General features: G+C 45.8%; 1 protein-coding gene across 1 annotated transcript; it reads left to right on the forward strand.

The window, feature by feature from the left end:
* Positions 1-18,360: 18,360 nt before the first annotated feature.
* LOC120836166 (paired box protein Pax-1-like) lies at positions 18,361-54,338 on the forward strand (the record flags this gene model as incomplete). Its single annotated transcript, XM_040211706.2, has 4 exons — positions 18,361-18,399; positions 20,526-20,750; positions 46,763-46,998; positions 54,143-54,338. Coding segments are annotated over exons 1-4 (696 nt in total), but the record flags the coding sequence as incomplete, so codon positions are not given.
* Between the last annotated feature and the right edge of the window lie 17,751 nt (positions 54,339-72,089).

The following is a 72,089-nucleotide window of genomic DNA, read 5'->3' on the forward strand; positions in this document are numbered from 1 at the left end:
TCAAGTGATGGCTGCCGGTGGCGCCACTCCTCACCAGCAAGACAAGCCTCGATCGGCGATCAAGTCTCCTACAATAGAGATCAGTGGCTAGGCTTATTATCCTCACGCTTCTTGCTTTGTGGTTTCTTCTTCGCCGTTTTTATCGGAGCATTACGCAATCTCGTTGACTGCAAAGCGATGATCAGACATATCTTATCGTACCTCAACTTAATGCGATGATAAGACTATCAATACTTGTCACGCCCTGCATTTCTTGAGCTGCTCTTTGTGCACTTCGTGCGTTTGTTTCCCCCTGATCTCAACCAATGACGGCGAGTGCTTGGCTGCCTCGCATCAAGCCCTCACTGGGCCTTTTCTATGTTGGCGTTTGATCGGCACCTTATTCCTTGCATTCCGATGCGCGAAAGACACATTTTGGAACACTTGCTCTCCATAGGAAGACACTGTGCCGGCGCTTAAAGGGATGGTTAACTGAAATTTGGATTTCAAGAAAACAATGCTAGAGATGTAGGCGGGACGCTACAATCCCTACAGCACTACTCGTATGGCGATATCTCGAATGAACGGCCGTATTTTCGGAAAAAGAGGTCAAGGTTGAACCAGGCCGACGAGGCGTGTGACGTCAGGATACCCCGTTTCCTCCTCTCTTCGCTTCGCTCCCTCCAGGAGGCGAGGCGGAGGAGACGCGAGGCCGTTCCCTCTCCTTCTCGAAGAAACATGACGTCAACATTCCTGCCAAATGCGCCTCTCTTTTTTTTTTTGAAAAATAGGTCATCCGTTCGAGATATCGCTGTATGAGTGATGTCTTGGTGCTTGTAGCATCCTCTTGCACGCTTTTTCCGCCCTGTTTTGTGGAACCCAGATTTCGGTTCAGCATCCCTTTAACAGTTATCTGCCTGATTCAGTCACAGTGTGCAAAAGTATACGACGAATCATCGCAAGAGCAGGCGCAATCAATCGATGGATTTTTTTCTTTGGTGTTAGCATTAGTGCCCCGGTATATGCGCTAACATTGGACTGCTTAAAGCACACCTGTTCAAAGTTCGCAAAGTCATACGGGATGGCGCCACAGCCCGACGTAACAACTAGCAACCGAAGATCGCCTTCGACGTCGCCCCCCTTCGCCAATTTCGGCGCCGCGCAGTGGGGGCGACGTTGCCGCAACGTAAGAAGCAGAGACTCTCCGCATCGGATCTGCTCGATTGGCTGGCTCCATTGGATCGAAGCGTCGGCTGAAGTTGGATTCGGAGTGAAAACAGATTATTATCACGCTAAGGACAACTTGTCGCCAACTGTCGCCTTAGAACTAAGCAAGTTGTACTAATTATGACTCGCCGCCGACGTTCTCCTTTCGACTAAGTACACTGGACTAAGTGTGGCTCGTCACCAACAGTTGCCTGCGGACATGGTATGCTGGATGCAGATGGATGCGAACGCTGGAAAGGAGATTTCCTCCTCTGCAGCGTTCGCGCTGCCAAAGTGGGAAGAAGAGGGAGGAGAGTCCCCCGAACCCACCGCGGACAATCGCGTGCGGGCGACCGTCGGCGGCCAGTAGACCAGCTGTTTGAGCTTTCTTTAACCTCCTTCTTCGGGCTCCCAGTAAAAGCGTATAGAGGATCGCATGATCCTGGGTTCAATTTTCGCTGGGCCCGTTGGTGGATCTCAGTGCTTACAATAGACCGACCTTTCAACTTATGTTGTACCGCAGCAAAGGCTAGGAGCACGCGCCTATAGCGTTGGCCGCTGCCCTTAATGCACGAGAGGTTGTACCGTCGAGGTATGCCCTATGAACATAGAGCTCGCGCTTGTAGCCTCTCCAGCGGTACATCATAAGGTGAAATAAAGTAGAGCAAGTATTCACTGGCGGCCATATCTGTGTGCGCGGCTGCTGAGCGCGTGCTGACGGCGAGCTACCGCAGCCTTTTTGGAGCGTGCATTTAGCACCATCAAGGTTGCCGGTCTTAGCAGGCTATTAATCTGAGCTCGTTCTGGGCATGCGCTCTGAACATCGCCCTCAAATATGGCGTCCAGTGAATACCTCTCATAGGGAGTATTCACTGGCATGCATAGCCGTGTGCGCGACTGCTGAGCGCGTGTTGATGGCGAGCTTCCACTGTACTTTTGCAACGTGCATTCCACACAATCAAGATTGCCGGTCTTAGCAACCTCTTAATGTGAGTTTGTTCTGAGCATGCGCTCTAAACAGCACCCACAAATATGGCGTCCAGTGAATACTCCTTATAGTTAGTTTGTATATGCCACCGCTCCCGCAATGAATCAAGCAATGACCTTGTTGGACCTCTGCCCTTGTGGAGCACGAGACGGCACGAGCCCTCGCATGCACGGCCGTCTGCCTCTCGTGAACAAAAGTTACGGCGGCGTCACGCAAGCGCCAAACGCATAGTGAAATCGGTCTATTATTTCTTTCTAGGTTTGATTACGTATGCATTTTATATGCTTTGGACGCTTATGCCTTGTCTGTTACAGGCTATGCATGCTTCATGTTGCCTTGGCCAACGTGCAACGCTTTTTCGTCACACACTAGCATTATACTTTTCGCATAAAACTCATCCAAGAAGGGATCCTGAGTTAAAAAGATTAATGTTTGCATGTAGAGAGCGTCAGGTCGGACTGCCTTTGAGGCATTGTGACACGGGCTCAAGCTGTTGATGATAAATTTGGCCAGTACAGCGCCACCGGTATCCTGTGGTCTTTAACCAGCGCCCTAGTAACATACGACCGGACGCCGGTATACGATGCTCATCCAGATTGAAACGGGCAGGGGTGGGAATTGAACCCAGGAACTCGGGGTTCTGGAGCGCGACCTTTCGTTTCACCTGCTCCGAGCTGCGCTGCGCTAACGCACTCGGCCACCGGGAATGGTCCACAGTCACGCAGCTCATACATCATACAAAAGGCACGCTGTTCGCTCTACACATGATGACAAAATTATCTGCCAGCACGCGTCGAGCACGTTCAAAGCCAGTTTCCTTCGTGTATGCTTCAGACACGTGTGCGGATAGTTTTCGTGTGACCATACGTGACAGCAGTGTCATACAAGGAAGGAAGACAGTGTCCGCAGACTGTCATCATGAGCAGCGTGACCGCGGCCTAAAGCTCGCTCCTGTCGCTTTCGCTTCCTCGTCCGCTTCATCGACCGGCTGACGCTGCCGGCAGCGCCGTGCCGCTACTGGCTGCGCACAAGACGTCGCGGGGTTGATATACGGGCGTCGTTCCGGCTCGACCGAACCCGACACCTCGATGTCCCTCGCGATAAACGCGTGCGACCAGCGGGTGTACGAGCACTCGAGCGAGTCGTCCGAAGAGAGCCGCCGAGGCGGCAAGAAGACACCCGATTGGCGAGGCGTCGTGGATCACCGCTGCAGCGGTACGACGAACAGCAGGCCACATATGTCGGCACGCGACAAAAACAAATGGTCGAATTAGCTTCGCACGCGGAATGAAGACCTAAATTTGCGCATCCTCATCGAGACGAGCGTCATCTGCAATAATAGAGGCGGTCTACGAGCGACATGCCCTTCGTCTAAGACTGGTCAAAATATTAGGCGCCGTAGAAAATCAACCATCTGCGTGCTGTACTTTTTTTAAAGTCTTTGCGTTCGCTTTCCGCCCTTCAAAAGTTCAGGCGAAAAAGGCCCAAGTACGCACCTGATGTTGCCCCGCAACCGTCTCCTACTCACGAGAAAGTCCGCCTACTGCGGTCATCGTCACCATGGCAACGAAGCTGGCAACGAAGCGTCTTCTGACTATACGCGCGCGCGAACGCCGGCAACTGCCGACGCCATACCCCGAATTAAAATCCCGAAGGAACACCAGCGAACGGCAGGATATGACTGTTATTCGCAGGTGCTCCTTCACGCGCTTTACTGTACGTCTGATTGCCGGAATGCGTCGAAAAGACGACGGCACGCGGTGCACAAGTTCTGATTCGTATATTGGCTCAAGGAATGGTGTAAGCGAAATTAGTCGCGTGGGCAACTAAAGGCCTGTCCAAACAGGATACTACAAAACTCACGACTCCGGCAAATCGTGCCGCGCTCCGCTTCCGGCCGTCGGGGGAAATTTCCCTCCGTCAAAGCTCCCGAAGGGAAACTTCCCTCCGACAAATGTCCCCCTTGCTTCCTCCACGGCGGCCTTGCTCTGCTCATCACGTGGGTCCGGAGAGCCACTCACACGCTTTGTTGGCGGTCGGTCAGTCGCTCAAGGCCTCCGCTCACAATACGGAACCGCGTCGGACGCCATCACGACGAAAGTGAATCTCGACGAAGAAAGCAGATCCGAGGCGGGCGAAACGCACCCTTCGACGCATGGAATGTCCCAAATCCACCCGAAGCCGGACCTCCTTGGCCTTCGAGCCGAGGCGACGGCGGTACGCGAGGGCGTTGGCGAGGTGAGGCAGACGAAGGTGGCGTGTGACGTCAATCTGACGAGGAGAGCAGTCGTGATCGTACAAATTTTCACGACTCCTGCAAACATTTTCACGACTCCGACAAATCGTAAAAATAGAAGCGTCCACTTCAATTTTCAAGATTTGTCGGAGTCGTGCGTTTTGTAGTGTCCTGTTTGGACACCCCTTTAGAAATTCACACATGCATCGCAGCTCTAACTTAACAGCAAGATGTCCAGGTTGGACATTTACATATACGTTTTAAAAGGTCACGGAAGTAAAGTGATGGCGTCTGATTGGTAGACCCAATTGCTCTCACCAATCAGAAACCCTAACGTCACTTCCATGACCTTCCAAAGCATGCATCTAAATGTCCAACCTAGCCATTCACAGCAGCACTGAAGCAGCACTGATTTGAACGTAACTTTGCAGCCATGTATCACTAATATAGCGCGAGTCAACGCTACATTAGCATGGCCAGCGCCATTTTCATGTAGCGCTGTGGTGTAGGCTTGAAAAAACGATGCGGGACTCTTTCTTATTTTTTTAGTTTCTGGCGTTTTATTTATTTATTTCAATACTTTTAGGGCCCATAGGGCATTACAGAGGGGGCGGGGCATATAAGAATTCACTCAAAAGAAAATACAAACGTAAAAGGCAGTGATTAAAACACAATCAGTTCGACAAAATATTAACAGAAGTGATTAGTAAGTGCTTCTTTAAATAAATCGAGTGATGGGATAGCTGCTAAAGATGCCTGAAGCTGGTTCCACTCAGAAGACGTTCTTGGTAAGAAGGAGTCGTTGTATGCTGATGTCTCACAGTGAGGAATGCCGACCTTGAAACGATGATCAATGCTTGAAGAGATATATGCGGGGTTAAGGAATAATTTATCTTTTAGTGAACCGTTGAAGTGATAAATTTTGTAGAAAAGGCATAGACGAGATATTTTTCGCCGTTGGCTCGTCCGTTTAGAGAATAACGGGTCACTTGAAAAATCGCAGCACGGGCGCAGTTAATGCAAGCATGCCCTACGAAAAAAATAAAAGCAAAAGAGATTGTACGGTTATTAGGGTCGTCTTCATAACAGTATCCTAATGACAGCTGTAGAAATGTTGCGACTATTAGTCACACCTAAGGTCGACTGGTTAGGCAGAGCCTTCGAACTTGTGTTGCGAAACTCAAGAAAGTTAAGGTTCTGAAGAATTTTGCCGGACTTCTACACACCTATCTTAAGAATTTAATGAGATATAACTTACGCAGTATTTGATATTTTTTTACAGTACAATAGCAAGCACAAGCATGTGTACTCGGTTGAAAACTCGTCAAGCCGTCTAGCGCAGATTGTTTTCTGAACTCCACAATTACATGTACTGGGAACTAAGGAATATTATTGTTATTGAGCTTTTCATAATTTGGATTGATTGGTGGATGGATGTTAATGGCTATACCCTTTGTTACGGGCGGTAGCTTGCGCCACATAGCCAAAGTCTAGAAATAGACAATCATATGATTCCTCCCACCCTTCTGAGCCAATTGTCTCCCCCTGACAATTACCAGACGGTGTGGGATATCACCCGGATAACCTTTGGGGGCCAAAAAACTAGAAACAACCCCCCTCCCCCTTCTTCCCCCCGGCGAGGGAGTCGCTAATTTTCCCCTGGTCAGACCTTGTCGGCGTTACCAAAGCACCGGACCCACGGGGGCACGGGACTTTGGGCCAGAGCCGAGCGGGAGGAAATTGTTTTTCTGTCCCGGCTCTTTCCAGCTGTGATAGTTATCTTACTGAAAACAATTATATGAATTCATTTATGAGATGTTTATTGGACACGTTTTTCATATCAAAACTTATTGTGTGTTTCATATCAGTTTCATATGTCGCATATAACAAGTTACAAGCTTCAGCTAGGCGAGGTGGCGCTAGGTACCGCCCAATTTATATGCTACAAAAATAAGTTTGCTCATGCCACCATCACTTCGGGCACCTTTATTATACACACATGTAGATACATTACGCATACCACTAGTATCACCTGAACATATGCATTGAGCGCATACACATACACGGCACAACAAACAAATCCAATCAAATACAATCATTTATTTGCATCTGCAAGTACAGATGCCGGAGCCACGGACAAAAAATCCAATCTTTGTTGGCTCGACGAGGTCCGGGCCCCGAGAGCTTAGCAGATGTTGACAGAGATGCAGGAAAAACAATCAGGGTAATAAATGTGCACAAAACACGTTAATTAAAAGGTTAACATAACTTAATACATATTATACAAAAAGTAGGTATATTGATTTACGATTAAACTATAAATGTCAAGATTATCTAAAGAACATTTATTGCGTAATGTGGGTAGTTTATAATGATGGGACTGCAAGCCGTAATTTGTACGATAACGGGCACTCTCCATTCCTCCGAGCAGCGGGTGCGGATGGTGGTTATATTTCTGGTTAAATTTGATGTAGGCCTGGTGATGATGATGATGATGATGATGAAAAACAAAATGACCTAGTCAGAGCGTATTCATACAATCGATATGTATTGATAATTTTGTATTTTTGGAATAATGATTCGGTATGGAATAAATATTGAACGTTTCCAATAAAGCGTAACACTCTTTTGAAGCGATAGTATTTTGTTTAGATTTGATTCTGTCGTCGTACCCCAAATGAAATGGCAATACGTTATTTGAGATTTATATAATGCATGAGATATTTGTAATTTTATATTTTTGGGGAGAATGAAACGACATCGAGCAATAATACCGACGATGTTGAGAATTTACTAGTAATATGATTTATATGTTCATCCCAAGACAAGTTTTCTGAAAATGTAACACCCAATGTTTTATGATTTTTCACTAGTTCAACTGGCTTAGAATTAAACTGGAGAGTTTTGTTTAGAGCTACATGTCTTTTGATTGATCTAAATATAATTGCTTTAGTTTTGGTTTCATTAATATCAAGCCCATTTGAATTTGACCATATTGCAAATTTGGAGAGCATGACATTTCCTTTGATTATTAAGTTATCCGCATCCGCGTCAGGGAGGAACAGACTGGTGTCGTACGTATACATTATGAAAGGAGCGTCTTCATCAGTATTCATAATATCATTATATAAATATTAGGCAGTAAGGGCCCCAATATGCTGCCTTGGGGGACACCATATCTGATCGGCATAAAAGATAATAAATGCCCATCAATGCACACACACTGCATACGATCTTCTAGATATGAACACAAAAGTGAAAATAAGGGACCACGAATGCCGTACTGGTATAATTTGTCAACAAGTATTTTGTGATTAATGCAATCAAAGGCTTTGCTAAAATCTATAAATATCCCTAACTTTAAAAGTTTTTTTTCGATGTTATGTATAATATTTACTTTTGTAAAAGGAGTGCGGATTCCGTCGACTTTCCCTTTCTAAAACCGAACTGAGACTCAGAAAGTACTGAGTGTTTGACAAAAAACTATCTAAACGAAACAAAATAATCTTTTCGAGCCCTTTAGAAAAATAGGTAGGACCGAGGTCTATAATTAGAGAAATGATTCTTTTCACCGCCCTTATACAGCACTGACACTTTTGCAAGTTTCATTTTCCTTGGGAAATCTCCGCACGACAACACAAAATGAAGATGTGTACAAGATATGGCGCAATAATGTCAAGAATATATTTAATAGGTTTAATTTGGAGGTTATCATTATCCCATGTTTTGCTATTTTTAGGGCCATTAATGTTTTAAACACTTTATCATAACTAGTAAAATCAAGGAAGATAGATTCATTGATTCCTCGTGAAATACCGTCCACAGCTGCCTCACAGTATGAGCTGGACGCCAGATTTGCGAAATGGGAATCAAAACATTCAGCCAGCGCGGCCTCGGACACCAATCTGCCATCTATGCTAAGTTCTCCTACTGAACTATGCGATCTACCACGCTGTAAGAGTCTATTTATTGACGATTTTTCTTGAAGATAACTAATTTATTTAGGTCTTTTGTAGTGATATAATACAACAGCACATCCAATTACTACTTCTGAGCTCTGCGTTTCCACCCTTATACTGGTCGTTTTGAAGTTACGTATTTTCTCGGTGACCACATATGCAATATATAATATTCCAAACATGTTGACCTGTTTTCAGTAATGTCATACCTCTGAGAGTATTTTGAACGGCTCAGGGGATGAATCTCTCAGTAAAAATTAAACGCTGATGCCGTAATTATCTGAAAGCCAATAAAAAAGCCGCTCCACCGTGGTTCCAAGTGACGTGTTTGCTTCCCCGCACGGCACGTCTTATAGTGAAAAAGATTATATGAACATAATTCTGATATGTTATTGGACACGTTTTCATATTATAACTTATATAGGCATATCAGTTCTTATATGTGGCATTTCAGTTTTTGAATATTTCGCATTAGTTTCCTATGTCGCATACTAGTTTTTGGATATTTCATATCAGTTTCGTATGTCGCATGTCAGTTTTTCCATGGTTCACATCAGTTCTTATATAGATTCATTTAATATTTTGTTCAGTAGGGTAGTTGCGCATCATTCAATTTTCCCTGTATAATTTCTACCAATTTTCTAATCACCTCTTTGTGACTGTAATCCTTTTCTCTTCCATCCTTCCACCGTCGCCAGCAAAGTCGAGGGCTCCGGCCAAATCCGTTACCCCTTCAGGGAGGGTGGGGCGAAGCCCCGTGCACTTAAAAACCAAGGGCTCTAGTGTCTCGCTATCATTATGGCAGGCAAAACATAATCTGTCTATCTCCTGAAATTTAGCCCTATATGTCCTCGTCCTCGAAACTCCCGTTCTCGCCTCAAACAATGAAGAACTTCCCAGTGAATTGTCAAACACATTTTTTTTTTCTTAAAGGGCATCTCCGCCGTAATTTTGATGGTCACCGATTTCTATAAAATTTTCACCATGTATTTGGATGCCCTTCCTGGGCATGTGTACGAAATATCTCGGAAAAATATTAATTTTTTTTAGAAGAAAATGAATTTTGAAATTTACATGTACACACCCAAATCACTTGCTGCAGCCGTACTGGCAACACTGTGCAAGAGCGGCACACGGAGGCTGCCATGATGGCGCTGACGTTGCCGTGACGCCACATGTTGGTCAGGGTGCTTGCTTTGTAGCTAGTTGGTGCCAGCGACTGTCTGCTTTTTGCTTATGTTATCGGTTTATACAGTTATGTAAGAGCGCGTAATGGCGACTGGAGGAAATTGGCGTTGTGTGTGGAAGCGATGCTTGAAAACACGGTCGACTAAAACCGTCTATTGTCAGACCCCAAGATATAACAAAAAGTGCCTCCAATTAAAAGGCATAACGTCGATCAGTTTTTCTTGGCGTGCTAGCAACAAAAGCTGCCTTACCATTCCGCTTCGGAAGCGGCATCTGGGTCTACATGGCGGCGGATCACGAATGCAGCCATGCAGCCGCCGCTGGCGGTTTTCTCGGAGGCGATGCCGGCGGATCGTATGAGAACGGGTTATCGTCATCGTCCTCAGCATCTAGCAGCATATCCTCATCGTTGCTCGATTCAGACGAGCCTGATGAGTCCATTTTTATCCGCGGCACGAACACAAAACAGTAACCTGCTGCCAGGCTGGCCAGGCTCAAACTGCACACGTGCGAGTGTTTATACCATATGGGACGTCACGTCAAAATGGCGGACCAGTCGAGTGGCAAGTTTGTTTCGGTATCGGTTTCAGCGTATTTTAACGATTATAAATTATGTAAACACTTTTTTCATGATTTAACCGCTGCTATAGGCTAAATTTTTAGTACCCTTTCCGAAAATATGTTTTGATAAAAACGCTCAAATTGACGGCGGAGCTGCCCTTTAAGTCCTGTTTTTGTGAGCTGTATATCATTAGAGCTGATTTTTCCTGCATTCTTTCCTCCCACATTTTCCTATCTGCCTCCTTCACCCCCTTTTCCACTGAAGTAGTCTGCTCAGCCCCATCACTAGTGTGTAGGTATTTCAATGTAAGCTTTCGAATTCGGTTTGTCCAGTTTGTATCTAAACTTTTTTTGAATAAATACTTGAACACCTACCGTGCCCACCGCGTATCATCCATTTCGGTCCTAACCTCTGTTCAAATTTCAACTTACTAATTGCTTCCGTGCTCTCAAAAGACAACCAGACCATGTCACCATGTACTCCCTCATTTGGTGTCTTTCCATGTGCTCCCAGTCCGTCGACCTACGCCTCTTTGTCGAAGTTCTAATCCTGTTTGAACCACTGATTTCATGCATAGTACCCATTGCCAAACTACAGTCCTGGTACGATCACTCCTTTTCATATACCTCTAATCACTTCAAATCTATTATAGTTCCATAGTGCCTTGAGGATTGTGATAGATGCATTTTTTCCCTCTTCTAATGTTGATATTTCCTTTCTTCAGTGAACCAGACTCTCATATACTTGTATTTTCCTGCATGGTCTATTACAATGTGTTGAATCCTCAGGGGTTTCCTCTTTTTGTCGTTAAACACCCTTACTCAAGACTTGTCACTACTAGAACTCATGCCCAAGGTTTCCCCTTTCTTTCCACATATTCCAGCTAGTTCCTCAATCATGGGGCTGATGTATACGCAGAATTTGACAAGGGACGCGACATATATTGCACCTATTTTTCGCTGAGTGGCGTCAGCTTGTTTTTAACTTCCACGCCTGCATTAAATAGTCTAATTTGAGTTGCGCTCTTGTCAAATTCTGCGTAAAAGTGTCGAAAAAATCGAAGCCGGGCGAACTCAAACCACGACAGGATCATGACAGTCTATTGACTTCATTAAATAGACAAAGTACCCTAATTACGACGAACGCTTTGGCACTGCGCAGTTTTATTTTTTATTTTTTTTCTGATGCACTCTCCCCCGAGCAGTCTGCAACACTCGGTCTTCCATTTACGCCTGGGGTCCCCACCAGCTTCGATGTGCCTCGATTTGCCAAAGTGTTCGTAAACCCGGACATCACCTTCGCGTTCCAGGCGATAGCATATGAGCGAAATGCTTTTAAACAACTACAAGTTACGTCAGAGAATCATTGAAGCTTGAACAATTTGGTGACGCACATGTTAAAAGACGCCTAGCGCAAGTGGACAAGACAAATAGAAAGGAACCCACCACAGCATTGTGGAACGTGGGTTCCTTTCTGTTTGTATCTCGTTCTTTTGCGCTGTAGGGCTTTCATCAATTAGAATTAGAGATTTGCTGCAGCTCATATCATCACCGATAGCTGACTTGTATCAAACTAAAAAAAAAAAAGGATTACTCGACAACAAATATAAACTGAGCTGTGTACTCAAGTCGGAAAAAAATTTCATGCACATTACGCCTACAAGTTTTTCCAGTAAAGTACTACCGGGTGATTGAAGGAGACGGCAGGCTCTTTAAATCGACCGCAAAATTCGGTTTCTTAACCTATCGCGCTGCGATTTAAAGAGCCTGCCGTCTCCTTGAATCACCCGGTAAATGCTGAAGTGAGAAAAGTATTCGAGTACGCTACTTAATACACAAGCCTGAAAAGTAGCTGACCACAGTACTAAATACACAAGTCTAAAAACTATTTTTGTACAGTACTATATACCCAAATCTGAAATATATTTGAGTACAGTGCTAAATACTCAAGTCTAAAAACTATTGAGTAGATTAATAAACACTGAAGTCTAAAAACTATTTGAGTACAGTACTTAAATACCCAAGTTTGAAGAGTAGTTCACTGCAGTACTAAATACTCAAGTCTGAAATCTATTTGAGTACAGTACTAAATAAACAAGTCTGAAATGTATTTCAGTAGAGTGCAAAATACTCAAGCCTGAAAACTATTCTAGTAGATTACTAAGTACTGAAGACTAAAGAGTATTTGAGTACGGTACTTAATAACCAAGTCTGAAAAGTAGTTGACTACAGTACTAAATACACAAGTCTGAAAACGATTTTCGGTACAGCACTAATACCCAAATTTGAAATATATTTGAGTACAGTGCTAAATACTCAAGTCTGAAAACTATTTTTGTAGAGTACTATATACTCGGGTCTGAAAGTACTTGAGTACGGTAGTAAATACTCAGGTCTGAGAAGCATTGTAGTAGAGTATTAAATTCTGAAGTCTGAGAAGCATTTGGGTACAGTATCAAATGTCAAGAAAGGAACTCTTTAGTCAGAAGTAACGATTTATTTACAAATCAGTCGAATAACCAACTACACAGCGAACGAATATTAAACCACCGTTACCAGAAGGCCTTACTTGCTCAAAGAACACTGGTTTCTTGAAACGTGTGTCTTTGCTCCTGTCCGTACAAGCGCGGGACTGAGACGCAAAGCGCATATCCAAAACAATAAAAGTTTGTTCTTCAGCTTAAAAAAGGGCGGAATGAAACTTGCGAGTAATTTAAGATGTGAATATGTAAATTCCCCTAGGAAATACCGGGTGTTTGGGAGAAAAGACACCCGTGTTTTTCCCAGTTCAAAACTAAACTGCGTATTGCCGAACGCTCAGTCATTTCCCATATGTAGCGCTAGCGGTAGGGGATCAGTTGCTAAAGCTTCACAACTTACCGTTGTCTTATTGTAAAGTTATAGCCTTATAGGCTATGTTGTGATATTTTCAGTGAGAAAATTAAGCGCGCTTCCTGTTGCCTCCGCCATCCATCGCCGTGCGTTGGGCTCTGTTGGTCGCCATTTCTTCGTAAGATGTTTTCAAAAATCGCGTGTAACGAACAACAACAACAAAAAAAACGGCTTTTGATTTTAACTTTTTGTCCTACATTTAGACAGAAACAGCGTTCGGCGATGCGCAGTTTATTTTTGCGGTGGAAAAAACAAAAAGGGTTCCGTTTCTCGCCAAACAGGTTTTATTTGCTACAGTACTAATACTGACTTTTGAAAATCTTCGTAAGAGACACTCCTAGAAGTATTTAAGAAAGAGTAACTTGACTACAATATTTTTGTAAAGCACAAGTCTGTGCCATGACGCGCGCATATTTGTAAGTAACGTGTTAAAAGTAACCTTATTGTACCCGGTAACGTTTTTCTGTACTAAAGTAACGACCTTGTTACATTTTAAGAGATGGAACAATGTAGCGTATTTTTGTTACTTTTTTATGAAGGAAGGAGTAAATGTATTTAGTAGGGGTGCCCGAATATTTACTATCATAATTTGAAACAAATAATGAGTGTCCGAATAATTCCATTCGACTTTCGAATTCCCTGTATTTGATTTTTCGACTAATTCGATACATCGACTGTCAGTAGTACTGGCAAACATTCGGAAGTATTAAAAAAAAAGTTTTCATATGCTGAAATAGTCTTAGAATACCTGTGTTGGGCCTAAGTCAAGTCTGCTTTTAGAAGCCTTGGTTAGCTGACCATTTTGACAGGAAGTAGTTGTTTCTGGTGTTCCTTCCTCAAACGAAACAGTAATGTCCCCAGCTTCTGGGATATGCTCGAGGGAAACCCGTAATCCGAATACGCCGCCATTCCTAATCTAAAGATTTTTAGTCGCCTGCAGTCAGCTCCGCATACCATAAGCCCATTATTGGTATTTAAATGTATTCCATGCCAAATTATCACCTAAATCGCAGCAATAATTGAACCTACCGCTTCATCCAGCCCGTCACTCCCAGCAAGTCGACTGAGGCCCTACACTCTAAGAAAAAAGGGAGGAGAAAGGTAGCAAAAGCGACTGTTCCTCCTTGTTGCGGACAAGTTGCCCAGAGAAGGGAGGAACGGCAGTTCAGATGAAAGGAAGAGGGCAAGTTCCTCCTTGTTCAGTTGGCGCAGGGGTAGAACATCGCGCTACTGACCAAGTGGTGAACGGTTCAATCCCCAGAAAAGTGGGGTTTTTGTTTGTTGTTGTTTTTTTTTTTTTTGTAAAGTTTTTTGTTTATTTTTGTTTACCAAAACACATATAAACAAACCCAGACCGATGAAAGGAAAATTAAAGTCATCATTCTCCGAGACGTTTTCCTTCTCCAGGCAGACCGGAGAAAGCTTTCGCCCTCCCGACCCATCTTCTTTCGGTTTCGTTTTTCGAGCACATCGCGCACGTTGTTTAATAAATTAATGTTGAGTTGATTGAGCTTCAGCGGCAGCGAAGGCCGCCTGTAATTCCGTCTTCTAGTCTAAATGTGCAGAACATTTCGGTTGCATTGACGTTTTTACCACTAATTTTATCAAACGAGCTAACGAAGCCGCTAGAAACAGCGAAGTTCCGGAGCAGTGCCAGCAGCGCTACATACACTGGGTAAGACGGCCGTCTCCAATTTGCGGGACACACGCGGAACTACAGCAGCGAAACCACGAGGAGCTATGTCGACGTTTTCGACGTTTTCGACGTTATGGAAATCGCGGGAACTGCGTCCAAGGAAGGCAGGTTTTCCTGCCGGCTGCCTGGGTGCCTTCCGCGCTGAGCTCGGTTCCGTTGTCCCGTGCCGAGTGCCAACCGGCGTTCAACGTGATTCTTCTGCGTGTCAGCAACATCGTCAACGTGGTTCTGTATTTCTTCGTGTCAGCGACATTGTGATGGCAGTGTTGTGGGTTGTGAACAGAAGACTGGAATTATCGCCGATGTGACCGTGTGTTCGCGTATCAGTGGTGTAACAACAAGATGAGATGACGTAAACTGTCGGGCATTGATGCCGCTGGTCGGGCCGTTTTCGGAGGGGCCGGGGTGTCGCAGGATGACATTCCGCTTTACATTAAAGAGTTTAAAACCACTTGAGAGATTAGGTGCAGTCAATCGACGTGTGGATAGTCATGTTGGAACGCTGGTCTGAACGGTAAGCTCCTATCGTACAGTGGCCAATGTGACTGTCGGTCCCCGAGAGCGATTGCGCTCTGGGGAAAAGGCAACACTACGAAAGTATGACGGAAAGTACGTATATTTATAATGGAAGTTTAGCATAAAAAAAAAAGACAGGCAAAATCGAAAAAAAAACAAAAAACGCTATCCTTTAATTTAGTGTTTAAATATATTACGGTTCCTGTAGAAACTGCCCTCTAAGTGGCGCGCTGGGATGAGCGCTAGAAGTTTTCGAGCTCGCAACGGCGCAGCTCCGTACACAGTTGTCGCAAGTCGCGGCTTTGACTGCATTCAAGTTGATTGAAAAGCGATTTCTGTGCCCGTGAAGCATCACTTCCAGCTGAGTGGATATCCGCTCTACACAGATTAATTCAAGACGGCAATTGCAGCTTTGCGCGAACAGCACAAATAGAAAAACGAACACTACAATATAAATACTGGCTACGAAGGGCCGTGCGGGAAAACAAACTCATGGCTTGGAACCACATTGGAGCGGCTCGATTTATTGGCTTTCAAATAATTATGGCATGATCGAGCGTCCTCTTTTTAATAAGAGATTCATCCCCTGAGCCATTAAAAATAGCCTCAGATGTATGACATTGCTGAAAAAAAATGAACATGTTCGGAATATTTTTTTTTGCTTAGGGAGTCACCGAAAAATTCCGTACGTTCAAAACTACCACTATAAAAGACGGAAACGCAGGGTTCCGTAGTAGTGATCGGGGTAGTGTGCTGTTGTATTGATGATTGTATGTGCGATGCGTGTGTACGCGTTCAATATATGTTGACCTGATGTTTGTAGTGTGCGCAACGTGTTAGAGATTCCGTAGAAAAGGCCACGCAATTGTGGCGTAAGGAAATAAAAATATTTTTTTGTAAAACATGAATTGGGCGGTACCTAGCGCCACCTAGCCTAGCTACGTGCGATTACTCTGCTTGACCCTGCCATCTGGTGGCAAGCGATTTAACATCCTTTTACGCTACGCGGCTACGCCATAATTTCGTGTTACCGTGCTGAGATAAGCCAAGAGGTTGCTTCGGATTTGCTTTTTTTTTGAGAGCGGCTTTTGGTTTTGTGGGCGAATGATTTTCACTCCTCCGTGATGTGCGGTTGACGCAACGGTTGACGAAGGAATTGTGGCTCGAGGAATAGCAAAGGTAGGACATAAAGTGCGCGAACTGAGTGCCGGTTGTCTCCGTTGAACATCGCAGTGCTGACGATGAGAAGACTGAGTGACTGCATGCTTTCGAAACGTAAGTTTCTTTACCTGCAGGGTTAAAGAAACTTCGGAAATAAATACAGTTCGCGGAAAGCTCGTGTTACGTTTTTATTTCCTGCTCCTCTCGCTTCGTGCAATAGACTTAGTGTTCTCGTTAAGCCTTACCGAGCTGGATTTGCTCGATTCGTGGCCGCCATAATGAGATGCAGTCGACGGAGGAACTTTTCCTCCCCTGCTTAAGGGACGAAAGTTTCTCCCTTTCTGAAGGAACATATGTGTCAAGAGCGTTCCTCCCTTTAGGGAGGACTATACTGACCCTTTTTTCTAAGAGTGTAGGGCTAGGTGACGCAAGTGGTCACTCGATTTAAACGTTCAGTCACATCCATTCATTTATCACGCACACTGCATATTCACATGTGGATGAGTGGATGCATCAGTCAGCTGTTTGATAAGTTTGTTGCTAAAGTGTGGTCTTCAACGCTCTTTTTATCTGTGCTTATCTTTCTTTTTCTTCTGCAAAAAAATAAACACGTAGGTCTTCTTTTTCCTTAGGTATGCGGGCTTTTATGAACGTTACGAATACAATTTGTGGCGTTCACGCTCGATTCGATATTCGATTTTACTATTCCGACACCTCTAGTATGTAGTTTCTTCAGGAGGGAAACGTGTAGAACACAATGAACCAACCTAGTCTTTAGTCCAGCTCGCTCCTGTAATTTGCACTATGAGAAGACGCTAGATAGACCATAAAATGATGAGAATAATCGTAATCGTAATTGTAATCTTTATTTGCTTAGGAGAGCCGTGGCACCGCGGAAAGGCGACAGCCCGTACCATGGAGGCCCGCGGTGCCACGTCTAGTGATGATGATTATGAGATGATATATACAAGGGGGGGAGGACGACGCGGCCTTCTCAACATCGCAAGCAGCGTTGCTTTGGGGTTTGCCAAGACACTTCTACCAGCTGTAAGAAGTGCCTGGGCGAACGGTGATGTCCGGAGGCTTCACTGTGCGGTGGGAAAGCCTTGGCAGTTTGATGGTGTTGAGGACGACGTGCTCTTCTGATCCGCCGTCTTGGAGGTTCGGCGGCGGTACAGGCCAGTAGGCAAGCGAGCCAAGGTGACCTTCGGTAGGCAGTTCAGTGGACCTTCTGGATGGTAAAGCCCTGGAGATTGATGGTGCGCTCGCTCGCTTCGTTGAAGGCAGCGGCTCCAGGCGGTGGCCCAGTCAAAGTAGACTGCTGCCACCCCCGATGCATTGACGTCCAGGGCTAGAACGTAGCGCCCCGGTCACCCGGTATAGCTTCCTGGCATCGTCGTCGTCGTCATCGTCATCTCCGAAGGAACGACGTTAAAAAGCGGAGAATTAGCAACAACGAAAACATATTAAAATCGCCTACTGTTTCATAAGAACGACACAAAGTAACGAGAAACTCCCGCGCTGCTTTCAAGCAGAGCTAACACATTTCTTTTGAATCGCACGAAAAGGTAACATACTTATACTCGTTGTCTGATCAAGAAAAAAAAAGCAAGTTTAGCATATTATTCATTGGTATTGGTATTGGTATTTATTTGCGCTCGTGAACGCAGGCGTCACAGAAAGGCGTGTAGCCCGTACAATAATGCCTGTGAGGCCCGTCTAGAGGGGGTGATTATGTTAGTGATTAATGAACAGTGAGGTATAATGAAGGGCGGGGCAGTGATGCACCGTGAGGGATGGGGCAGGGTTATGCGTGTGATCGCAGGTGTGCTCCAGCCTCGCGACAAAGTTCCAGTATTTCCGGTTTGTCACTCTTGAACATGCTGACAATTCTTGGTGGCAATGAACGCCATAGTTGTACAGCGCGGACGAGGCATGAGTTCGCGTGGCGCTCAGTTCTTGCAAGCAGGGGCTCCAGATGACCGGTACGGTGGTTCCTGCGTGGGACTCTGATCAGGTAATCATCTTGGGGTATCCCTGGCCCAATGATGGTTGCTAAAAGTCTCAGGGTGGCCATGTCTCTCCTGGTAGCGAGGCTTGTCCATCCTGAGGTTCTGAGTAGCTGGCTCGTCGAAATGTCGCTTGGTTGGAGACGAGGGATCGGGGAACTCCGGGCGTAGACCCCGTATGCGGCTTTCCGCTGGATCCGCTCCAGAATGTCTTGTGTTGACGTGGATCGAGGGGACCAGATGGGTGAACAATATTCTAGGATGGGCAGAACAAGGGCGGTGTATAGTTTCGCCTTCACGATGGGTCCTAGGCCCCTGCTGATATTTTGTATGAACCCCAGCAGACGGCGGGAACGCGATGCAATGAAAGGAACATGGTTTGAGAAGGTTAATTTCATTTCATTTCATTTATTATACTCTCAGGGCCCGAAGGCATTACAGAGAGGAGTGGAAATATATACATCAATATAAGGTAAACAATAAAAACAAAACGCAAAAAACAAACAAGCACAAGGTACAGAATCGCTATGGAACATTGTTAAGAACATCAGTTATGGCGGTTTTAAAATCAGCAGCGTCAGTAAGTGAGACTACGGATGCGGGAAGGCGGTTCCAGTCGACGGAGGTCAGAGGTAGGAAGGAGGCATAAAAGGTGGAAGTGATGCAGTAGGGGATTCCTACTTTTAGTGGATGATCGGTGCGCGGCGATATGTATGATGGTTCTGAAATTAATGAGGCTCGAAGTGCTGGGTTAGAGTGATACATTTTGTGAAATAAGCAGAGGCGAGCTATTTTTCTACGAAAGGAGAGATTGGGCAAATGTAGAGACGCTTTCATGGAGGTGACGCTGGCTGTACGGTGATAGTTAGAAAGTATAAAACGTGCGGAGCGATTTTGAATGGATTCAATGGATGATGCTAGGGATACGCCAGGGTTCCAGATAGAGCCTGCATACTCAAGCTTGGTGCGCACTAAAGTTTTATATAGGAGAAGTTTAAGTGAAACAGGGGCAAGGGAAAAGTTTCTTCTGAGATAGCCTAATAACCGATTAGCGTTGTTAGTGATATAGTCGACATGGATGTTCCAGGAGAGATCGTTAGTTATATGAACACCGAGATATTTATAGGTTGACACAGAAAGCAAGGTGGAGTTATTAATACAGTAGGAGGGACAAGTGTTATTTTGACGGGACACTCTCATAGATTTACATTTAAAGGTGTTAAGTTCCATAAGCCAATTATCGCACCAGCGGGTGACGTTGTTAATATCGGTCTGAAGAGCAGATATGTCAGAGTCGTTAATGATTTCCTTATAAATTACACAGTCATCAGCGAATAGGCTAATAGAAGAAGATACATGCGTGGGAAGATCGTTAATATATATAAGAAATAGAAGTGGTCCTAATTACGGAACCTTGTGGGACACCGGACTTGACAGGTGAAGTTATCGAAGAATCGGGTGTCCAGAGTCACTCCAAGTATCTTGACGTTGTCACTGCGGTTGATAACTTCGTCGTTGATCCTCAAGAGGGGAAGGGGGCATGGCACCTTTCTCTGGGTTGTGAAATACACTGATTTAGATTTAGAGGCGCTAAGGGGTAGTTTGTTTACGGTGGTCCATATGTGTACCCTGTCAAGGTCCTGCTGAAGGTCATCATAATCTTTAGTTGACTTAATCGGTTTAACAAGTGTGAGGTCATCGGCATACAGTACATGAGTTGAGCTTATATGGGGAATAAGATCGTTGATGAACAAGGAGAAAAGTGTAGGGCCAAGAACACTGCCTTGTGGGATTCATGCTCTGCACAAAGTAGTCATTACGAGGTAAGTTTGCCGGAGAAAGTAACTATATATGTTTTCGGCTTTAGACACCCATTCGCCTCGATAAAATAACGGCCCCCCAGAAATATATTATTTCGCCACATAAAGGAATAAATCAGTAATGCTCCGAGAGAAGCAGGACTCCATTACTGCGGTTCTTGAGGCGAATACGGGTAGAGTAGTTACTTCTTGAGCGAATAACAAGTGAAGGTATTTAGGTGCGGTATCTGAGTAACGTGTATCCATGTCTGAGTGGATACCTGACCGCTGGAACTGAGCAGCGGCCCCCGCGGTCCCTTGGGCCTCGTGCGCAGGTGAACCAGCTGGGTGGCGTGTTCGTCAACGGTCGTCCTCTTCCCAACGGCGTGCGCCTGCGCATCGTGGAGCTCGCCCAGCTCGGGGTGCGCCCGTGCGACATCTCGAGGCAGCTGCGCGTCTCCCACGGCTGCGTGTCCAAGATCCTGGCACGGTTCCACGAGACCGGATCCATCCTGCCCGGCGCCATCGGTGGGAGCAAGCCCAGGGTCACCACGCCCAAGGCGAGCACAGCCCCCGCTAACTCGTCGCTCGTATAAGAGGATCGGTGGCCGATTGTGTTAGCGCACCGCGGCTCAGAGAACAGGCGGAGCGAAGGCTCGCGCTGCAGAACCTCGGAATGCGGGGCTCAATCTTTACCTCTTCTCGCTTCATCTGAATGAGCATTGTACAGCGGCGAGCGGTCGTGTATCACTACTGCGCGGTGCACACGTTCAGTCACGGGCACTAATGCATCATACACAAGACAGTATACGGACACTTCCTGAGAAGTGTTTTTTCCTCTTATCACGCCCCATTGGTCATACAAAAACCGTCTACAGACGTGTTCTAAGAATGCTCACGAATAAAGCACACATGCTTTGAACATGCAACGGATAATTTTGCCGTCATGTCTGCAGTGTGTATTTTGTTTGATGTATGGACTGTCTAGCGGCGGTACTGCGCTGCTCAAATTTCTTATATCGACAAAAACCCCGAGACTGGGTCAAAAAACAAAAAAAAAAGAAAAAGGGACGGACAAACACAAAGTTTCTTTTTGAGACTTTGTGTTTGTCCGTCCCTTCTTGACCCAGTCTCGGGGTTTTTGTCGAAATGTTTAACCACCACCAGCTCGTTTGCGCCCTTACCTTTTGTTCAAGTTTCTTATCTACAGCGTGAACCAGTGCCCTGTTGTGCCACGAGGCAGGCCACCCTTACGCTGTCCTAACACGAACGTCGATTCCTTTTGCCACGCGTTGCGTCGCTCCGGCACGCTGGTGAAGCACTCAGGGCTGTGCAATTGCGTCAAGCCCACAAGTCGTGGTGACGGGTCTTGACTGCGCCGGCGCCTCGAAGCGTTATCAAAGACAGAAAGCTCGACCTGGATCTATCGCCTTCCTAACCTGTCACCGACTGCTAGTGCCGAGATGTTTCAGTGCCGCCCTCTTACGGTTTCAGACCGGTATTTTCCTCGCCGTGACGCCACGAGTTGTGCTATCTTGACTACTTATCGTGAGTCGCGAACTATGAGTTCGATGGCATGTGTAAAAATGCCGATAGAAGTTCGGACTCACCACGTTCTTAAACAGACATCCATGAAAGAAAAATGCATCCAGATAAAGACGTCACAGGGAGCGTTTGGCCACTCGCGCATTGCAACCACAGCGACGCTTTTGGTCGCGCACGTCGCTAATAGTGAGGTCACGAACCTTGGCCGAACCCGAAGTTCGACTGGTTCGACAAACTTTCAAACTTTTGGCAAAATTCGACGAAGTTCTACGGCCTCAAAATACTTCCTAAGTTCAACGCGAAAGTTTGAACTTTCTGAACACAAGTATATGAAGAGCTTGTAAGGAATTATACGCTTCTAAGACATATTAGCCCTTGTTTTCACAATGTGAAAGCAGACTTATCTACGTGTACTCCTTGTCTCCGCCAGGCAGCCTTAGCTCGTTCCGCGCATACGCGTAGTAGTCTAAGTTCAGTCGAACGTCTGTCAAACTTCGTGTCAAAAGTTTAAAAAAGTTGACCCTGATGGAACTCACTCGGGTCTCGGCAGGCTCGCAACATCCGTAGTTGTAACCATGATGTGACTTTTTTTTTTTTCTATCCGATTTGTGCTACACTAGAGTATAAACAAGATTTACACTTTTCAAAGTAAGACTATGTGGGGTTGTTAGTAAGCGCTCTTTTTAGGATGGTATCTTATCTGGACGCGCCTTGTGACGTCTCTCATCCGGGAATGTTTAAGAATATGTGTGTGAGTGTCCCTCTGAAATCCTGTCCATGTACCTCACTAGTAGGACTGATTGAATGGAGCTTATTAAAGATTAATCAGGGTCATGGTCCAAGACTCCTGCTAGGATAGACATCAACATTTGAACAACCCCGGCACCGAGAACCGAGTTTAGAGAGCGCGAGAGAAGCCCGCGACGACGATCCAGTCTCTGCTCTCGAAGACTCATGAAACGCCCTCCTCTAGTGCTTCACAAAAACGGTTCGAAGGCAAGAAGACAGTCTTCTCGCAGACATTGCCGGAATATTTATATGCTCACAGTGTCCTTGTACAAATCTTGGTGCAACAACTCCGCAGACTTCTCTACAGCTATTGATTCATCTCCCGTTGATGTCAAACCCCTCGTCCTTCTTTAAATACTGACTTTGCCAACACCTGCTGTAAGACGAGGCCGTAGTGTTCTATTTTCCCCGTTACCCAGCGCAGGTGATAGCGCAACACAGGTTGCTGCGTCAATGTTCGGCTGGGACGTTAACTTCATCAGCGTCCCAACGCATGACGCAGCACTCGTGTCGGATAGGTGACGTCAAAACTCCAAAAGCCTTGTCATCAAGGAGGAGATGTTGGTCTTGCTTTAATCATCGCCTGCCATAAGTGAGATAGGGGCAGCGTTACCAGCTGGGAAAGGGGTAGTGACACAAGCTTCCGTCGAATTTCACCAGAGTTTACCAAATAATAAAATTGAAAAAAAAAGAAAACGCATAGATAAGATAAAACATTCATATCCGGAACACGTGTTCTAGGAGCGACCTAGATTAACCTCATCAGTTTCAGACTTCAGGTACATGTGCGCGTTTCTCAAGGTGTTAAACAGGACAAATCTACCATAAAATGAACGGGATCAGCGAAGCGCGTGTCGTCATGCTTATTGCAATGTCCGTCAAAAGAGAAACAAAGAACAATTTGTGCGCATAATTATTGCACTGCGCAAAATAGCTTTTTTTTTTTTTTTTTTTTTTGCAAGATTTTGTTTTTGGATACGGAAATATATTTTTTGATATTGAAACATGTACGTTTTTTTATAAAGTAAGAAAAGAAACATCACGTGTACTCTCTGGTGGATTGATTTCCTATATTTCTCGATCGGGCCTTTTCAAGGTGTGAAACGGCTCTAGATCAGTCGAGCGGCCGCTTGTGGCACCGAGCGATGGCTACTTTATTGCGGCGCCTGTAGCGCTTTCAGCTGTTTCGCGTCTAGAGGCAGTGTTCCCCAGATTTCACCAGATTTTGTTTTGGTATTAAAACTTGGGTTTTGGCTAGTTTATCCATTACTGAATAAAAGGTTGAAAAGCGTGAACAAACGGGGACAATGAACAAACACAGACGACACGACAGGCGCTTCTTTTTCGAAGCGCCGGTCCTGTCGTCCATGTGTCTTCATTGTTCCCGTTTGTGCGCGCTATTTCATATTTTTTTTTCAGTTTTGTTTTCGTATTGTGGTTTGCTAACCAGGACACCAAGGGCTCAAGCATTTAACCAGATTTTCAAGATATGATAACGAATTTCACCGCCCGGCCACACCGCCCACGTACGCTAAACACCAAAGTTAAGGGCCATGTTTCCAAACATTCATGTAAAAAAAAAATAAAAAAAAATCTACGTTGTTTTTGATCACTGATCAGCTTAATGGCCCCGTCGCCCTTAGCCGGACCGTGATGTAATAACGAGCTCAACAATTTACGAGGAAAATATTTTATTTTTTATTTGCCTATGTATTTTTGTGTCAGGCCACCGATGTATTAAAGTTTGGAGGAAGGAATTCAAAACCACAAGGAGACAACTTATGCAATTTGTGTACAACAGGGGACTGATAGAAAAGAATATTTGCACCAATCTGAGTGCAGTCAACGATTGACGTAATCGATAAATATATTTAAGTCCTTGGAAGAAAATGATCGCATTAACATCGTTACATCAACCACGGTGAGACCGATGTGGCGATGATCGAGACCACGGTAAAGCCCAAGGCCAATTTTATCTTCGGCATGGACTCAAATAACGGTCTTTCAGCCCTAACCGCTGACGTCCGCTCCGGAAGTGCACTATCAAAAGAATGCACGATTCTGAACACTCTCCTCAAGATTTTTATCGAGAGGCGCGAAAAGGGTCTTGTTCCTGCACGGCAGTTCTGAATATAAAAAAAAAAAATGTGTTTGAAGGAGCTGCGGTACATCTCTCTTTCTATCTCGTTGTTCTTTTCTTTTGCACCAGTTTTAGTTTTTCGTGCAAAACTCGAACGTGTGACACAACCATTGACCACCGGGAGAGCATTTTAGAAAACAAAATGATTCCGAGTCAAGCTTTTGGAACGTGTGATAGGGTATTCATGCGCTAGAAATTCCAGGAAAAAGAAGAAAAAAAAATTCTGACTCTTGCAATGCCTCTCTCTATTTATTCTCTTTTTATTTCTCTTAGCCGCTTTGGCCCTGGTTGCACCACACTACGTCACTGCCCTTTGAAGCTGCTAACGTACTTTGAAACACGAACAGCAGAACATCGATCGCTGTTTCTACTTTCTTGCATGCGTGACACGGCAGCAACCGCTGAAACCGCCCTTTGCCTTTGCTCTACATTTTCCAAACAATTTCCACACAGACGGAAACATTTCCTTTTCCACTAGTTTCATGACTCTCACAAAGACCCGGAATGGACATATGGGTGAGTTGGTAGGAGTTTATAGTAAAAAACAGCGCGACTAGGACGAGGACGCAGATGATCCTTCGTTCTTTTCTAACATTATTTTCCAAGATTCTTAGAAACCTAAGAAATCTTTCTAAGATTTCTAAGATCATTTTCTAGCGAGATTAAAAGAAAGAAGTGTTTGAAGATCATGTCGTGCCCGGGCCTGCGCGAGCATCAGCGTCAATTTCGTGTTTCTGTTCTAATCAGATTTCAGCTGCTAGTCAGCGATTGTCCACTGTCTCTCGCCTCCTCCTCGTCCCAGTGGCGCTGTTCTTCGCCATCAAGACCGGGAAACAGAGAATGTGTGGCGAACGAGCTGGGCTCATGCCATGTGTGTATGTGTGTGTGACGTAGCCTGACGTCACGAAGTCGCATGTCTGTTGCTTCGCACGTCACCAAGGTGACACGTGACGTAGCGGTGTCACATGCCATTATGTCGCGTGACGTCACAGTCCTTCGTCACGGTTCTTCGTGAAAGATCTTCGTGACGGTTCTTCATGCTGGACAAAGAATTCGGCTGGTGAAACAGAGAGCTTTCGCGCATGCTCGGACCGGGATTTCTACTCCACTATATAGACGAAGGTGGCGGGGCGCAGAAAGCGACGATTCGACCGGTTCTATATCGAGCTTCGCATTCCGATGACGGCGTGTCTCGCGCCGCGGGGTTCACCGGACCTCTCGCCGTTCCGCGACGACCGCAGGCGCTGGCCTCGCGGTTTCAGCCCCCGGGGACCGTCTTCGCCGCGCCGGGGAGTTTGCACGGCTCAACGGTTGGCCGCGGAACTTCTTCGAAAAGCGTCGCGGCCCCGCAGAGAAAATAAACGGCGTCGACCGCTTCCGCGAACGCGGTCCAGTGCACTCGGCCGAGACCGAATCCTCGGCCCGCGAGGCGAACCCCCGACGAACATCCTACTTCACGGCGCATCGGCGAAAAGTTCACGGAGAAGGCCTATCCTGCTTGCTGCGTATTTTGCGGAAGAGCAAGTAACGGACTGGAGTGTAGCTACGCGTGTCTGGGTGCTGATGTCCATATTCCGAACGTTGCCTTCCTCCTTGTTCGTGTATATATTCCCCGCTAGAGCAAGAACGTCTTACGAACGACCGTCCTCCAGCGCGCGCTTGCTGCCTTGCGCCGTGCTGAGATGCCAAAGCGTCGTCGAATGTCTAAGAAGCGGGAACGACTCAAGCTCCTCCCTCTCCCCTTGTCGATGACTATAGTCACTGAGTGGAGACAAAAGACGGTGTTTTCTGTGTTCACGAAACGCGCGGATAGGTGTGGAGAGTGGCCTTCTATCCCAGGATTGCCTGAAACTGGAAATGCGGAAGTATAGAAACCGGAGACTTTTTATGAGTGTCATATCGGTGACTCTTTTAACAGATGTAAATGCCGTCCTTTTCGTTGCGTGTTCCATTGTTTTTGTGCACATATTTTGTTATGCACAACGTGCAGAAAGTAAGTTTTTTGCATTGTTTTTGTGCACATAGTTTGTAACGCACAATGTGCAGAAAGTACTTGATTGCCTGCTCTTTCCTCGCAATAACTATGGTATCACTCGCTCATACAATTCCCCATAAAGAAGCTTTAAGCAAGGTATATTAAAAAATAAACCTATGAAATCAGACGAGCAAATGAGCTATATGCTATAGTTACTCCTTTATTTTGGGCATGTGGCCGTCCGCGGAGATGGCGATTATATGTGTTTTCGTCTCATTTCAGGCACGGCTTTGAGGTCTACATATTAATTTTAACAAATATCCATACATTTTAGAAGCATTCTTGAAATAGGAGAGAGCGCAAACTGCAAGTTTGGGAGAGTTTCTTCCTCGAAGGTTTTGACCCTCGAAATGGTCGAGGCAAAAATTGACCACCTGTCGGGGACCACATGTTTGACCGCTCGCTATTTTCTCACTTCTCTAAATAAAACACATTGACTCTTCTGTAACACTCCACAAATAGGTATCATTACATTTAAGGAATTGGAAAAAAAGTTTATATATTGAATCAATCGGAAGAGAAAACTAAACAAAAAACCCAACCTGTGTTCCTTTTATGATTTCTGCCAAAATATGACAAGTTCGTACATGGGACCGTTTGTGAGATATTTTAGTATACTTGACATCACCAGAAATCTGCAATCTAGCTATTTTCAATGAATACACATACAACATTACATGTACAAAATAAAATTGGTTGCGCACACTTGAACGAACGAATATTTCGAAAATCTAGAAAGTTTAGGAACTATTTTCTCAAAACTCTATTTTTATTTGCTTTAATTTTAATAATAGTAATATATAAGAGTAAATTATTAAAATGTATAAATATTATATATATATATATATATATATATATATATATATATATATATATTTTGAGACAGAGACAGGTCGGTCAGATGACGGTTCTTTATCAGCGTCCGATAGCTATAGAACGTTTCAAAAAAGGTGCCCCTAATCAGCTGACGATGCCGATCGGCCCGCCCACACCCAAAGGTGACGACGACGATGTCCGTGGGCAGTGCTAGGCATAACCGCCCTCACAGCTTTCCCCCAGTTGCGGAAAGGTGGCCACCTGGCCACAGAGGGAAGGAAGGGGTGCCGTTGAGCGGGGGGTGAAAGGTTTCAGTCGGGAGACGTGAATCTGTTCGCGGCCGCGGTAGCGGCGATCGGTGGGTGTTTTTACTGGTTCCACGAGAAAGTTGACAGGAGTTGTTTCAGCGATGACGCGGTAGGGGCCGATGTAATGAGGCAGTAACTTTTCAGAGAGGCCGGGCTTGCGTGTTGGCAACGAGACGAGAACAAAGTCTCCAGGTTGAAAACTGACGTTCTCTTGGATGGAGTCATGTCGGGTTTTCCGTTCCTGTTGGTGTTGAACAGTGCGAAGTCGCGCAAGTTGACGCGAGTCTTCAGCACGGGATACAAGGTCATCGAGGAGAGTTGTATGGGGCTCAGTTGGAGTATACTCGAGTACTGTGTCGAGCAGTGATGTCGGTTGTCTTGCGTGGACGAGCTCAAATGGCGAGTACCCAGTTGTACTTTGAATGGCCGTATTATATGCGTATGTTACGAATGGTAAAATTGCATCCCAGTTGGTATGATCTGATGATACGTATGTACGTTGCGGTCATGTGCGCAAGGGTACGATGAAAGCGTTCAGTGAGCCCGTTGGTTTGTGGGTGGTAAGCGGATGTCGTTTTGTGGATGACTGCACAAGCAGCTAAGACCTCGTGCACTGTCTGTGACAAGAAGGTACGGCCTCTGTCGCTGAGCAGCACGCGGGGTGCTCTATGTCGGAGGAGTAGCTGGTGGACGAAAAAATCAGCAACCTCGGTGGCGGAGTTAGTTGGAAGAGCCGCTGTTTCTGCGCATCGTGTAAGGTGGTCGACAGCGGTTACAACCCATCGTTTGCCATTGACCGTGCGTGGTAGTGGTCCAAACAAGTCAATTCCTACGATCTCGAAAGGTTGTAAAGGGCAGCGCGGTGGCAGTAATTGGCCGGGGGGTGCAGATGTGCGGCACTTATGTTTTCGGCATACGAGACAAGAAGATACGTACTTTGTCACCGCGGTGTACATTCCGGGCCAGAAATATCGTTCTTTGACACGACAGTAAGTCTTAAAGAGTCCTAATTGGCCGGCGGCTGTGGGATCGTCGTGCAGAGATTCAAGGACCAAGGCATGTAAGGTACGGGGAATAACCAAAAGCCAATGATGTCCGTGGGGCGAGTAGTTTCGACGGTACAAAATATCATTTTGAAGCTGATAGTGCAAGAGCTGGCGTCGGGAGCGAGCGTTTGTCGTAGGTGAGGTTACTTCCATTTGGGCAATGATATTACGTAGCTGGGGGTCTTGGCGTTGTTGGGTGGCGATCCCTACTCCATCAAATAATTCTGTCGGGGATGGACTCGTCTCAATATTTAGTATAGTCGTAATTGTCGAGGGTTGAGGTAGCGGGCATCGTGAGAGGGCGTCGGCATCTTGATGTTTTCGGCCAGATTTATAAACAATTGTATAATCATATTCCTGTAGGCGTAACGCCCAGCGTCCGAGACGACCTGAAAGATTTTTGAGGGAGGCTAGCCAACAGAGCGCATGAGGATCGGTGACGACTGAAAAAGGACGGCCGTATAAGTAAGGACGAAACTTTGCGATCGCCCAAACCACCGCCAGACATTCCTTTTCTGTTATTGTATAATTTTGCTCTGGCTTGTTCAAAGATCGACTTGCATAAGCAATGACGTGTTCTACGCACGAGTCGTCGGGTTGTAGAAGAATTGCTCCAAGGCCGTAGCCGCTAGTGTCTGTGTGGAGAATGGTGGCGGAGTTGTTGTTGAAGTGTCGAAGGACAGGATCGGAAGTCAGGGCTGCTTTTAAGGATGCGAAGGCAGATTCGCACTCAGCAGACCAGGTAAAGGTGGAATTGTTCTTAAGAAGGTTGTTAAGTGGAGTGGCAATGGTTGCAAAGCCGCGAATAAAACGACGGAAGTACGACGACAGACCTAGAAAGCTAATTCCTTTTGGCGTTGTGGTCGAAAGAAATCTGAAACCGCTTTTATTTTGTCGGGGTCAGGTCTGATACCGTGTTTGCTGATGATATGCCCTAAGATCTTAATTGTTTTTGCCGCAAACGTGCATTTCTTAGTATTAAGCTGGAGATTGGCGGCAGACAAACAGGACAGGACCTGGAAAGCCGTTCAAGGTGTTCCTCAAAGTTGGAAGAAAAGATTATAATGTCATCTAAGTAACATAGGCATGTTTTCCATTTTAAGCCTCGAAGGATGTTGTCGATCATGCGTTCGAAAGTCGCTGGCGCGTTGCAGAGTCCGAAGGGCGTGACGTTGAACTCATACAAGCCATCCGGTGTGACGAACGCAGTTTTTTCTTTGTCCTCTTCATTAACCGGGATCTGCCAATAACCGGACCGTAAATCAAGAGATGAAAAATATTCAGCTCCCAGCAAGGAGTCCAGTGCGTCGTCAATTCGTGGCATAGGGTAAAGGTCTTTACGAGTGACTTTGTTCAGTTGGCGGTAATCGATACAAAAGCGAATGCCTCCATCCTTCTTTTTGACCAGGACTACCGGCGACGAGAATGAACTGCGTGAAGGACGAATTACACCCTTTTTTAGCATATCAGTTACATGGTCCTCGATTTTAGAACGCTCTGATGGGGAAACCCTGTACGGACGACGATGAACAATAGCAGAATCTTCGATGTGGATCCGATGCTCTGTCGTGTGGGTTTGACCAAGGGCAGGTGATACGATGTCAAATATTTTTCTGTTCTGCTCTAGCAAAGATGGGAGTCGACGTTTTTCTTGATTCGTCGAGATCTTGGCTAATTGTTGCATGCAGAGACAATGTTTTACAGTTCTGGGTAAGCGAAGGTTTGGTTTGAGGGGCGGATATAGAACACAGAAAAACGGGTGAGGGTGGTGTCGCAGTCACGACAACTGTACCATGTGGAATGAGAACGGATTCAGTACTAACATTAGAGACAGCTATGAGAGCTTTTCCATCGATAAAACGGATAAGTGCGTGCGGTACAACTATGCCTCTCTCGAGAAATGTGTTCGATGGTTGTACGACGACATCAGTTGTGTAAGCGGTTGTTGATACGAGTGGTAATACGTGTGTTGTGAATGGAGAAATAACCGAGTCGGTTTCAACTGATATCTTCGCACTGTGATCAGTAGCTGTATCGCAGATGTCAAGAGTGGTCAAAAATAATTCCGGATGATTACAGTCAATTACTGCCGAGTTAAATGAGAGAAAGTCCCAGCCAAGGATAAGTGAGTGCGTACAATTCGGTAAAACAACAAACTCTATGTGATGGCAGGTATCTTGTATTACAACCCTCGCCGTGCACAGTGCGGAGGGATATATCAAATCGGTTCCCGCTCCTCGTAAACAAGTACCGTGAAAGGGAGTTCGGACTTTTCTTAAGGTTTTGCAGACATCTTCGCTTATAACTGAAATGGCGGCGCCGGTATCAACTAGAGCAAGAACATTTAAACCTTCTACATATACGTCAATCAAATTGGATGGGATTGGAGGAGTTGTCTGGTTCCGTTGGTTCGCAGTTCTCCCCCCAAGAACTGCGTTTTCTAGTTTTCCGCTGTGTATTTAGGGTCGGTTTGGGTAGATGGAATCATCGGAGACCCAGAGCGTGGAAGTGGGGAGGGGTAACGACGCCTAGAATATGTTTGGTTTTCAAATCTCGACCTGCGAGGGGAAATACTTCCTTGGCGGCCGGAGTTCCTTCGACCTACATTGTAGGTCCCTTGATCTCGACGGAAGTGAGGATGATAGGAGTTGTCGTACCTGTCGTCATCTCTGCGTTTCCTGCAGTAGCGGGCAATGTGACCCCTAATGCCGCAGTAATAACATACTGGGCGGTTAGGGGGTCTCCAAGATTGGTACGTCGGGGTGAGGGTGGCTGGAGTAAATGCAGCCAAGGAAGGTGGGGTGTGGAGTTGTTGTAGCGAAGCCACTTGAGAGGAAGGCATCCTAGCGGCAATCTCGGCGTAGGTTGGTGGTGCGGGCGTGGGGAGAGGAAGAGTTGCAGGAGGTAGAGCTGCTAACTCGTCTCGGACAAGAGACCGCAAGTCGGGAGAACTTGCTGCCGGTTCAGCGCCGCGGTGTGTTTCGTTGAACATCTGCCGGAGCTCTTCTCGAACAATGTCTCTAATGAGGGTGCGGAGTTCAGAATTCGTCGCTTTTGGTTCTCCGAGATTCTGAGCTGGGCAAGAGACTCTGATGGTCCGCATTTCATCGAGGTGTTGGCAAACAGATGTAATGTCAGCTATCGATTCGGGCTTTCGAACCAGAAAAACATTGAAGGCCGGCTCCGCAATTCCCTTCAGGAGGTTACGTACGCGCTCACTCTCTTGCATTTCGCAGTTGACGCGACGGCAGAGCGCGATGACGTCTTCAATGTAGGAGGTGTACGTCTCTTCTCTTTGTCGTCGAGTCTCGAGTTTCTTTTTCGCGTTCTCTTTGCGGCTAGTTGTAGTGCCGAATATGTCCTTTAGCTTCGTGGTAAAAGCGTCCCAGTCTGGAATTTCTTCTTCGTGGTTCAGAAACCACGTTTTGGCAAAATCTGTAAGGTAGAATACCACGTTAGCGAGTTTAGTGGGATTGTCCCATCTGTTGTAGACGCTCACGCGGTCGTAACTGTCGAGCCAGTCCTCAACATCTTCGTCACGAAGACCAGCAAAAACCTTAGGGTCTCTTTAGCGGCTGCGAATCGTCCAACCAGGAGTGGTAGGGGTTGGTTGCGATTGCTGTTCAGTCATCGTGGTGGCTGTGGACGTCGTCGCGGATGGTTGAGACATCGAGGGGGTTTGAGCAGCCATCGCCGTGATGGTAGCCAGCGTGCGGTTTCGGAGCTCCAGGGTTTTAAGCGGAAGATCGAAGGGGAGGTTCTTTTGGTACGGGGTCTAAAGGCTCACCTCCACCAGGTTGTGAGACAGAGACAGGTCGGTCAGATGACCGACCGATAGCTATAGAACGTTTAAAAAAAGGTGCCACTAATCAGCTGACGATGCCGATCGGCCCACCCACACCCAAAAGTGACGACGACGATGTCCGTGGGCAGTGCTAGGCATAAGCGCCCTCACAATATATTTATAGACGCTTTCAGGCAGCTGTGCATGGGCGCCGCCATAACTGACCTTCAGTTTTTGTTCCCTATTATTCCGTTCGCCCCACTTCCTCATTACCACAGTAGGACCGGTTGTTACCATTTTAAATGTTACTGTGTCCTTCTCCCCAGCATAGGCCCTTGTGGAGGCTCGTGAACGCCCGCTTCAGAGGCTCGGCATCTCGGTAAGACAAGAGAAGGTCGGCAATGGCGGCTCAATCCGGCGCGCGCTGAAAGCGTCTATATAACGGGCATGGTGGCGGGAGCCCGAAGGCGTGGGTATAAAACTGAGAAGAAAAAAAGCCTTAGTGAAAACAGCAACAACGGACGATTTAATCTTCGACGTTTCGGCCAGAGTCCGGCCTTCGTCAGGAATAATCAATATATATATATATATATATATATATATATATATATATATATATATATATATATATATATATATATATATATATATATATGTATATTGATTATTTCACCGTATTTAAAGCCTCAATCATGTCAGATGTGCCCTGTAAAACGGCAAGCTTTGTTGGGGAGTAAAATACTTTGCACTCCGCATTACTCGCTATTTCGCCTATTTTTAAGCTTAGACATGTCAATTAAAGTATTAAAGTATCAATTAAATTAAAGTACCACGCTGCAATGTTGTCTAGAATAGCGCCTATGCGAGGACAAGATTCAAACTTCAATTGCGGTCATACAACCAAAATATTATATTGTCTGTTTATATCTTATAATACGTGTCATACGTGAATACTATTAAAAGAAAGAGTTCTTTTTTTATAACATCGGTCCTGAATTCAGTTGATTTTGAAAATATTCGTTCATTAAAATGTATGGTGAATATATAAATTTATATATATCATACTGAATTTGTATACAATGAAAAATATAAAAAAAAAACGCTGTGGCTAGCGTTACGTCCGGACGGAGCACTGAAACGTGTGGATCTAACCCTCCCCCCCCCCGCCCTCCTCTCTCTCTCTCCCGTGAACCTAGGGAAGGCGGAGATTTGGACGTAACTTGGGTTACGTCGGACGTTACGCTAGACACATTGAGCTTTCCGGTGATGTCAAGGTCAATCAAATATCTTAAGTAGACCGCACTTAAACACTTTCCAAACTTAACCAAAAATTATCACAGGATCACAGTTCGACATTATACAGAGAGGTCAGCTTGAACGTTGCGCTCACAAAAAGAGAGGGAACGAACACATATCCTCCCTGTGTTTGTCCAGTGTTCAAGCTGCTGTATTATGTACCAACTAGCTCAACGTAAACCTGTTACACATTTCGACATTTTTTTTAATTACTTTAAAAATGTTTTTCTTCAGTTCGGAAAACGTAATAAGTCCATTTTGTGGAAGTCACAGAAAAGCCATAGTGTAGTATTTGGCGAGGTAACAAAATAGCGAATGGTCAAACATGCGATTCCCGACAGGTGGCGGACAACGCCTTGCGTCCCATTGAGGATTTTTTCAAAGTTTGCCAAGTTTTGAACTGTTACTTACTTAAGATATTTTAATAACCTTGATATTATCGGAAAGCTAAAAGTTAGTTTTTTTATTGAATAAATTGCAATATAATATGTTTAAAATAAAATATATTACACACATTTGTATGAACTAATGTTTAAAACAATCCAACAAATTCTAAATCAATATTAAAAAACCCATTTTTTATTTATTTTGGTTTTTTAGTAGCAAGGTATAATTGTTGTGCATCAAAGGATACAAAGAGAAAATATAGTATTTTGTTTGCATAAACCACGATGAAGGTTTGAACCTTATCTGTGGCTTTCATTGTAACTGCGTCCTCGCTGAGGTGTTATTATGGCCATTATTGGGACGTGGCATAGTTAATTACCTCATGTTAATAATTCACCTAACAGCTCAACAAAAAGTGAAATTGATGATAGTCCGTTATTTTACTCCGCAACAAAACTTGCCTTTTAACAAGGTACATGAGAAAACTTAAGCTTTCATATAAACAAAACACTGTGTGTTATATTTACATTCTAAAATATTCCACCGTTATACCTTGCTAATAAAAATAAAACAAGTAAAAAAGTGGCGTTTTAGAAATTGTTTAGAGCTCGCAAACGTTTTTAAACTTTCGTTCATTCAAATGTGTCTAAAGGATAATATTTCGAACATGCAATATTGCATTTGTATTGAAAGGAGCTAAATTTTAGCTTTCGAGTGATGCCAAGGTCGTTAAAATACTATAAATAGGTCACACATAATAACTTGTTAAACAAAAGTAATCGAAAACACCGTTCGACATAATTTTTCAGTTATGCAAAAATATTTAAAAAATGATATTCTTTAAGCGCAATGAAAACTATTTCGAGTGTGTCATAAAATTATTCTAGTATTTTATTTTTGGAAGCGACAAAAAAGCGAGCGGTCATACATGCGATCCTCGACAAGTGGGGTCCATTTTCGCCAGTGTTGTGCCCGTTACCGAAAATAAGTAACGAAATAGCGTTACTCGTTGGCTTGGAAAAAAGCTAACGTGTTACAGAGTTCCGTTACCAATTTGCGAATGTAACGAACTACCGGTGTCGTGCCATGACTAACGGACGTTTTTTGTTTTTTTTTGCGTTAGTTTGTGTCGTTGTGTTTCACTGTTAGTATATAACAGCTGTTTATTGTAAACGGCCTTTTCGGGAACAAACACTTGTTCAGAGTGATTATCTCTTTATTCCTTTGTACTCTCCAGCGCCGGAGCATTACAGCAGAGGAGTGGGTACAGATCACATTTTTACGTTGTAAACTCAAACAGACAGCATAAGCAGGCAGAGATTCTAAAAGATGGTGACGTCTTTCTGGTGACGGTCGCATTCAATGCTGCGATAACTTTGCCACTTTTTAGCTGGGTCAGCTTGTTTGTCTGGCTTCGGCAGCATGTGTAATCTATATCCTCAAACACGTGACGCTTCGCGAGCGCGATTCATAGAATTGAACCTTGCCCATAGCATCTGCCTGGGAAGAAGAAACCGCTCTGAAAAGAACGACCGGATGCGCGCCACGTGATGGACGCCAAATAGACTTCTTCATACAGCCAAAATTTATTCGGTAAAAAAAAAAACAAAAAAAAAACGTTATTATATTTCTTTACAAACTAACGCCGCATTCCCAATAGGCCTATTGCTAAATTACCCAAGCATCAAGGAGAATGGAGGGATTGGTGTTCCACGCGCCACACGGGCTGGCCTCAGCACTAGTAAGTTTTCTAAAGCAAATGCAAAAAACAAATTGCATCTTGCACGCGCGTTCGTCAACGCTAGGTTTTGGTTATTGACTTCGAATCTTTTATACGGGGAAGGCATTCGCGTGTGATGCGTGGAACATGAATCCCTGCATTCTCCTTGATGCTTGGGTAATTTAGCAATAGGCCTATTAACGACACGTTAGCACCCGGCCACCGCTGCCACACTTTTGGTTCAAAGCGTGGGAACGTCAATGCTTTCCAACTTAGAGTTTATCCTTTCCGTTGTTGACAGAAAGATAATGTATTTGTTTTGAAGAGACGGATAAGACCAGCTGGAGTGGCTAGGGACCGCGAGGTGAAATCCTTCGAGCGGCGGCAGACTGTTGCCTTCTGGACGGATGTCTCTTTCCAGCAAAACGGCTGCTCAGGGTACGGCGACGGAGATACTGCACCAAAGACGCTTGGGGGTTCCGCGCAGCGATAATCTCGCGCCTTTTGGGCCCGGTCGTGGGAACGTTAAAAGTTTCTTCCGAAGGAGTTTGTAATGACGCCGCTTATACACAGCTTTGTTGGGGTTTCTTGGCCACATTTACGTAGTGTACCAAACAAAAATTATTTTATTTTCATAAAATCATGCGGCCATTTTAAATCAGAAGTAACGAGTAACGGGTAACGTAATTTGACGGGAGATACCATAAAATAATAACGACGTTACTTTACTCATTAGTCATTTGTGATTATAACGAGTACGTTAGTATGTTAGTGAAAAAAACTAGCACGTTACCAGTAACGTCGTTGCTTGTAACGCGTTAGTTACAACACTGGTTTTCGCCGAGGAACGCTTCAATAATCAATAACTCGAAAAAAAAATTCTCCAAGGTTTTGTGTTTGCGCTTTCTTTTACTTTAAGAAGGCTCCAACACTTGCATGTTTGTTTTTGTAAAAATTAAAAATCTGACCCTCAAACTGCGCCTGAATAGACATGAAATCGCGCATATAGATGTCGATTTGTGCCTCGCGATCAAACACCAGGCACGTAGCTAGGGGGGGGGGGGGGGGGAGGGGGGGGGGGCATGGGGCCCGCCTCCCCCCCCCCCCTTCCGAATTCTTCCATTTTGCCTGGACTTCCTCTCCAGCCTCCCCCTCATACAGCATTTTGTCATAGGCGCTCCCCCCGCAACTGGCTACGTGCTTGCCCCACTCGTTTGTCCGGTAGAACCGGGTGGAACCGCCATTTGTCAAGGGTGTCTGTCCAATACCACTCGGGGTAATCAAGGCCCTGAGGGCATCCTCCCCTTCCTCCACCAAGCGTCATCACGGTCGGATGGCGCTCATTCAGCCATTGGACACCAGACGGATGCCTATCCTTGAGTGCGTTGATTCGGCACGAGACCCAGCCGAACTTTGACGCAACACTCGGTACACTCTGTGTCTTCAGTCAATCTCACTGGGATGACGTCGAAATTCTGGTTCATGTGCTTTCATTATTCAATACTGGTTTCAAGCGAAGAAAAAAAAAAGTAAGCTTTGCGCAGTACTCATGGGATGCGCGAAGAAGTTCTTGCAAGATGTTGCCGTCGAAGGAAGAAACGAAGGTTTTGGCGTTTGAAACGTGTACCTCCAGTGGCCCAATTTTTTGATAATATCAGTCCAGCGTCTACCACCGGGACGGCCAGCGCCGCGCCGCGGAGAAATGCGGCGACACGGGAGAGATTAGGCGCGTGCGGACGAAGCTCTTTCCGTTGCGAGTGTCGTCTGCTACTTTATTCCGTTGACCGCACACACACTCTAAGAAAAAATGGAGGAAAAAAGTAGCAACGGCGCGTCTTCCTCTCTTCTACAGACGCGCCCCCAAGCGGACACGAGAAAAGGGGAGGAACGAAACGTTTTTCTCGTTTTTCTCCTTCTCCAGGCAGACGAGAGAAAGCTTTCGCTCTCCTGAGTCATTTTCTTTCGGTTTCGTTTTTCGAGCAGGTCGCGCACGTTGTTGAGTTGATTGAGCTTCAGCGGCAGCGAAGGTCGCCTGTAATTCCGTCTTCTAGTCTGAATGTGCAGAACATTTCGGTGTCATTGACGTTTTTATCACTAATTTTATCAAACGAGCAAACGAACCAGCTAGAAACAGCGAAGTTCCGGAGCAGTGCCAGCAGCGCCACGTACACTGGGTAGGATGTCCGGATGTCCGTCTCCGGATTGCGGGACTCACGCGGCACGGAACTACAGTAGCGAAACCGCGCGGAACTGTGTCGACGTTTTCGACGTTATGGAAACCGCAGGAACTGCGCCCAAGACAAGCACGTTTTGCTGCCGGCTGCCTGGGTGCCTTCCGTGCTGAGTTCGGTTCTGTTTTCCGATGCCGAGTGCAGCCGGCATTCAACGTGGTTGTGTATTTGTGCGTGTCAGCAACATAGCTGCAACATCGTGATGGCAGTGTTGTGGGTTGTGAACGGAAGACTGGAATTATCGCCGACGTGACCGTGTGTTCGCGTATCACTGGTGTAGAACAAGATGAGATGACGTAAGCTGTCGGGCATTGATGCCGCTGGTCGGGCCGTGATCGGAGGGTGCGGGGTGTCGCAGGTTGACATTTCGCTTTTACGTGCAATCGATCAACGTGTGGATAGTCATGTTGGAACGCTGGTCTGAGCAGTATAAGCTCCTATCGTACAGTGGCCAATGTGGCTGTCGGTTGTCTCGTCCCCGAGAGCGATTGCGCTCTGGGGCAAGGACAACAGTACGAAATCAGGACGGAAAGTACGTATATTTACAGTGTGGAATTTTAGCATTAAAAAATAATAGTAGGTAAAATAGAAAAAAAAGAAGCTACCCTTTATTTTGCTGTTTAAATATACTACGGTTCCTGGAGAAACTGCCCTCCAAGTGGCGCGCTGGGATGAGCGCTAGAAGTTTTCGGGCTCGCCACGGCGTAGCTCCGTACACTTAGAGGGACACTGACAGGGTATTTATGCTCGCCGAGGTTTTTAGTTGTACGTGACATATGAGAGCTCAACTACGCAGAACAGAATTTGCGGCTCGAAATTCGGTTTCTTTCCGCCCGAAAACCGCCGATCAAGAACTGGCCGGTTCGAGTCTCGCTCACTCTCTTTTTCGCGGTCACGGGCCGTTTTCTAAGGTATCGATGCGACCACCAAATTTAATCAAAGTCGTGGTTCACTGAAGGCACACACTCAATATTAAAAATAGAAAAAAAAAATATGAAACCCATTTTTTGTGGCTTCTAAAAAGCTGTAAATACGTTGATTGAAAAAAATGTTCCACAGACAACCGGAAGCATTCTGTGCGTTCGTCGTTTCGCGTATCGTGGGACTCGCGGGGACGGCGATGGCAGCGGACGACGGGCGTGGGACCTCTATTTCAGAACTGTCGTTCGCGGTACCGGCGAATTCTGTCTACCGTTAAAAGAGAAATTTGAGACTGATCAAAAGAATTGGTATTCATCCCGTACGACATGCCCAGCCACCAAGCCGATTTGCACGAAGACGTCGCCGAGCCGTCGCTCGGCGACGGCTCGGCTTCGCTCGACGAAGTATCGTCCACAACAAATGTTGTGGACGATACTTCGCTGAATTAAATGGTATGGGATTTCCGTTTTGACACCTGCGAACTCAATGTAATCACTTTCCACCTCGGAAAGCGTCCGCTTTCCGAGGTGCCCGTATATGTTCTACAGGAATTGCAGCCAGCCATTGGTCACGATCCCGTTGATCTTTCGGAAACTCTGTCGCACAATGCCACTTTTTTTTCGGATGCAGGACATGTGAGCCAGCTCTTCACGCAACATCTTGGGTGTATTCTTTTCGGAGCCGATCAAAATTCACCACGGGCACTCACTACTCATCTCTAACTCCTCAATGTACAAAACAACTCATCTTGGAGTACAGAACAACGAGCGGAACAAACATAACTGCAAAAGAATCGCACGGCGAGCAGTTCCCGCCAGAGCCGTATATTGGGAGAGTTTGGCCAGTGGGTGTGGCGACGAAGGCGCCGGAGAGGAGAAAAGTGAATGAAAGGGAGGAGAGCGTCGAAGGAGTGAGACAGAAAGAAGGGAGCAGACAGGAGACGACCGCCATTTTTTAACAACGCTGTCGGAGACCATACCTCGGCAAACCTCACTCATGAGGGCCCTCACTCACCCTCACTCACCCTCATCCTCACAGGTGAGGTGAGGGTGAGTGAGTTTCTGAACCAGGAAAATTCATGAGTGTGAGGGTGAGTGAGGGCCGTGAGGGCCGTGAGGGTGGTGAGGGCCGTGAGGGCGGTGAGGGCCGTGAGGGCGGTGAGGGCCGTGAGGGCCGTGAGGGTGGTGAGGGCCGTGAGGGCCATGCAACTCGGAGCAATTCGAATGCGTTTGAAGCGGTTGCATCCAATCAGGGACGCAAAATTTTCACGTGATACCTCGTGCCGGTGATGATGACACCTAAAGACTTGGTTCTGGTTTGAAATCGATCGTTTTTTTTTTAAATAAACTGTTTCAGAAAGGTGCATTAGTATTCTTAACGAGATTTAAATGCATAAAAACACGTTTATAACGCGTAATTGTGTCTAAATACTGCAAGAAAAATAAAATTTTATGATGACGATGGCAAATTGCAGCAATTCGTTGCTGCGTGTGATCGCGGGCGGCCCGTGTTGCTGGTGTTGCGACGTAAAGTTTCTGGGCGAAATTGCCCCATCTGAAGCTGGCCTGAGTGGCGTGAGGGCCATCAGTGCGTGAGGGGCGTGAGGGGTGTGAGGGCCGCAAGGGCGGTGAGGCGCGTGAGGGCGGTGAGTGGCGTGACGGCGGTGAGTGGCGTGAGGGCGGTGAGTGGCGTGAGGGCCGTGAGGGCGGTGAGGGCCGTGAGGGCGGTGAGGGCGGTGAGTGGCGTGAGGGCTATGAGTGCGTGAGGGCCGTGAGGGCCGTGAGGGCGGTGAGGGCCGTGAGGGCGGTGAGGGCTGTGAGGGCGGTGAGTGGCATGAGGGCCATGAGTGAGTGAGGGGCGTGAGGGCCGTGAGGGCGGTGAGGGCCGTGAGGGGCGTGAGGGCCGTGAGGGCGGTGAGTGCGTGAGGGCCGTGAGGTTCAGTGAGGGTGAGTGAAGGGCTGAAGGTGAGTGTGACTGTGAGGGTGAGGGTGAGTGAGGGGCTGAAGGTGAGTGTAGCTGTGAGGGTGAGGGCGAGTGAGGGGCTTAGGTAAGTGTGGCTGTGAGGGTGAGGGTGAGTGAGGGCGACCTAAAATGCCGACCTCTGTCGGAGACTGGTCGGAGAAGAGCACTGCTGAGGCTACGCGTCGTTTGCTACAGGCCGACTTCTTTTTCTCCTGAATAAAAGTTTGTGGCCATACGCCGAAAAATCTTCATTTATTAGCTTTTTAACCCACCAAGGAATAACAGATTGTCGTTTTCTTGCCAGAGCCAGCGATATAAAAGGAAATAATCGAGATTTAGATGCCGATCCCACGCATTCCGCCGGGAGAATGATCGAAGATGGCGGCCCTCCCCACTCAGGTGGGAGCAGCCGGGAGTTCAAGCGCATGCTGTCATGCCTCTCGCTCTACGCCCCTGCTGATTGGCTCCCTCGGGGGGAGAGCGCTACGGCGGCGAGATCATAGACTGGCCAAACACTCCCCATATACGGCTCTGGTTCCCGCACGCCGCATCGCACGCCGCATGTCGTGTCGTCTGCTACGGAGAGGAGAAAAAAAAAAACGCACGGTCGGTTGTAGTTACGTGACTTCCGCCACTCCACTCTCTTCTCTCCACTTCTCCGACCTCCGTCGGGTTTCGGTTTCGGTTTCGAGCAGTTGCGTCTTTTGGCTTTATTAAAAAAAATACGCTACTCCGTTGCACAATATTAATTGGGTAGTCCTCCGACACCATAATGTAGCGCCTGGCAAAAAATAAAAAAAAATTGGGGGGGGGGGGGGGGGGTGTCAGTGTCCCTTTAACACCTGCCGCAAGTCGCGGCTTTGACTGCATTCAAGTTGATCGAAAAGCGATTTCTCAGCCCGTGAAGCATCAATTCCAACTGAGTGAATATCCGCTCTACAGGGATTAATTCAAGACGGCAATTAAAACTTTGAGCGAACAGCACAAATAGAAAAGCAAACACAACAATAGAAATAGAGGCTACGACGTGCCATGCGGGGAAACAAACTCCTGGCTTCAAACCGCATTGGAGCGACTTGATTTATTGACTTTCAAATAATTACGGCATGATCGAGCGTTTGCTTTTTAATAAGAGATTCATTCCCTGAGCCATTCAAAATACTCTCAGCGGTATGACATTGATGGGAAAAAATCAACATGCTGGGAATATTTTTTTATTGCTTATTCAGTCACCGAGAAATTCCGTCCGTTCAAAACGACCAGTATAAAAGACGGAAACGCAGAGCAGGGGTGTAAAGGGAGGAAGTGGCCCAGTGGGCTAACGCGTCTCAGCTCGGAGCGTGGAGCGAAAGCTTGCGCTGGGAACCTCCTGGGTTCGATCCCCGCCGCCTCCGCCCGTTTCGATCTGGATGAGTTTCGTACCGGCACGCGTTCGAGTGATCACTACTGCGTGATGCACGTCAAAAATCCCAAGTTAGCGGTTGTACCGCACTGGCTAAATTTCTCATCTACAGCTAAGAGACAGATTACCCGTTGAGGCGCATCTCCATCAAGGCTGTATAAACATAAAAAGCAAGCCAATTCTTTTTCAGGGGTGTAGTGTTCGCGTTAGTGCGGTGTTCCCTTGTATTGATATTTGTGTGTGCCGTGTATGTGCTCAATGTATGTTCACCTGATGCTTGTAATAAGCGTATTGTGTGTATCGTAGAGGATCCCCAAGTGCAGTAGAGGCCTGAGGATATCAAAATAATTTTTGTTGAACATGAATTGGGCGGTACCTAGCGCCACCTAGCCTAGCGACTTGCAATTACTCCGCTTGACCCCGCCATCTGGTGGCTAGCGATGTAACCTTCTTTCACGCTACGCGATTAACAGCGGCTTCGAGTTTGCTCTTTGAGAGCGGCTTTTGGTTTCGCGGATTGAGTTCGCCCTTCTCCGTGATGTGCGGTTGACGAAGGAATTGTGACTCGAGGAACACCGAAGGTAAGACGCAAAGTGTGCGAAGTAACTGGGTATCGGTTGTCTCCGCTTAACATCGCAGTGCTGTCGATGAGAAGACTGAGTATTCTGCTTTCGAAACGCAGGTTTCTGTACCTGGGGGGGGGAATCTGGCTTCGGAAATAAACACAGTTCGCGGAAAGCTCGTGTTACGCTTTTATTTGCCGCTCCTCTCGTCCCGTACAAGGGACGTAGCGTCCTCGTCAAGCCTTATTGGGCTCGTTTCGCTCGATTCGGGGCCGCCATATTGAGATGCAGGCGACGGAGGAACTTTGCTCTATTGCTTCAGGGACGAAAGTTTCTCCCTTTCTACAGGAACATAGGTTACAAGACCGTTCCTCCCCTAAGGGAGGACTATTCATACCCTTTTTTCTAAGAGTGCAGCAGCCTGAACAGCGCTTGTTTTTATTTTCTCTTTTTTTTCCATACTGCTCAGGCGTGGCATAAACCGCGCGTCATCTCGAGTTTAATTTACTTTTTTTTTTTTAAATTTCATGTTTGCGTTTAGTTTTGTGAACACCAACAAAAATAAAAATACGGTGACGCGACAAACTGAATGCAACGGTGCATTAAACTATATGCCGCAGCCAATGCTACGAGCCATCAAACCAATCCAGTGCTTTTACCCTGCCGCGTGACATCGTGCTCCCCCTGCAGTTCTACCCAACGGAAAGGCTACGTGACACACTGTAGCGACGGACTGGCCAAGATGGCTCGTAGCGTCGGCTGCGGTACAACGGAAAGTGAAACGGAGTATAGGCAGGGTTTTCGCTTGGTGTTTTGTATTATGAACTGCGTTGTTTGCTGTCGTGATTTATCCTATGTAGCCGGCTAGTCACACTTTTCTTTCACCAGAGGGCGCGCGCACATTTTTACGCCTCCTCGAGTGCCTATACACCTTTCCAAGAAACACTCGACCCCAGGGGCAGCAAGCCGTTTTAGAGCCCAGTCACTGGGTTGGAGGCTAGACTGTCAACGGCGTCCCTCCTAACCCTAACCGAGTGTGATTTCGATAGGCGCAGTTTCGAACACTGCTGGCGGCTAAATTCTCGACCTTTCCCGCTGTATTTTGTGTTTCATGGTGCATGTATTTTCCTGAAGTCATTAAAAATGTACTGTACCACATTTGAAAGAAAAAAAAAAACAATGAAATCCTATAAACTATTTTTCTTGGGTACGCGCGCGAGAGAACGAATACGACTGGAATGTATAGTTCTAGTTTTTTGGGGTTTCTTTTCTTACGATAAGTTTTGACGGCGCCGCGTGATTAGTCGCATGTCAAACGCCACAGCGCTTAGCTGTGACAAATAATTTACAACAGAAGAGGGCCGAAAGGCATGCATTTTTCACGCTCACAAATAACGTGTTTACCAATGGACAGGACACGGACATACAATTGAGGAAGTGTTAACATTCGAATATTATTTTGTACGTACCACACGATGCAGCGTTATCTCAACATAATTTATTTGAGAAAGATCTCAAATTAACACAGTCAGATCTTGACGGTCGGACGGAATCCACTTCGTTTTGGGGCACGTTGTGGGGAGAGCTTCCTTTTTTTACAACAGCACCAATGCAAAGCAACGAACGCGACTGACCCGTTTCCCACCCCAACCCGGACACCTATTTTTGGAGATGACTGAGGATTCTACGAGGATTATCTCTGGAAGGGGGGAGAACAATGTTCGCGAAATCACGTCGACGGCCGTTCGACGTCCTTCACCTCCTTCGTTTCTCGTGAATGTCGAGCAGAGAAGCTTGAATGGCCAGACACTTACCAGCCCTATTTCTCAGAATGGAAGATAGCACAGAAAGGGTACGCAGCACGCGTAAAAAAAAAATTAAGTGGAAACTTTCAATAGGTGCCAGAAAACGTCGAATGCAAAACCGCAAAAACGCACGTAGAGAACCTCGCTGAGCGGGTCTTCACAGTTCAAGAGGGTGGCAGAAACTTTCTAGCTGATAGAGGGCGCGAGAGTCGCACCAGCCGCATCACCATCAGCAACATGGCGGCGGCCTAGGGGCGTTTTTTTGGAAATGTGTATAGAAACACGGGCGGGAACGTGTTTTGCGAATGTAGATGGGCGGCATGACGCAAAGGGATATAACAACAACAGTCGCGGTTACGCATGCTAGCGTCAATAGGATTGTGAACGCAATTCAAAAGGAGGTATCAGTGATGCACTTGGACTTTGCAAGCGCCCTGCCCTCCTTTGCTACGGACCAGGGGCTGTGTGCGATCAATGGAATAGCCTAGCAGACGACGCTCCCACCAGAAAGGGCTTTGTGCGCACGCGCTTAATCTCTCCGGTATCGCCGCACGCCTCCGCGGCACGGCACTGGCCGTCCCGGCGGTCGACGCTCGCTTGATATTATTAAAAAATTGGGCGACTGTACGTCCCTATAAAATAACATCGATCTAGCCTAACGGTGAATTCCACTCGAAGATTTGGAGCGCTCCAAGAGCGCCGCTTTTGGAGAGCGCATATACCACTCGCAGGTCTGGCTCAAGTTGGTCATCTTCCGCTCGCACATTTGTGGCAGCGCAAGCCCCTTGGGGCGCTTCTGACCGCGCCGACAACCGCTCCGTCAACTTCGAGAGATCTCTCCGGAAGTCGACAGCAGCGCGTCGCTGCGCATGCGCGTCACGGGCCGAGCATGTCCAGTCTAGTTCGGTCGGTCGGTTGTTCACACGAGTGGTTACAGGCAGTTCCTGGTGTGTGCATTGCGTCTCGTACGCTGCTACCTCGAATGGTTCATGAGGTGTAGAGGCGGGACTGGAGAGTGGCAAATCGTAAATGTTGATATCTGCGATCTCGAGAGGAAGAACGAGAAAGGCACGAAAGAAAATCTGAACGAAGCAGACGCGAGGTTATGGCGTGTTGATTTTGCCGCAACTGGTTGCTTACCCCTGTACATTGCATGCCGCCGGTATCTTCTCGCGCAATAAAGCGAGAACAGGCTAGGCAGCGAAAATGCGGCTCCATCTTCCGCTCGTTGATTTAGAGCGGTTTCCACGGAGCGGTTCTTCTCCCCCGCAGAATTTAGAAACCAATTTGGATCTACCCTGTAGTGGAGTTCAATATAAGACGGGCCTAGACGCGAAAGGGGGGTTAGTAAAGTTCCGCGAGGTGCCGGACTTGTTCGGCTGCATAATGGAATAAAACAGCGCAAAGATAAAAAGAAAGAGACAAACAAGACAGGACAGAGCTCTGACTCGGAGCTAAGACTTCCAAAAGGGTGCGCGTGCGTTTGCGTAGTATAATCTGTGTGTTTTTCTTCTTCTTTTTCTTCCTTTTTTCTCTTTTTTCTTTCTTTTTGTCTTTATCTTTTTCGTTGAGCAAAGACGTTTTAGTTGCGAGTCAGCGCTCTGTCCTGTCTGGTTTGTCTCTTCCTTTTTTTATCTTTTGCGCTGTTTTATTCCAGTATGTACAACGATTACCAACTAGCCCAGCTATCAACCATACTGTTCTACTGCATATATCTAGGTGAGTAAGAGTTTAGTTGGTGTTAGTCTATCTCGGTTTTGCAGTGATGATGATGATAATGACGGGGGGCGGTGGTGATGACGATGACGATGTTAACGGGCAGGTGGTGGCTTCGATCCGGGAGCTGAAGCGCAAGGACCCGGGCATCTTCGCCTGGGAGATCCGCGACCGTCTGCTGGCCGAGGGCGTCTGCGACAAAGCCAACGTGCCGTCGGTCAGCAGCATCAGCCGCATCCTCCGGAACAAGATGGCGCCCTGCTCGCCCTCGCCCGTCGCCGCCACGCCGGGCAAGGCACCCTGCGTCGAGGTCACCCACAGGACGACGCCCTCGGCTCCCAGGTAGGCAGATAGACGCGCCCCGGGGAGTCACTCGACGTGGTCCCTGGACCTTCTCGGGGAGGAGTAGCCTGCCTATATTGCACAGTGTTTCGAACTGCTCGATCGAAGCCACGTGGTTTAAGGGCGTCGTTTGCAATACGAGCCGCGAGGAGATGAAGAAAGCATTGATCGCCTGCGAGCGTCTCGGTATGTCTACCTGCTTTCCTTCGTGTTGATGGGCAAATAGCATTTTGCTGCGGGTCAAGATCAAAGAAAGGATAAACACTTAGTACAAAAGAAACACAACCACATCAACTAGCAACGGACACATAACAATTTAAAAAAAGTTAGCAAAAGATGGGGTTGTGTCGTTTTTGTCCTACACGTTAACTCTTTCTTTAACCTTGGTATGTCCCTTCGTGCCACGTTACACCGAAACGCACGCGTCTTCGCGATTGATCGGCGCAGGAGGCATCTGCCGTTGAATTGCAACGCTCTTCATGTTTCCAGTTGCTCCCTCTCTTAAATCTAGGCTCTCTATTGGGCAGTACTTGGGAGATTCAACCGTAGCGCCCCAAGCGGCGAAGTTGACAGCTAAACACGTGGGGAGAACAACATGAATTAGTTTGTTTTTGACGGCGCTCTGAACTGACGTAATCGAACGCTGCGTCTGCGCTCGGCTGGGGCATGGGTTCAACCAGTGAAGCACCGCTTTAACGCGAGTCCCTGTCGAACGCTAACGCGGCACTCGTGTCAAACCGGTGGCCCAATCTCGATCGAGGAAGTTGACGTAAGGAACCCAGTCCGCAGGCCTTGCTTCTCGTAGACGCTGAGCTCTGTTGGGGCTGGACAAAAAGCCCTCCGCCCCCTTTCCCGCCGGCGCGACAGACGAGAACCGGCAATACTTCGTCATCAACTCGACTGTATCGTCTGATACAGCCGAAACTGCCTAGTCGATCTGCCCACTAAAAGCAAATGGACAGCGCAGTTTGCCTCGTTTCCTTTGTCTGTTTCATTACGAAAACGTCAAATATGCAGGGTGTTTTCTTGGGCTGTATAGAGGCAACCTGCAATGCTGTTTGGTTCGGCGCTATCTAGCGAATAAAGTAAGAAACATTGGGTATATTTTTCGAGGGTAAAGGCGTTAAAAACAATGGACAAGTAAAAGAAACGAACAACACAGAGCGCTACTTGCAACTGAAGTTTATTCTCGGAAAATATATATATATATATATATATATATATATATATATATATATATATATATATACCGTGAAATCACGACATGTACGACAGATATGTGACATCATCCAATCACTGCTTGTCTGTCTGCTATCTACTTTAGGAAAGATTTTAAAAACCTCACCTGAGAGCCAAACAGGGCGATCGATGGAGCGCTGACACACGTTGCTTCAACGGACTCAGCTGTGAAAAACGCTTCAGATACCTCCCTTGTCATTTTGTTTCGGTTTCGGGCTAAGATAATGGTGTTGTCAAACTTCGGGACACACCCACATCTGTTACAGTGCACAGCCAGATTTCCCGAGGGTGACGATCTAACTGTCAGTGCATGCTCCCGGAGCCTATCATTTATACAACTACCCGATTGGCCTGTGTATACTTTGCCACATGATAAATGAATCTGGTAAACCACGCCCTCGCTACACTCCACATACCTGGTCTTAAGTTTCTTCTGACAGACACCGACGCGTGTCTCCCCTCGTCCACTTTTACGCACAATCTGCCCAATTTTTGAAGAGCTGAGAATAATACAGGAACCCCATGTTTTGCCCCACTTTCATTATATTGTGTCTCACCTTATGCGCATAAGGTATTACAACTGGCCTAAGCCTTGGCTTCTATTGAAAGAAGCCAAGGCGTAGGCTACTCGCGCCAATTGCACGAATGCGAAATTTAGCGTACGACTACATTACCCACGCCCTCCAAATATTTCGAAAGCCTCCTGATGTAGTGGTTTGAGGTGACGCTCAGGAAGTTTCTAATTCGTACCAGATGTTTATCTCCACCAATTAAGAACTGAATTAACAAGTTTTATTTATTCAACAAACCTTTTGTGACAATTAACTCCCTATATTATGTAATCCTGGAGGTATATCTCACCTGGACAGACCGTATTCGTGTAGCTATCACGGCCTTCCTAAAAGCAGGTCGTAAAGCGAAAGAACAACCTGTATATCTCTTGCTCGTCGATAGATGTTTTTAGAATAGAACTAGTCTTGAGTAGTAAGGCGTTACTGTAACTTGGTTACTTTTTTGCTAAATTTAATCCGTAATCCAAATTATGTGTTCCGACATTTTGAGTGTCATGTACGCCTCCTGCCAACCTGTGCCAACTTTACTTTTAATTTCTGCAATTTCATTGGCTTGTGGATGGGGGCGGGGTGGGGTACATTTCCTATTATTTGTAGTCTATACCCTCGTGGAAAGGTAAATTTAGAGCTACGTCGTCACTTCTTAAATGCAACGGTAACGTTAACAAATTACCATTTTGTTGCGGCAACTGTAACACTATCCTCGCTACTTTTATCTGATAGTAAGTGTAACTGTAACGAATTACTTCTTGAATGTAGCTTTCCAGAGACTGAGTAGAATACATTATTGGGGAAGGTAACTTGGTGAACATGTGACAATCAAAAGCGTTATGCAAACGAGTAATATACGGAAAGATGATATACTGTGTCACCGTCACACGAAGGTAATCCCCCCCCCTCTCTCTCTCTCTCTCTCCCGAGCACGCGTTCTATGCACGGCATTTCGTCAGGGCTGGTGCCAAGTTTCCCTCTTTAGCAGTTCTTTCGTTCAGCCGTACTCACGCCGAATGCACACGCGGCCCTCGTGTTCATACTCACTTGGAGTACTTGATCCCACAATGGCGGGCCCGGATAATTGGCGCAGCAGCTACAAGGTGACCCGCACGTTTGGAAAGGTCAATTGAGCGACAAATATGCGAAAACAGGTTGATGAATGTTTTAAGGTCCGATGTATTTTAATGTGAAACGTTTAGAAGCAGGGTTTTCAAATTTAGTGCAGCCAAAAAAAAAAACAAAACAAAACGTAACCGCTATTTGTCACGCTAAATTAAGCGGAAAAACTGAATTTGTGTGCAGGTCACGTGATATCGAGCCATGTGACGTCATTTTCCCCTATACGTTTGGCGGGCAATGGGGTGGAGAGGAGCGGAGAGTCCTAGAGGCAGAGCTTGAGAAAAAAGGCCTGGAGGCTACTGGCGCTAAACCAAGAACGTTTCACGCAGCGACATACTTTCAGTGTAGTTTGAGATAATCTTTTGCGTAACTTGTGAATTGCTTTAGCCTCTCATTGTAATCAGCGCCAATTCTGCAATAGTAACATAACCTAAAAATAAAAAATAAAAAAAAAAAAACGTTAGTTTGCAAATTTTGGTTTATAATACTACTGAGAGTGATGGTTATCTTCCCACACACCGTACCCCAAGACCGATACACATGCAGTGAACACGGTAGCTATGTATCTAGTACTTGCATGTTTTCTCGAAATTTTAATAGCATTTGTATTCAAATACAATTCGGTCAGTCTTTCGCATCTTTACTTCGACAAATGCTCGCGAGTGCTTTGCCCACTCGTCCTGCCCGATACTCGTGTGAACCCTTTCACTCGGCGTTGCAGACAGCTCAGGGAGGATCGTGGGTCTTCTGCATCCGACCATACGGGGCTTGAGGACATGCCGAAGGGCAAGTCGCCTGCTTCTTGCGCAGGAGTTGCGATGACGTCAGAACGACGCCGAGCTCCGATTGGCATGGATTGAAAAGATGGCGCGTAGACCTCAATGATGCCTCCAGCTCTACCTACTATTTTTTTCAATCAGCTAATAAGAGCTGGGCGCTCTGACGTCGTCTTAACCCCTGTGAGAAAGCAGACGAACTCGCGCTCTGCATTGGACTCCTTAAGCAACTGTCGCACTTTTAATTCACCGTAGAAAAGGCAGTATGGAGACAGTTTCTGAAGCGTGTTTCCTCCTTGTCTCATTGGCCATACAAACACTGACTCCAGGCATGTTCGAAGCATACGTGTGTATGAAGCCAAGATGCTTTGAACAACCGTGAGGCGTGTTCGCAGAAAATATACCCTTTTCAAAAGTCTTCGCCATCTCCTGTCCGCCATTGATTGATCACAAAGTCTGAGCTCGTACTGAAAACGAGTGTGACGTCAGCGTTCGGCGAGGACTCGGATCCAAGCACGCGCCTCGTGTCCAAGCAATGGCGACCGCCAATGTTGCTCGATAGACTTTTGGAAAGGGTCTATTGCTCCGAACACCGTGTCTTTTGTGCGACGCGGAGGAGTAGTGTGACTGAACCCATATTTTTTATTTATTTGTTGGTGAAAATCGCCGGCCGCCTATCAAGAGGCCAAGGCAAAAACAATGAAAAGATTACTAGAATCAGAACCAAACATCGGGTAAAAACAAAATTATGTACGACAAAAGTAAACAGGTACGTAAGCATAGGTAGATTTGTGCACACACATGAGCAAAGCTGTACGCGCAGTGTGCATGTGACACAAAAACAACAAAGAACTAAGAAACAACCGCCGTAAACTGCATGGTACCTAATATTTCCAGTCGATTTAGAGTCTCGCGTCGTCATTGATGAGTGACTGGGGGCCGTCTGAGAAGGCATCAAAGCAGTCATTGTTTATCCGCTGTGACGGAAGCTATGCTTCGTTTCACCTTATGTTGTACCATGATGATATCTGCGATAAGCAGGCGTTCAAGTTGACTTGGTCAGAACCACACAGAATTTCTGAAACACGACGCAGTCATCAGCGAAAAATCGACACTTAACAGAAAGATAAGTTATTTCAAGATCGTTGATAAACATCAAAAACAAAAGACGCCCAATTAGTCACTGACCCCTGCGGTACACCGGAAACAACGCGTGTCTTTTGTGGCTCACGACCTATGATGCTTATATATTGTGTACGACTGCTCAGATAAGAGTCAAGTCATGCAACTATTTTATTATTATTAAGGATGCATCTCAACTTCTGCAAAAGCTTGGGATGGTTCTGTGGTCAAACGCTTTTGCGAAATCTAAGAAAATGACGTCTGTTTGGCCGGATTTATCTAGTATCCTTGCCAGCACGTGGGTTGTATGCAGAAGCTGCGGGACTGTAGATAAGCCGCGCTTAAAGCCGTGCTGCTGCGCGCACCAAAAAGGTTGTTTTTCTTCCAAGAAAATCCGTTTCGTGATTGTTTAAGAACTGCTCAATAACCTTATCAGTAGAGCATAATAAACAAACTGGCATGTTGTTTCGCACTTCGATAGTACTCCCGGATTTGTGGATTGGGACTATTCCGGCATTCTTCCAATCGCTGGAAACCACACCAGTAAAAAAACTATGATTGTAAATTACATCTAAGTGTCTGAGCACCATTCAGCGTATCCGCGGAGAAAGATACTCGGCATCGCGTCTGGCCCGCTGGATTAGTTGTCGTCGTTTCGGAGAAAGTGTTGCGAAGATAACCTCTTTAGACACAACAACGTCCGGAACTCTGAAGTTGCTATTGCTATACAATAGCAAATTGGGAATTGCCGTTATTGTATACGGACGAAAAAAAAAAAAAGGTTAAACAAATTCGCTATTTCCTCGTCGTCTTCGACAATCTGATCGTTATGCTTGACTGCCTTCGATGGCTTGCTTTTCTTTGATAAGTAACCCCAAAATTTCTGCGGGTTATCCTTCAAGAAAGAAAGCATTTTTTACGTTAAAAAGCGAAACCGAGCATTTTTTTTTTTATTAGTGCGCAGCTGTTTACGTAGCACTTCCAAGATGCCGCTCATGTTCTTGAGGTTTCTTCTCACCCGGCTAATCTCCCGTTTTAAACGAAGAATTTCGCGCGTTATCTAAGGATTGTACTTTTTTACTTTCTTTGAGAGCATAGGAACGAACCTACTGGTACAGATGTGGACGGCCCTTTTTGAAGAAAGACCATAATGTGTCTGAGCTCACACCGCCCTGCATTTTAATGTCGGAGACGTTGTCGAATGTTGATCACCTCCAGATAATCTAATATGTCAACATCACTCGCCCTACTGTAATCACTGTACGTCTTGGCTTCTCTTTGAGTCGTTACACGAAAAAATTCAGGAAAGTCACAAACTACAATACCCTGATCCGATATGCCTTCCATAACTCTTGCATGAACACCTAGCAGTGCCAGACTCTGAGACAAAACATAACTCGAGCAGTGAGCTAGATTGTGTGGAGTAACGTGCGTTGCGTCTCTAACAACTTGTTGTAGGTTATGACAGAAAGCTATGTCAATAAGAGCGTGTGAGCTGTGGCGGAACTCGATGGTAATCGCGTTTTGCCACGGCTAGCCTTGTGCTTGCTGCACTAGTGGTAACTTTGGTGCGCGCCCGAGTTCCCCCCGAGCTTCAAATCGCTCTGAAAAGAGTTTATTTAGTGGTTTTCGATGACGCCCAGTAAGTTTCTAATTGGAACTTACTGAGCGTCATCAATCGGAATTTACTAAAACGAGTTTCTAATGTCTATTTTAACTATTTCAAGAGTTAATTAACGAGTTTTACTTAATTAGCCGACTTTTCGCAAAGATTAGCCACCCACATAATGTCCCCCTGGCCGTAGAACTCACCTGCACAAACCGCATAAGTGTAACTTGCATTACTTTTTTTTAAACAAATCTGTAAATCTTTAAAAAACACACCCTGTATGTATACTTTTAAGTAACGCTTTTTTGTGACACTCAAGCGTAACGTTTTTGGCATGAGGTCTCATAAACGTACAAAATCTCCCTAAGCCCTTTGGTCAGCTTTGACAAAATTCTGTATAGAATAATAAGTTGGTGGGGGAGCGCTTTGGGTTCCCCGGGCAGCTTAAACTGCGCCGCGTTGCGCATGTGCTGTGCGATGGACCAAAGGCCCACTAATGGATCGTAAAGTGGCGTGCACCTGAGCACCCTGCGCTAAATCTGGCAAGACATACGCCAGTTAAATTTAGCGAACGACGTCACATCCTTGTCGCTTTTTTCTGGGGCCTTGTTATGCCGGCTTTTTCTCGCATAGTCAGGTTTAGGACAGATCCTACATCAAAAAAAGATTGCGTGACAGTAAAGCGTACACTCTCTGCTTCCCTCCTCGGACAGCGTATGCGGCAGCGGCGGTGGCATGTACCCGTCGATGCACTACGGGGCCGGCGGCGGCGCGGGCGGCGGCTACGGCGACGCCGAGCTTCTTTCCAAGCCCCGCTGGGCGGTGTCCCCCTTGCTGGGCCACCACCACCAGCACCACTACCACCACCACCACAGCTACTACCTGCAGAGCTACCTGCACAGCCAGCACCAGCACGGGGCCGCGGCCGCAGCAGCCGCGGCGGCAGCGGCAGCGGCCGCCGCGGGCATGATGGCCGCAGCACAGCCGCTCTGACGCACGCAGGACCATGCTGTGGGGACTACTCACGAGCAAGACGCGTGAACGTGACCCCCTTAGCCCCCTAAAGCCTCGGTCACATTAACCACACGTCATACAAGAGGACGGTGTTTGCGGATGATGAGAGGATGATCTGCGCCTCGAGCTCGTTCGATGTTTGTGGCGGCATGACGAGTCGTCATGCCGACACAAAGAATAACTCCCCTCAGAAAGCGTCTGCAAACTGTCTTTTGTACGATGTGTTCGCACTGTGACCTCGGCTTGAGGGGCGCGCGGTGACTACCGTGTAACCTTGAACTGCGCTCACCTCGGCAAAGAATGAAGATGACACCCGGGACGACCACCGTAATCTCGACGTCTAAAGGACCGCCCCAGCGTGTCATGGCTTGAGCGGGAAACAGCAAGAACTGATAACGACCACCTTCAAGCACCAAAGTGGGCCCTTTAGAAACGGGGTCTCGTGGGAATTCCTTCGGTGGATTAGGAGCGATCCAAAACCGCTTCATGCCCGCGCCTTTAAAGTGCTAGCGTCCGTTTGCACGCGCGAGAGGATACAAAGAAACAAAACGCACCAACACCGTTGTATATCCACAGACCGTGATATCCACTGAGGGAATTCCCCCTAGAAAGCCTTCCAAGCATGGGACGTGCGAGCCCTTGACACTCGGCTCGGCGTGCCAGTCCACTCGTACGCTAGCTTTGCCAGTGAATTCTCTCGCACAGACTTAGCTAAGACCGTTTCCCCCGCCATTCTAAGTGAAAGCCCAGTGTGCAATCTCCACAACCCAGCACGTGCGTGTTCGTTGCTTAGGAAGTTGAGGCAAGCACGCGCCGTACGCGCAAACTCTCAAGATGGCACCTGCCAGAAGCTCTTTATCGTATGTCTATGGACCAGGGGTCGGCAACCTTGTGCAGCGGCGGGCCAAGTCGTCATGATTCCGGCACGGAGGGGCCCAGATGCCAAGTTACGAAGTGGGAAGGATGGGAACAGGCGAAGAAAAGGCAAGAAGGTAGTGAAGGCGTCCTCTGCCCGAGTTGGGGATACCAGACAATGCCAATTTGAAGTGCTCCCTGTTTCTGTCTAACCCCATTTGAGGTCAAAATTGCCGTGTGGTCCTTGAGTCTTTGTGAGGAAGCGGCAGGGGTGATGCTTTTCTGGTGACGTTCCGGGGGCCGCATAAAACTGCCACGCGGCCCGCATGCGGCCCGGGGGTTGCAGGTTGCCGACCTCTGCTCAAGACAATTGCAAGTAAGGTCACTGGCCGCCGCCATGTCTCTGCTCGTGCAGACAAGCCTGTGCAATTTCCAGCTTGCCAAAGTTACGTTCACGTGCAAGTTGCATACGCTTGCAATGATGGGGCACCAGTCGGGGCGCCATGCTTGCAATTGTTTATAGACGTTTTTCGTTTCCTTTTATTCTCAGTCACGTGGATTTCGTGTCTGGTATGCGGGACAAAAAAACAATAAAATATTTCAATTTTAATGTGCGAGAAAAAATATAGGTGAGGCAAAGCAAGAATGTGCGAGAGTCGCGCATTTTCCGTGAACACCTTCCAACGACGTAACGATATCAAAACGATGTTTTAACGCATACCAGCCGGGACGCTTTCAAGATGGCTGCGCCCTTGTTAGAGTGAACTAGAAAACATTGAGTGGGGCCATTGAAGTGCAATTTGTGACGCTCCGCATGTGAAAAAACTATTAAAGGGTGCTACGAGCGAAGTGGCTTGCATTTGCGCAAACAAGTAGTAAACGAGCGCTATAATATACGCTGGCGACCAAACGAGCAGGTACTTTTTAACACAATGCATTTTATCAGCCGTTTTATATAAAAAAGCGTCGCATTCCAACGCTACGCTTGACCGGCACGAAGATCAATGTCATAAGAACAATCGAGCCCCAGGCTATATTTTTTATACAACCTAGACGTAAAGTGTCACGTCAATACATAACGTCACCGCGACCTGACGTGTCACAACACCCTGCGACATCACGATGACGCCTTGTAGTCAACGTCGTCGCCGACGTTGACAATGCGCGTTACATGACATCAAGACTTTGTTCTGACGTCATATCGCCTTAACAACGACGTTGACGGCAATGTTGACGTTGACGTCGACGACGACGACGTCATACGACGTGAAGACGACGGCGTCCTTGTCAACGCGACGTCATAAAGACGCTTGGCGTCGGACGTCGACGTCGATGTCGACATGACCCAACTCAACGTCACGACGACGTCCCGACAACTTCACGACGTCGACGTCGTCGTGGACGAGGACGACCTTACACGACGTCATGAGCGCGTCGACGTTGATGTTTGAGAAGGCGACGATGTTACACGGTGTAAAGGCTTCGTCATGACGTCGTTGTGGCGTCTTGCCGACATCAGCGTTGACGTTGACAAAGACGTTACGCGACGTCAGGACGACGATAACGTGACTTCATAGGGACGTTTGACGTTACGTGGGCCTTCGACGCCAGCGTCGGCGTCGACGATCCCGTCGACGTCGTCCTCGACGCGGCGCGACGTCACGACGGTGAACAACGACGACGACGTCACGACGAAAATCCAGGCGAACAAAGCCACTTTGGTCGCAGCGTTACCACGCTAACTTTTCACATCCTGAGCGTCGACTGAAAGCATAAGCGGAGCCTATTAGCGGCGAGATGTTTCGGTGGCGCCCTCGTTCAGTTACCTTTCGTGACGTCATTACCTTGTGAACAACAATTTCGATGGTGTTTGTAATGGGCATGGCGGAAGCCTGAAATCATAAAGATCACAAAGCATCACTGCCAACACCGTCAAAATTGATTTTCTTTCATTCCTCTTATTTCCGTCGATGAGACATCCTTTGCTGACGTCATAGTCCGCGTTCGGCCAATTGTGGTGGGCCGACCACAGCGACGCTTTCGATAGCTCACGTCGCCAATAGCTCGCCCCACTCAATCATTTTTAGTTCACTGAACCCTCGTGGGAAAGGTGCATTGTCGCAGACGTACAGAGAAGAATAGAGAGGAGTTTCAGTTCTGTAACCCGTCTCCTGCGCGCGCTTCCTACCTCAATGGCGTTTCGGCATCTCATGAGCACCGGGAGTGCACGCGTTGCCAAAGCGTGTCGAAAGGCAACGAGCGGCTGCTGGAGGCATTCGAAAAACACGCCCTGCCGTTTTCACCTTGTCAGTGACTACATACCATCGCAATATTTACAAATCAGCAGCCGAGCGTCCGATCACCTGAGCACGCGCGTGTTCGTGACTTTGGAAAGCAAACGAAGCTCGCGGAGTACGCAAAAACCCTGAAGATGGCGCCTGCCAGGAGAACCTTTCTGGAAAGTTCTATTTCCCAGCACCATGAACGCAAAAGTATCCTTCTGCAAACCTGAAATCACTCGAGTTAACCAAAACGGATAGTGATTGCAAGCCTGCCAATGATACCTTCTCGTTCATGTCGCGCGTGCTTGAGTTTGGTCGGTGTGTCGGTTGTTGCTGTTTGTCGCTCACTTGTTTCGGGGGCATTGCTCCTCCGAAAAAAACCGCGAACAGCATTGTGAATACTTATAATGTGGCCCCGGTGTCACTGTGAGCCCCCCCCAGTTGGCATGCTTCCTGCAAGACAAGGATTCCCCCTCCCGTGTTTCTGATGATCTTCACCAGCAGAGGTCACAAGTACCAGTAGTCATCAGCGCCTCACTCCGCGACAAAGACAGTTCAGTGAGCAGTCGCAGTATGCAGAAAACGTTGGTGCTTCAGCAATTTGGCGGCAAAGGTTTGCAGCACTGCAGGTAGCCATCGTGCTGGCTCTTGCAATACTGCCGGTACGCAACTAGCGAGCGAACTACGATGTCATTGCGAAGTCGGACAGTGAATTCCACGAGTGACGACCCGTGACGTGGATTTCGGGGTGGATTATAGCACGAACGACCACTAGCTTGTAGGGCACCATGACGACTTCTATCTGGACAGGAAGGACAATAAGAAGTATTAACATAATCTTAGTCTCGTTTGCTTGTGTCGTTTCTTCTTGACTGCATGAATCAACTGGAATTTTGGTGGTGCAAACTGATGCCTGTGAGAGTTCACTCTCAACACACTGACGAGCACTGAGTACCCCAGACGAATTTAACTAACTTTATATAAATCGCAAAGTATCGCACACCCAGTAGTGTTTGACTGCGGCAAGGAACTGGCACCGATAAAGGCTGAAAGGAAACTCGCTCTTTATCCTTATCGGCTACAAAACCACAAGTAAAGGCGCGCCCATACTCGCGTAATCTACTCTCATGGGCAATATGAGCTGAAGTCTTCCCTCGTCCTTCCTTGGCACACATTTTTTCAGAGAGCTGTGGTCCGAACTAGGAATGAAATGCGAAGTTGAGATCTCAGGATTACTCTGGATTATTTGACAAATTGAGAGATAATAAAGCTTATGGGAACCCAAGACACAGAAACAGGTCCTATTGGGTGTTTCAGCGGATAATGTCATTGGAGATACGGATCTGCCACGGTAAAACTGAAATTTTCTAAAACTAAATAATGACCCTACATTTGCATTTTTTATTTGTTTTAAATTCGCTCGTAAACTTTTTTCTACGTTCCGTCTTCGTGCAACACAGTAAACATTGCTTGCAAGGCAAACTATATCAACCCCCTCACAAAAAAAGGATGTTGAATGAAACGTTTACGAAATAATTAAAATGAAGTTTAATTATTTCGTAATTTTCTTATACAATACCAACCCACTCGTTTAAAAAAATGAAACGTTACATGCATGAAAATATTATTAAATGTGAAATACTTCAATCTTCCCAACAGTCGGCCACTCAATGAAGGCCGTTCTCTCCACAATCTTAATTTATTTTTTCTCACTGCTTCTCTCTCTCTCTCTTTCTTAATTAACGAATGCCGAAGAGGGCGCTCTGTGCACGCCCGACGCGTCTCTTTTAAAGGTACTTCTCCCTCCGCGCAGCCCTGCAGTGTGAGAAAGTGGTCGCGACAAATCGAATATTCGCGCTGATCACCCTTGCAAATATTTGAGTCCATGGTGGACTCGGTTAATGTCAATGTCTACTACTTTTCAAGTACAAAGTATATCCCCAGGGCAATCAAGCTTGGTGGAACACGTTGCGCCATCTAGTTCAAAATATTTGCAACACTGGGAAGGCCCTTTCGCCAGCCTGCTTGCTCGTGGTGCTGTTCACGCATCAGTTTGAAGGTGTTGATTCGTGCGCTTTTGAACTTTTCTTAACATTGCTATCGGACGTCGCAGAAGAGAAAACTTGGAAGCTGTGGGCACTGTTGCGTACTAACTGGCGCAACCCCGGACGCTTAGCAGGTGTGAAGCTCCGCAGGTTCCCGTCGAGGCTGTTGAAATTATAACACCGTCGGAGATGAATAAATGGCGTAAAACGTGTAAAATAAGCATTCCGTTCACATTGCCTGACTTGAGATGGATTTCTAAATGCGCTATTTTACCCTATTTGGAAATAATGCGCTCAAAGCCCGGCGTAGTCTTTGGATTCAATGCGATGACCCTAGAGTCAGATCACTCCTTTGACACTCGCTGCTCTCGGCACCGCGGACACATCTTGATCGGACGACGTTTTGTGGACGTTTCATCGCAGTTATTTAAAACGTAACTTAGCGTTTTCTCCGCTTCACCGATCGCGGAAGGACTGTCATTTGCACCTTTGGCATGATCCCGAAGCTGCCCAAGATGGTTGCTTTATTTCGACCCATGTCTATGCGGTTCTAACTTCGTCTCCGCTGCGAGAAAACAGTCTGCTCAAGAAAAAAAAGAGTACTTACCTGACGAGAAAAGGTTATTCATGCGGTGTTCATTTGTGTTCTAGATAAAAGTGAACAGCATAACGAGAACGAGCATCAGCTTGCGACGGGCAACTGCATACGACACCGTCCAAACTACGACCAGTTTCCACGAAAAACAGATTCCTCGGACACCATAATCGTGTTCAACACGGCGATGAGGGGTCTGGAAACAAGCTGATCACCAAAAAAAAGTCGGCTATTCATGCAAAAAAAAAAAAAAAAAGGTGGGGGAGGTTGGGAGGGAGGGAAGAGGCGCTTTTAGTTCCGCATTTGTGGAGAAGGTAAGCTCGACGAAGTTTTCGCTTTTGTTATCTTGAGGCGCGCGCAAACGCCGTAAAAAAAAAAAAAAAAAAAAAAAAAAAAAAAACGACGGCTTTTGTTTATTTGCTTTTACTTATATTTAGCGGTAATATCAAGACGTTAAATTTTGTTCTGCCAGCTCCCATTTTGGGTTGTCTCTATTACCTAGTACCTATCGAGGAAAACACTTACTAAAACTCCCTAATGCTAGAACGACATAGCCACACATGCATGCAGATTCATATATTTAACGTTTGATAGACTCTTAAAACAGTCGGTAGTGTAGCGCGCGACAACACAACGCTCGGAGTTGGTAATAACGTAATTTCGCAAGGGTACGCCGGCGGCGCTCTCGATTTTAGCCGTCCCAGTGTCGCCTCATTTGGCCACGATGGCGCTGATGATCGATCAACGGTGGTGCTCCCTGGAACCCTGCCCAGAGCCTCTTACTCTCTAATTAATTACAGACGGCTTATGATACGCAGAGCGTGAATTATTATGTGATTTGTTCATCGTGAGAAATTTAATCCGAGAATGTGGCTAAAGGAGGGAAAATGGCTGGTGCACAAAATAACCAAATCCCGAAAACCCCGCCTCGAAACTTCCGTTCTAATTCTTCCGCGTTATCTTCCCTATGCCCAAAATTCCCGGCTTTGAAAAAACCACGCGCACGTAACCCTGTATTGGCTTTCGCCGCTTTACCCCAAGCCACGTTATTGCTGGACCTTGACCGGCCAAGTCCAGAACACTGCGTCTCCGAACATCGTTGACTACTGAAGTCCGATGACTTCAGACACGACTTGAATTGCTACAACAAGGTGTGTATAGTCGGGCTATGCGTTGTTTCAGCTTAAGCCCAGACACAGTCACTGGGCTTTTTCTGTTTATGATTGGGTCAGCGATGATAGAACACGTACAAAAACATGTCGTTGTTGTAGGCGATGTATTTGCAGAAGAAAATAGAGGCTGGACAAAACAGGGACTAAGAAGTAGACGAATAAGTGGCGCCAAGTACTTGTTTACTTCTTCGTCCCTGTTTGTTCTCACTACCGTTCAACGGTGTACCAACTAGCTCAACTCTCAATTTTAGTGACATGGAGGCAATCGTGTGTGTAGGCTCATAGGCCCGTCCATCATTGCCTCGTACAAGAGCATGACGAACACCGTGATAATGCGCTTTGGCGCTATGTGATGGAGCCTAGAAGCTCGTAGCGTCGGTTGCGTTTGGAGTTAAGGTAAAACAAAGTATAGTTGGTTTAGCCTACTTTAAGAAGACACCACGAAAAACCCGAGGTTTGTACTTGGTTTCAGCTTAAGCCCAGACGCAGCCGACACTACGAGCTAATGGGACCACTCATGCAGCGACAAAAGCGCAAGTCACTGGGCCTTTTCTGCTTATGGTTGGGTCAGTGATAGATTGATAGATAACTTTATTAAGTGCCCGCAAACAACCAAGTGGCCTGGGTGGCAGTGCACTGTGTAATGAGTAAATACATAAGATAAATGCATGTTTTTCAAGTAAAAAATCACACAAAAATGGCATCGTCTAAGAACAAGGTGTTATAGGTTTGTTGCAATTGTGTCATTGGACAGATTGATCGCACGTTAGAATAAAAAGTGTATTGGCAGCTGGAATAACCGCCCAGAGGGCACACATAATCTCAAGGCCATCAAGAACTCTTCAGTTCTTGATGGCCTTGAGTTCTTGGTTCTGAAGAGCATATCTCTAGGAATTCTTCTGTCATGCAGTGTTAAGAGACTGAGGTCCACCAAAAGAGAGTTGTAGCTGTAAAAACTGTGGCGGCCAATATGCCTATCATATAACATTCGTATAAATCTACGATGAACATTTTCATTCAAATTGCTGTGTGACATCGCAATGGAGTTCCATATTACGGACGCGAACTCAATATGCGATCTAACAAGTGCACAGTACAATGTGAACAGACATTCAGGAAAACGGAACTTTCTTGTCAACCGCAATATGACGCCAAGGCAGCGGAGACCATGACTAACGATACGAGAAACGTGTAAACGAAAATCAAATCTCGACTCTACAATTACACCAAGTTCACGCGCGTGCGACACTCGCTGCACCTGTGCTTCAAAAAGGGTGTAGTCATACATCATGCTCTACCTTTTCCTAGTGAGGGACGTCACAACTGACTTTTTGGGGTTCAGAAGTCTATTTGTCAAGCACTATTCTTCAAGAGGGCGGATATCATATTGGATATATGTGTAATCAGTAATACTTTCAACCTTGCGGAACAGTTTTAAGTTATCAGCAAACATGAGCACCTTTGAGGTTTTAATCCAGGACGGCAAATCGTGAATAAACGCTAAAATAGAAATGGTCCGAGGTTAGACTCATGTGGAACTTTAGATAAAGATGCATGTGAATCAGACGAACAGCTAAAAAAATCTAGCCCGGTTTTGACGACTTTCATAGTCCGTATTGGTTCAGTTCAAGCAAAAGCATTTGGTGGTCAACCTTGTCAAAGCTCTTAGTCATATCAAAATAAATTGTATCCACCTGACTGCTGTTATGTACGGTAGGTCCACTATGACCGAGAAAAGCACTTAAATTTGTTTCAAAATATCTGTCTTTGAGAAATTCGTGCTGTAATCGTGTAATCTTTTTGTTTAGAAAAGGAGTACAAGCGCTCATAAACCACCATTTAAAAACCTTCGAAAAGCCAGAGAAGAGACACAGGGCGAAAGTTATTAACATCGCAAGGAGTTCCAGACTTAAAGACTGGTATTACTAGTGACATTTTCCAACAGGAAGGGAAAAAGCCCACTTTTCAGAGTCAAGTTAAATATATATGAACAAAAGGTAAGGGCGCAAACGAGCTGGTGGTGGTTAAACATTTCGACAAAAACCCCGAGACTGGGACAAAAAGGGACGGACAAACACAAACTCAAAGATGAGACTTTGTGTTTGTCCGTCCCTTTTTGTCCCAGTCTCGGGGTTTTTGTCGAAATAAATATATATGTAAGAATAAATACAAATATTTCACTACTTCATTTGGTAAAATTTTGGAATGCCATCACAGCCAACAGAGATTTTCGCGCTAAGCTTCCTCAAGGTACAGTCCCCCTCACTCTCTGTTACATCGTGGTATGCCAAGCAGTCAGCGAATCCCCCATTAGCGATAGCCGCAGGTGCATTAGAAGATTGCAAAAAATAAGAGCTTAGATGTTCAGCAAACGCCTCACACACTTCCTGTCGCTTGAAACGTACCTTATCGGCGGCAGCACTGACATCATTTTTTATTTGCGAACTCGCATATCGCCAGAAGCGACAAAGATCTTTCTTAAAGTCATCTCCCAGCCGGCTGTGATAACGCGTCTCATCTCAGGACTAGAGCCTTTTGACCATTGCTTTACAAAATCGAAAACTCCTGATACCAATATTCTCTCTTTAAACTTTTGTATAATCTTTGGTACCTCTGCCTTTTACGCAAAGAATGATTCAGGTCAGAAGACAACCAGTAAGGAAGTTTGGAGTTTTCGGACGGTGTCTGGGTATAAATTCTACTACGTCCGGTGGACTGCTGATGTCAACTATTCTACGCAAAAGTTAACGTCTTTCAGGCGAAAAAAAGCTAGACCGATGATAGCCACGCAAACAATTAAATAGGCCCACATAAGATAAATGCATGTTTTTGAAGTAATAAAATCAAACAAAAAGTCATCGTCTAAAAACAAGGCATTATAGTTTTGTTGCAATTGTGTCATTGGACAGATTTATTTATTTATTTATTTACTTAAATACCCTTACGGCCAATCGCCATTAAATAGGAGAGTGGGAGTAGCAAAATAATACACAAAAAGAGACAAAAGGGCAGAGTACATAAGGTATCATGGCGGCTCAGGACAGTAAAAAGTGTTTATAGCATTTTTGAACATTTGGGTATCAATAATATAAATTACGGTAGTCGGAAGGTGATTCCATTCCAAAGAAGTTTTAGGGACGAATGGTCGTAGAAATGCCTTGGCATTTCATTTGCAAATTCCAACTTTGAGGTGATGATCGATGCGAGGGGAAATGTAGAACGGTGGGATGAAAACACGTTGCTTTAAGTACGGGTTAGCATGATAGATCTTGTGAAAAGTCACAAACGAGCAACTTTTCGTTTAAAAGAGAGGTTAGGCAGGAACAAGGTGATTTTCATGTAGCTTAGACTGGCAGTGCGGTGATACTTACCTAGAATAAAACGGGCAGAACGGTTTTGGACCGCTTCCAGAACTACTTAGATTAGACTGACTGGGGTCCCAGACAGAAGCATACTCTAATTTGGAGCGAACGAGAGATTTATACAGTGTTAATTTTAAGGCTGATGGTGCGAGAGCAAAGTTTCTTTTCAGGTAACCTAGCATGTGGTTAGCGTTATTGATGACATATTCAACATGCAGCTTTCATGAGAGGTTACAAGTAATGTGAACGCTCAAATATTTATAGAAAGAAACAGGGACCAGAGGGACGTTGTTGAGATGGTAGAAGGCACATTAGGACTAGTACGTGATATTTTCATAACTTTACATTTAGTAATGTTAAGTTCCATATTTCAAAGTTCACACCAGTGGTAAACAGCATTAATATTTGTCTGGAGCTTTAAAACATCAGAGTCGTTAGTAGATTTAGTATATATTACACAGTCGTCAGCGAAAAGATTAATTAAAGATGATATGCAATTAGATAGGTCATTCATGTAAATAAGAAACAGTAGAGTGCCCGATACGGTTTCTTGAGGAGCACCGGATGTGACGGAAGTGAGGGGAGGCGTGTTCTCATTAGCAGTAACAAACTGATATCGGTTAGATAGAAAACAGGCTATCCAGGCAACTACGTTAGGATCACTACTTAATTTGTTAAGTTTTAATTGAAGCAACTAGTGAGGAACTTTATCAAAAGCCTTGCTAAAATCTAGAAAAACACAGTGAACTTGAGACCCATCATCAAGGATGGAATAAGGATCGTTAGTAAATGACAAAAGCTGTGTCTCACAAGAATGACATTTGCGAAAACCATGTTGGCCCTTGTTAAAAAAAAGAATTTGACTCCAGCAAATCAACCAGTAATTAATTAATTAAATAATTAATGACCAGAGTATATTATATACTCTAGTAATTTACATGTTATGCTGGTAAGCGAGATTGGATGATAGTTAAGAGGAGAATGCTTATCACCTCCTTTGTGCAATGGAGTCACCCTGGCTACCTTCCAGTCGTCAGGTAAAATACCAAGTTCAAGCGACTGAGACTAGAAAATATGATAAATGAATACATAATTGAGTTTTTCAAGAACTTTGAGTTGATATTATCAGGACCAGCTGAAGAAGACAGTTTTAAATTTTCTATTAGTTTAACAATACCAGTGGGGTCGATTACAATGGGGCCCATAGGTATACGATTATATTCCTGGAGTAAGTAAGATGGCAGATTAACAAAACTTGAAAATGAGTCAGCAAAAACATTGTTCAGGATCTCCACACATACACCACTGGTGATCGCACAACCGTCAACACAAAGCAAAATATACGACTTGTCTTTACTGTTAACAGTGTTCCAAAATTGTTTAGGGCTAGTGGCTACTAATGTCGGCAAGGTGATATTAAAGAAAATATCTTTGGCGCTTTGAATAGCAGATTTGTACTCCACATGAGCGTCGTGACAGGCTGACCAGCGATCTGGTTTGATAGAGGACTTAGCGGCCCTAAGCAAATGTTTTTTTTTTCTTATTGGAAAGCCGCTTGAGTTGGACACTGAACCAAGGAGAATGGGTGTGGGACGTTATCGATGGAAGCGGAATGTGATTTAACAATATTGAACATTGTTTAGGGTTAAATCACTATGTTATTAACATAGTGATTTAACAATATTTTTAAAAAGGTTCTAATTTCCTTGAACTGATCATTGTGAAAGAGAATCGATGTAGCCATCCATAAGGAGAGCGAGTTCATTGTTAATGGCGTCAAAATCCGTATTCTTGAAGTCGCGAAGGAATTTGGCTCCTTTCGAGGGAGTAACGACAGGTAAATTTAAGGTGATGTGTAACGCACAGTGTTTCTCCTCATCTCAATGTAAACTCATCCTTTTCATTTCAATTTTTAGTCACGCGTTTGTTCTGTAGAACTTCGCAGCGCAGCACGTCTATCAATGTACAACCAACTAGCCCAAACCCAAGTCCAAGCTTTGTTAACGCACAGTGATTGCTGAGCTCAGGAAGATGATAGATTTCAGAAACAAAATTGGGTGAGGGAGTTAACACTAGGTCAAGCAAACTGGCAGTTGTGGCTGTAACACGTGTCGGGTTTGTGACTAGCTGAGTTAGTCTTTTGTCCAAAGTTGTTTGGACAAAAGACTCTCTTTAGCTGAGTTAGGTTGAAATCAACAGATACGCTTAGAAAATGGAGACATTCTGAAGAAGTGGGAGCATTAGAGGGACACACACCAGTCCACACAGTGCTAGGATAGTTAAAATCTCCCAAGAGAAGGACGGAAGAGTCAGAAAACCTAGTTAAAATCAAATTAAGAATGTCGTGTAGCTCATTAAGGAAGGTAGCAGAATAATTCGGCGGTCTGTAACAAACAGAAAAAAACTGTACGTTTATGGCTTGCACTAACACATACATAAAGAAACTCAAGATTAGTTGAAATGTTCACACCGAAAGATGTCATGTTCTCAGATGCAGCAATTAACACACCTCCACCGGATCTGAATTCCCTATCATAGCAATACATATTGAAGCGCTTACCACACGAGAAAATTTCGCTGTCACGTATTTAGCAGAGAGCCACGTTTCTGTGAGAATAACTAAATCAGCAGATTTAGTTATTCCAAATCTGCTGATCGAAAACCGCATTAAGTGCGTCACGCGTTTTATGACATTCCTTATATTAGTAAAAATAATCGAAGTTTGTTCAACAGGCTGACGATGGCTGTTTTTGCTCTTAATCTGCTATGACGAAGATGTTTGTGCAAGGCTAGAAGATGACTAGAGATCTCGCGAACCACCCTAGGTTCGATTTCGAAAGGTTCCAACATTTTCGAAGCGAACTGGGGTTCGAATTAGCAAAATTTTGATATTTTCGTTCTGACCGAGGTTCGAATTCCAAAAATTCGCAACTTTCGATCACAGTGCAGTTTCGAATTCGAAAAGTTCAAAGCTTTCATTTGGGGTCGAATATTTCGAATATTTTTTACTTGAGGTTTGATAACTTCGAAGATTTCGAACTTTCCAAATTTCAAATTCTAGATATTCGAAGATTTCGAATTTCTTTGGATAAATTCGAAACTTTCGAACGCTTCGCATTTTTATAGACATAAAGTGCGAAAAATACGAAGGTATCGAACTTTTTTCTACATACAGTTCGAAAAGTTCGAAGGTTTCGATTCTCTTTTAAAGCTAAATTCGAAAAAAAAAACTTCGAAGATGTCAAATTTTTTTTAGGTCCAAGTTTTCGAAGTTTGAAGTCCGGTTTTCATGTTCCTCCGCAGTTTCAGTTTCAGGTAATGTTTTCACAAGTCACTTTCACGAAGTCAGGTGTAGAAAAGTTAGGGTGTGATATTTGGACTCCGCGAAGTTGGGTCAGGCAATTAGATGAGACGACGAGTGTTCCGGATGTGCTGGAATATTTGCCAGTGCAGCGTGATGTGTGACCATACACTCTTAAAAAAAGAGTCGCTATGACTCTTTGGGGGGTATTGGCGCGCCGCAGAATCGACTCCAGTTTGTAGAGTCGCTCGACTCTTTTTTTTAAAGAGAGTCGCCACGACTAGGGATGTCGCGAACCACCCTAGGTTCGATTTCGAAAGGTTTCGATATTTGCGAAACGGACTGAGGTTCGATTTAAAAAAAATTCGATATTTTCGTTCCGACCGAGGTTCGAATTCGAAAAATTCGCAACTTTTGACTACAGCGGAGTTTCGACTTCGAAAATTTCGAAGCTTTCACGGTTTCTAAAATTTCGAATTCGAATATTTCGAATATTGTTTTCCTTCAGGTCGATAAATTCGAAGATTTCGAAATTCTTTGGGAAAAAAATTCGAAAACTTCGAACGCTTCGAATTTTTATAGACATGAAGTTCGAACAATTCGAAGATTTCGAATTTATTTCTGCATAAAGTTCGAAAAGTTCGAAAGTTTCGATTATCTTTTAACGCTAAACTAAAAAAAAAACTTGAAGATTTTGAATTTTTTTTTTAATCCAACTTTTCAAAGTTCGAAGTCCGATTTTCAAGTTTTCCCACAGTTTCAGTTTCAACTAACGTCTTCACGACTCACTGGTTTTCACAAAATCAAGTTTAGAAAAGTTAGGGTGTGATATCTAGATTCTGCTAAGTTGGTTAGGCAATGAAATGAGACGACGGGTGTCCCGGATGTGCTGGAATATTTGCCAGTGCAGAATTGTGGCCCCCAGCCCCCGGGGGGGGGGGGGGGAGGGGGGTTGACCTGCATCACGAAGTTGTGATTACACGAACACACTGTTTTACGAGACTCATCCAGTTCGAAACGGCCAGGGGTGAGCAGGAGGTTGAGGCTCAGAAAAACCTTGAAGCGACCTGGCAAACCTGCTCGCCACCCCTTGCACGCTGGCAGTAATCCGATCCGGTTACGTTTATAATTGTCCGGGAGGTTTATTTTCTGGGACGGAGGAGAATCACCTCGCGAAAAGCACGAAAACGAAGAGGAAAAACGGGGGGAAAGAGGGTAGCGGGGGGGGGGGGGTATGATGATATGGAAGATTTCAGTGACCACATGTTGTACGTCACGGGTGGCTGACTCGTGGACGACTGTTCGGGATTGTCAACAGCATAGACAGGACGCTTGTGAGCGTTTTTCTTCTGTCCGGAATTGTTGGATTGGCCTTGCTGCTTCTTTGATTTGCACACACTGGCAAGGTGTCCCGTCTTGTGGCATGCGTTGCACTTTGTTTTCGAGTGCTTGCACACAGACGCATAATGAGGCCCTCCACAACGATAGCAAGTGATGCTTTTCGATGAAGCTTCTTTGGCCACGTTGATAGCTTCGGACGCCACTTGACATTTTCCTTGTTTCATTAGCAAGTTTGAATCGTTCTTCGCAGTTTCCATCGCTAGTAGCAGCTGTATCGCAGACTCGAACGTGAGATTGGGCTCTTCAAGCAACCGTGTCTGCATTGTGGAGTCATTGATGCCGCAGACAAGTCTGTCGCGAAGCATGTCATTCAGGAATGTTCCGTACTCGCAGTGCTCGGTTAGTTTCTTGAGCGCGGCAACATAGTCGCTCACAGATTCTCCCGTGTGTCGACATCGGCTGTTGAACTTGCAGCGGGTGACTACCACAGAGGGTTTTGGGGTGAAGTGGTTGCTGAGAGCGCCAAAAATCTCCTCTATGCTCACTTCGTTAGAAGCCTTGGGGGTCAGAATGCTCCGCAGAATGGAGTACGTTTTAGCACCACAGGACGTCAGAAAAACTGACCTTCTTTTTGCAGTAGGAATGCTGTTGGCCTCGAAGAACAGCACGGTGCGTTCCATGTACTCTAACCAGTCCGCTGGTTCCCCGTCAAAGACTTCCAGGGTCCCGTACTTCGGCATGGTAGAGCTGAACACGGCTAAGGCTTGCCGTAAGGAGATAATACAGGTTTTACCCTCGTCGCCAATTTGTTATAAGCTTTCCCGAGTAATTCGGGGGACAGGAAGGAATGAACACCATCGTTCTCAGCGTGCGTGTGCAGGCAGCTCGAGATGCCAGACACTTCTTGTCTTTATTCTCGCGCCACGGATGCATGGCGCCGCTAGCATCATCATCACAGGGGGGCTTCAGCCTCCTTCTCTACCTTGCAGGTATTTCGGACTGTTAAAAAAAGCAATACGGTCGAGCTTATTTTAATCTGAAATTATTTATGCATATGTATAGCTACTGTCGCTCTTCACTGCATAAAAGGTTGCGTAGATGATCATTGTTAGAAACTCGTTGTCGGAAGGCACTACTCGTCACATGCTTAGTGGTTCGGAAGTTCAAAGCTGTCTTTACCTGTGCCGATAGTAACAAAAAAAAGAAAGAAAGAATAAATGCGGGAATAAAAAGCAGGAGAAAAAAAAAACTATCAAGGATTCGTCGGAAGTGTTCTATTCTTGCATATTCAGAGATTCAGAACTTCGAAACAAGTTTCTTTTACCAAGATCTGTCCAGGCTAAAAGAAACACGTCCCAGAAACGTGAAGCGAAAAAAAAAAGTTTTCTTTTAATGACGTGCTGAACTTGAACACTATTAGAAATCTTCTCCCATGAGTTAATTTATTCCTTAACGTGAAAAAACAATAAATATATTATTTTGTATTCTGCAGATGGCAATGATATGTACTGTCTGTGGTGTTAATTTAAATGCGATACCTCAAACAACTTAGACAAAAATAAATATCAAGTTTAGGGCATAATTGCATGTAGATACATGTTTGGACATTTCTTCGAAACTCACGTTGAATAACAATAATCACATCTTAAGACGGCACTTACCTAGGCTATACATAGATTATTCTTAAAAAAGTATAACATATCTACCATAAATAGCTCAGGCTGTAGCGTGCTTCAAATCTGGCACAAACGATAATCGTCAAAAGCCCGTCGTCTTTCCTCGCCCCTTCGGGGATTTATTTCTTTAAACCTAAGCATGCCAGAACATTGAAATAAACGACATTGTCTTTCGTAAGGAACGCAGCACCGCGTGTAAAAGTTCGAGAAAAAAAAATTACGAAAGTACCCCACTATTTGAAATCAAATGAAAACGTCCGCCGGTCTTTCGAAGTTCGACGAACGTCGAACTTTTACTCTAAAAGTTCGAAGTTCGTCGAACTTCTGACTTTTCAGAATTCAAAAGTTCGAAACTTTTCGAATTCTCTTGATAAAAAAGTTCGAAAGATCGATATTTATCGAATTTTTTGGTCAGTCAAGTTCGAAAGTTCGACAAGCCTCGAACCTTGCAGCGCAATAAGTTCGAAAGTTCGAAAAAGATCGAATTTTTTAGCGTAATAAGTTCGACGGTTCGAAAAGCGTCGAACTTCTTAGCTTAACAAGTTCGAAAATTCGACCTCCGTCGAACTTCACGATATAGACAATTCGAAAAATCGAAATCTTTCGAACCTCTCGAACCGCTTGATTCGATCATCGAAACTTCGATTCGAAAAAAGTTCGCGGCATCCCTAGCCACGACTCCTTTGTGCGCTACAGATTTGACTCCTCCACGACTCCAGTTTGTAGAGTCACTTGACTCTTATTTAAAGAAGAGTCCTGCGACTCTCATCACACTAGAGTCATGGTAGTGTATGGGCGACTCCAGGTGACGTAGTCAACTGCGACTCTTTAACGACTCTTATCCAACGGAGAAAAAGAGTCACACGACTCCTTCCTGGTAATCCCCGTGACTCTGTAACAAGAGTTGCGAGGGCCCTCCTTTTACGAAAAGTCCCCCGACTCCTATCGCAAAAGAGTCATGAGAGTGTATGAGCGACTCTCCGAAAGATAGTCAGTGCTGACTCTCACTTTGTCTGG

The sequence above is a fragment of the Ixodes scapularis genome, unplaced genomic scaffold, assembly GCF_016920785.2.
Source record: "Ixodes scapularis isolate PalLabHiFi unplaced genomic scaffold, ASM1692078v2 PGA_scaffold10__122_contigs__length_95168666, whole genome shotgun sequence".
Lineage (NCBI taxonomy): Eukaryota > Metazoa > Arthropoda > Arachnida > Ixodida > Ixodidae > Ixodes > Ixodes scapularis.